The sequence below is a fragment of the Hemiscyllium ocellatum genome, chromosome 45, assembly GCF_020745735.1.
Source record: "Hemiscyllium ocellatum isolate sHemOce1 chromosome 45, sHemOce1.pat.X.cur, whole genome shotgun sequence".
NCBI lineage: Eukaryota > Metazoa > Chordata > Chondrichthyes > Orectolobiformes > Hemiscylliidae > Hemiscyllium > Hemiscyllium ocellatum.
This window is the reverse complement of record NC_083445.1, coordinates 29,452,993-29,525,081: the sequence shown is the minus strand read 5'-3', so window position 1 is coordinate 29,525,081 and position 72,089 is coordinate 29,452,993. Positions and strand designations below refer to the sequence as shown.

The following is a 72,089-nucleotide window of genomic DNA, read 5'->3' as shown; positions in this document are numbered from 1 at the left end:
TTTATCCAATTTTCCACATCTGTGAGTTTTACGACCCATCAGTGAACCGTTCTGTTAACTAAAACAAAGCTCACCTCACGTTGTAATCTGTTAAAATAAGAGTAGCAGACAACTCCCAAATTCCACTATTTAAAGAAAATAGCCCGAGCTGAATACAAGCGGTCAGCTAGTGAGAAGCAACAGGAACAAAGTTCAGCAGACTGCCAGCCATTGCACAAACAAGTACTGAACACAGCTAAGTGAGGATTGACTCTTCCTCACCTTATGACTCGATTATAGACAAATCCCATGCTGACAGTGAAGACAAAAATGCCAGTGTAGAACGCCTGTGTCATAAGCCCTCTGCAGTACTGCAGTGAGATGTGGACTACACATACCAGACAGGAGAGAAAACTGAACATCTTTCACTTGAGGAGTATCCACTGTATCCTGGGCATATCCTGGCAAGACAGAGTGTCCAACGAGGTGGTTCTATCTCACGCTGGCCTTCACAGCATGTACACCCTGCTCAGGCAGCGCAGCCTGGCTGCATCCCAAAGGATACCATTCATGGAGACCTCACATCTGGGCAGAAGCCCACAGGGCATCCCCACCTGGGCTACAAGGACATCTCCATGAGGGACATGAAGGCGCTCTATATCAATACAGAGGCCTGGGAAAGGCTTGCAGCAGACCATACAAGGTGGAGAAGCAACCTGAACAAACACCTCAAAACAGGAAGGAGTACAGAAGCACTAGCAGATCAATGACCATATACAGATGTGACCTCTGCAACATGAACATCACTCCAGTACTGTTCTCTTCAGTCAGAAGCAACGTTGCCTCAGGGAAGCAGAAAGCTAGAACAACAGGATGCAACCATGGCCATCCATGACCGAGACAGGTCTCACACAAAGAAAATAGCATCAATTTATTTTTATCCTCAAAAAGTGAACATCAGACAACAACTATTTACAACTTTGTTGTAGTGGTTCTGTTCGCCGAACTGGAAGTTTTTGTTGCAAACGTTTCGTCCCCTGGCTAGGAGACATCATCAGTGCTGTGGAGCCTCCTGCGAAGCGCTTCTTTGATGTTTCTTCCGGCATTTACAGTGGTCTGTCCTTGCCGCTTCCAGGGGACGAAACGTTTGCAACAAAAACTTCCAGTTCGGCGAACAGAACCACTACAACAAGCACCCGAGCTACAAATCTTTGCGCAAACTATTTACAACTTTAAGTTTCCATTTCTCTAAACTGCTTATTATCGGCCTCTAACTCTGTACACATATGCTGTTCCAATAAAACACTCTTTAAAATCACATCAACTTAATTTCAAAACCATCCAGTGGCTAGCATCTTTCGTGTCGTTCTTTCTCCAGCTAAAGATCTCCCTGGGTGGTCTTCTTTATCCTGCTGCGAATATGCTACATATAAAAAGTTACATTGGATACAGAGTGTTTCAATATCTGTGGTCTTTTTAGATGGCAGTTACTCTGTCTGACTTTCAAACAGCCTGCCCTTTTTATACACCCAACATTGGATCATGTCATTGGTTCGATGTTGGAAAAATAATATACACAAACTCGACTAGGTTTTAGGATCCTGAGGCACAATTTAAACTGATTGGTTAAATTCGAATTGTTGTCATAACAGCAACTAACTCAGGTATCTATTTCCCAGCCAAATGTTGCATATTTTCAATTTTCCAGTACACACTGAGACTGTTAGCCAGTCATAAGACAAGTGCTGGTAAGCTCTCAGTGCAGAACAGCATTCACTCTCCCTTAAAGGTACAGTGCACGCCTTCAATTTCATAACAAAAGTGCTGTCAGTCTCCACTCCCCCTCCCCCACACCCGGGGACTGAGCCAAGCTTGTGCTGACCGTTTCAGTTTGTTCGTTGTGATGTTAATAGTCCAATAACCGAGTTGAGGTTTATTACTAAGATACTTGTCAATGGAACTGAGTTTGTTTCATCCATTCAATCGGAATCTAAATATTTTCAGGACAAGACGACTCTAATTGATATCCCATTAATGACTATTCCACTATTAAATCTTCCGTAATTTCTCATCATAGATTATTTTATTTCTTTTAACTTTTCTCTGGATGAGTAAACTAATCTTCTGTATCATAACAGAGCTGCATCCATTTTATTATGTCTGTAGTGATTGGATATCTCCCCACTGTCTCTATCATTACAGAGCTGTTCATAAAGTCAGCAAAAGACCATCTGTTTTTTGAGCTCTGTTATCTACTATCTGAAACCAAAATATTCAAAATTTACAGCCAGCAAGGAAACACACAAGACCAAATGCCCAGCTTGATGTTCACCAAACTTTGTCATTCAACATCTAACTGCATTTGCAAGTCTCATTCAAATAGTAGCTCGCTAGAACAGGTCACTCTTCATTACATGAAGCAAATGTCAGGTAATTGATCAGATTTTGAGTGAGCAGAATGATCTTGGCCTTTTTAAAAAGTAAACAGTGTTTCGACAACAATGACAGGCCTATGTACCGTTGAGTACTGCATGACAGAAAGGATGTGATAGGACTACAACAGGCACAGTGCAGACTATGAGAAGGTTGGAGTCGAAAAGTGTCGCACTGGCAAAGCACAGCAGCTCAGACTTCCAAGGAGCAGGAGAGTCGACATTTCGGGCATAAGCCCTTCATCAGGATTGGGGAGGGTGAAGGGAGCTGAGAGATAAAAGGTCATAGGGAGGGGCTGGAGGAAAGTAGCTGGGAAGGTGATAGGTGGATGCAGGTGGTGGTAATTGCTATAGGCCTGTGGGGTGGGTGGAGCAGATAGTTAGGCAGAAAGATTGACGGGTAGGATAGGTCAAAAGATGGTATCGAGTTGGAGGATTGGATCTGAGATGAGGTGGCGTGAGTGGAGTTAGGAAACTAATGAAGTGGATATTGATTCCGTGTGCTTGCAAGTTTCCAAGATGGAAGATGAGGCGGTCTTTCTACAGTTGTTGAGTGGCTTTAAATTGCTGGTGGAGGAATCCCAGGTCTTGAATGTCCTTGGGGGAGTGCAGAGGAGCCAGATTTAAAGTGGTCGATCACAGGGTTGTGCAGTTATTTGGTGTGTGTGTCCCAGAGATGTTCCCTGAAATACACCGCGAGTTGGCGTCTCTTCTCCCTAATGTAACAAATCTTTTGGAATTCTATGAAGACATAATGAGCAAAGTGGACAGCAGGGACCAAGTGGATGTGGTGTACCGAGATTTCAAAAAGGCCTTTGACAAGGTGCTGCACAAGAGGCTGCTGCATGTGATAAAGATACATGGCGTTACAGATAAAGTATTGACATGGACAGAGGATTGGTGGACGAACAGGCAGGAAATAGTGAGGATGAATGAGCACTATTCTGATTTGCAATCAGTGACTCGTGGTGTGCCTCAGTGGTCAATGTTGGGACCACAATTATTCACCATTTATATAGATTATTTGTGGTTGGAGACCACGTGTAGTGCGTCAACGTTTGTATGCGACACGAAGATGAGTTGCAAAGCAAAGTGTGCAGAGGGCTGTGAAATTTTCCAGTACGTAAATTGAGTGGACAAACATCTGGCAGACGGAACACAACGTGAATAAATGCGAAGTCAACCACTTTGATAGGACTGACTTGGAGGAGCTGGTGTTGAACTGGGTGGAAAAAGTTAAGAAGCACAAAACACCAGGTTAGCGTCCAACAGGTTTATTTTGTGGCACGTTGTCCGACTTCACAACCACGTGACGAAGAAGCAAAGTTTCAAAAGCTAGAAACTCCAAATAAACCTGTTGAACTCTAAACTGGTGTTGTGTGATCCTTAATTTTGGTAACTTTGGATGATGGACTGTTTTATGTATCATACGAAGAGGCAGGCATAGCTGGGGCCCTTGCCTCTGCTGTAACTTCAGAGACAACCCTTTTGACCTGTCCTACCAGTCCATCTTTCTTCCCACTTATACGCTCCAACCTCCCCATCCCATGTTCAACGTGTGGTTACATATTCATGAAATTGCTTCCCTCTCCCCGCACCACACACGCTGCCCTGGATTGAACAGATCCCTATTCTGTCTTGAAAGGTCTAGTTCAAAAATCAAACAACACATGTATTTATTACAACAGGTTTATTGAATTTGCAAGTTTTCAGAGATTGGGTTCGTTAGGCAGTTATAATCTGATGTGTACAATATTTGAAGTATTCCATCCACACCGTTTATCACCAATCCACTGCTGGGATCTGCAAGCTCCTCCTGCTGGACAGGTACAGTGCCTTAGTTTGTAAATCAATGCACTGATGTGGTCTGTACAGTGTTGTGTTGTGGGCCGCACCAATGTTCTAAGCCAAATGGGTATGTCACCTGGTTTCTGGTGACTGGGGTCGTTCTGTGAATTTAATTGAGAGTGTGTGATAACTAAGTAATTCAACTGATCTGTCCATGCCTTTATTTTATGTTCTCACTCTTACAGGTTGACCCACCAAATTCTGACTCCTCCAGTCATTCCCATGCATTATTGTTATGCAACTTGTTGTCCATTAAGTGGTTGTCCAGTTTTAGCATGAATAACCGTCTTGCATCTTTCCCTGGACTTTGGTGTTGCTCCCCCTAGTGCATCGTGATCCACTGTTAAGAAGCTGAGAACCGTGAAGAAAAGAAGCATAGCTCATGCTTTCTTTCACTTGCTGGTGTTCCATATGGTACTTCATGTGGGACGCCTCTTTATAATGTGTTCTGTATCTGCCACTGAACGCATGTTTGAGTAACTTTGATGACCATATTTTTAGTAATATGAGGAATCATCTCAACTGTTTGGATTCAGCCCAGGTTCTAATTTAAGTGGATTGGCATTTGACTTAATTCTGATGTTGGAAAGTTAGTAGAAATGCTGGGGATGCCTTCTAGGATGTTTAGATTTAAGCTGATGTGGACATTCAGGAAGATCAGTTCCTTTGGTCACCCACTGTGGTTGAATCATGGTGACTGGAGTGATGATCTGGGTCTGCACCATGACCAACAGTTAGAGCCGGTGCTGCAGAGAGGGCAATCTCAGTTAATTTGAATGAGGAGTCACAATCGTACTAGCCATGATCTTACTGAATAATGGATCAGCATTGATTGGCCTGTTCATGCAATGCATCCATATATTTCTGTTGGCAACAAGCCAATTCTCCTTCTCTTCCAGTGTACCATACTGGTGGGAATTGAGGTGCCTCCTCATATTCCTGGCTAACAGGATCCTTGGGGCTCTGTTGCCGACAGATTTTCCTGTGTACCAACTTTGAACAGTTGAGTGACTACCTCCTGTTCCTGTGTACCAGGTGTGTGAAAATAATCTCTTCCTCCTGCTCTCGAGTAACAAGCTTCAATACCTGTGTGGTCTCCTGCTGCACCTGTGGAATGGAATTGAGGGACTGAATGCAATCTTCATATTTCCAACAGCTTCTATTGACTGAAAGCCTCTCTGATGTTTTTTCATTGAAAATCCTCAAAATATTAATCGTGCATTAGCAATGTTTTTTACTTCTCTCGCCGTAATTGAGCAAGCAAACTGGCTAATTTGTTGGATTTGAAAAGCTGAATGGCTTCTCCCTGTTCCTCTGTGACAGGCTACTGAGGCTGAATGACTTACTCTTGGTTCTAAGTCACATACACGAGAGGTTGGGTAGCCTCCTCCTGTCCCTCTGTAACAGGCTCAATGGAATGAATGGCCTCCTCCTGTCCCTCTGTAAGAGGGTAAATAGATTGAATGGCCTCCTCCTGTCCCTCTGTAACCGGGAGAAATAGATTGAACAGCCTCCTTCTGTCCCTCTGAAACTAGTCCAATTGATTGAATGGCCTCCTTCTTTCCCTCTGTAACAGCCTCGATAGATTGAACGGTCTCCTCCTGTTCCTTTTCGTCGAGACATTAAAAAAAGCAGCAACCGCTGGATGACGAGCAGCTGTTAAGCTGGAACAGATGGAGAACATCCCCCTTCTCAGTTACACAAACCCAAACAGCACAATGTTCTCCAGGTCTCCTCTCAGTAATTGTTTTTACAGCTGCAGGAACACTTCTCTACATATTGAATAATTCCCTTTGCAAACGGTGCCAACATTCCAGCTTCCCACCTATTCAAGAGGCAACAGGCAAGCATTGGCTGAATGGTCTCCTCCTCTTCCTCTGTAACGGGCACACTGGAACAGAATTGCTTCCCTTTGTTCCTGAGCAACAGTCCCAATGCTCTGTCTCAAGGGTGTGAAAGGATTTGATCACAGGGCATTCAAAAATAGAAGTAGCATCATGCAAAATCAGTGAGCAGCAAATATTGTTATCCTGGCTTCTGGATTCTAGAACTTTCCCCACCAGACATTTTGTGCAGCAGTTCTGTTATTTCATCCCTGTCTCCCTTTGTAAACAGGGTGGAACATGTATAACCCTGCAGTGTGTAGGCTCTCCTCTCAGAGACAAGGAAGAAAGATGAAAAAGATTGGAAAATTGAAGAGAGCTACCTCAGCAACTCTCATGCATTACATCCAGATTGAGGAAATATTTCCTTTTATTGCGATGTGAGAAGTGATGTAAAGAAGGTGTTAACTGAATCTGTTTGTTCAGTGACTGTTATTAATACCAGTCTCCACAGATTCTGATCATCCCAGTGGAAGGTTTCCATCTTCTTTTTATGATAAATGGGCACCGTTCTATGTGTCACCCCATGGTATGAGTGGGACCATCACTGCCAGCATTAACAGGGAGCAGCAACTCCAGAGAGAGGTGCATGAGAAATCGGAATCCGAGAACGTTAGCCACGAATGCTCCAACAATGGATCAGAATCTGAGAAAAATAAACTGGAATTTTACAACAATAGATCACAATCTGAGAACAATAAACTGGAATGTTTCAACAATGGACAGAACTTTATCGTGGGAAGTTTGGAATCTTTCTACATATTATCATCTCATGTCATTATTAGTGCGGATTGGATGTGCAGTTTTGATTATTCAATATTTCTATTATCCTATCCTGGCTATCATTGGTGTCCCTGGTAAGTCTCACTGTTCAGTTATCATTTTTCTAAGCGATGTTTAATTGTATTACTTTTTCTTTCATTTACACTACGATCCTTGTCATTGTTATTTTTCCTGCTGAGACTCTGAATCCAGTTATTTACTCGACAAATCACTACTAACTGCATCAGTAAACCTGTTCATTCACTCTCTCCTCTTTTCTTTCAGCAGATTCCCTCGTATAACACTATGTTGAACTAATCATTTTGAGCTCTGTACCACGATTCATTGCATCATAACACAGCCTTCTGTTCTGATTGCAAACTCCATTTCCTTTCTATGACTCTATCCCATTCCTGGCCAATATTTGGGACTAAAACAGATGAATAATAGCTTTGGTGATCCCTTTAGCCATGAGTTGATTCCTGACACCATACCCTGACCAGTCCTACTTTAAACTACTGACACATTTAGAATATACTTTACTGGCTCATCCCATCTGCTATTTGAACCATGATCTATAAAATGCAGCCTCATTGACGTCAAAAATCTGCTGTTGACGTTCCCAGCTTCAAACCTGCAGAAACCAGCCTGAGACAATACTCCACGGCTCAGATCCAAACTGTCACAAGATTCCATCCAGCCATCCTTCCTGTGTACACTGAACTATATTGTTACTGGATCTGGCTTTGCATGGATTTTAACATTCTCAAATGCGTCTTCATATTTGTCCATGAAGTGTCCCTCTGACTCTTTCTCTCTCTCAATCGATTATCCAAACTACTGGCAGTTGTTCGCATTTAGACTGTTTTCATCCAAACACCGATTTCACATCGACCACCAGACCTCACCACTCTCCCTCTCTCTCTCTCACACACTCACACACACACACACACACACCTAACCCAGGAGCAGAGTGCGATGGGATCCTGATGGAATAAGGAGCTAGTCACAGAGCCGTGTCATTTCCTTCAACACGATCTGCAGCTTCACATTAGGGGGAGTACAATGCTTCCAGTGGGTGTTAGGATCACACTTTCATTCAGCTTCTGTGATCCAGAACTTTCCAGGCAAGAGTGGTGACCTATCCATCCAGCGTATGTCAACGTCCAATGTCACCATTCGGTTATCATTTTTCTAAGCGATGTTTAATTGTATTACTTTTTCTTTCATTTGCTCTACCATCGTTGTCATTGTTATTTTTCCTGCTGAGAATCTGAATCCAGTTATTCCCTCGACAAATCACTAATAACTGCATCAGTAAACTAGTCATTTTGAGCTCTGAACCACAATTCGTTGCATCATCTCACAGCCTTCTGTTCTGATTGAAAACTCCATTTCCTTCCTCTGACTCTACCCCAGTGTCCTTCTGAATCTTTCTCCCTCTCTATCGAATATCCAAACTACTGGCAGTTGTTCGCATTTAGACTGTTTTCATCCAAACACCGATTTTCACATCGAAAACACAGACCTCACCACCACTCTCTCTCTCTCTCTCTCTCTCTCTCACACACACACACACACACACACACACACACACACACACACACACACACACACACACACACACACACACACACACACACACACACACACACACACACACACACACACACACACACACACCTCCTTTCTCCTTTGCCTTGTACTGGTTCGGTGGTGACCAAGAAACATAAGTTTGTCTTAGTCCCATTTACTGTTACTCACAGCATGGACTGCCAATTTCCCCATGCCAGGCAGTTATTTACTGCAGGTATAGTAGCAATATGCTCAGTAGATAGTCCAGGTTACTGGCAATACATTAGCATTTTCTGTAGAGCTCTCCATGCTGGCTGTCATCTTTCCCCAGTTTATCATGCCTGTGCTGTATATACCAGAAAGATCTAGAATTTGATGTCATGTACCATTTCAACAGACCTGACAAGGCTTTTCTTCAATTTTCTCATTCTTAAGATTTGAACTCTCCAAAGTCTCATTTTGCTCACGAGCGCCACTTCCTTGCCTTTACCATCCATGTTTCCAAACATAAACTCAATTAATTCATTGTCTGTTTGCATCTCTAACATGAATCTCTATATGAATCATTTTCTGGGATTGAACTTTGGCTCCTTAGTATATTGGGTAGTGGCATTGTGAAGCTCAGAAACAATGAAATCCGGTGTGTTGGACTGTTGTTAACTTCTCGGTGTACCCCATGAGGTGCTTTATGTTGGACAGAGTGTTTCAGAAGCTCCGAGACACATCTTTGAAACTTGTTCTGCATCTGCCACTGAACAGCTGTGTTTGTACTCTGAAGCTGATCATGTGGTCAGACTCTATGACCCGCGAGTATTCCTCAGAAATACCAGGCATCTAACTTGGAGCTGAGGGGCTTCTGACAGAATCCTGTTATTGAAAAGTTAGTGGAGTTGCTGGGCATGGTTTTAGAGGTTGTACTGTGAACTCCCTCAGACATTCAGGGAGACCTGAGTATAGGTGACCAAAGCCCGAATAGAGCTTCTGGATCCGCAATATGAACAACCAATGGAGCAGAGGCTGCAGAGGAGGGGAGGCCTGAAACCATGGTATCAGTATGTGTCTGGGGAAAGTGATCTGCAGTATCCACCACACGTTTTCCAAGAACAACTTCCCAAGCTACACCTACAATGCTGCCAGTGGCTGTTAGGATCACACTTTCATTCAGATTCTGTCATCCAAAACATTCCAGGCAGGAGTGGTGACCTATGCATCCAGCATATGTCAACGTCCAATGTCATCATTCAGTAATGGAGCATATATATGTTAGATAAGATTAGAACAATGGTTTCTCCCTCAGCAGAGAACTGCCAGGTGTATCCTCGTTTGCCCTGTATAGCGGAATTCCAGATGGTGTACGTGGCTATGCGGGTTCCCATGTCAATGTGGAGAGGTAGAGGAACTGAAGATGCTCACATTCCATTACTGCTGCTGCATGACCAAATAGAATCCATCCTGTTGGTGAATACTCACTGTCCTGGCAACAGCCACAGCCTCTTTATTCAGAAGTAGTCAGCCATTCCCATCGTCTTCGAGTCTCAACGTAGAAAGAAAGGTGACATCTCAGATAGAGGCTGCCCTTTGATACACAAGCCCTCACCACTCCCCAAAACCGACCAAAAAAATTACACAACACCAGGTTGTAGTCCAACAGGTTGTGTGAGTTTTAACTTTGTCCATCCCAGTCCAACACTGGCTCCTCCAAATCATGGCCATCACCAACCAACAGCATCAACATAAGCTGAGCGTACTAAGAGCAATGGACGCACTGGAACATCATGGAGGAGACCATTAGGAAGATGAAGAAACACTTCTGATATCTGAATGGGTCAGATTGAACCCTCCAGTGCACGTTGTACCAGTAGGTCCTCTCCATTTACATAACATATCACATTATATTCTCTCTACTGAAATATTATCCGTTGATTGAGTCTCTCTACCTCCATTTACACTTTCTCCATTTTCTCTTGGTAATGTAATTTCCCGCTTATGTTAATGTCATCAGCAAATTTAATTACAGTTCATTTGTTCCACTTCTCCAATCACTGACAAAACCTGTGAATAGTTTAGGATCTAGCACTGGTCACTGTGTGACTCCCTTGGTTACGTTCAGTTAAACTCATCAAGACCGATTTATCCCGAGTGTTAATTCCCTGTTTGATAAACTGTCTCCCCTAATTCCTTTGTAGAACATTCAGTGGGCTTTGTTTACATAAAGACATCAGATTCATACGTATCAGTAGGCAGTTCAGCCCTCGACCCTGCTCCACCATTTAATATGATCATTGTTGATATCATCTCGACATTAATTCCACTTTACTGCTTCACTCTCGACGATCCTCAATGTCCACTGCACTCTGCGGAAGTGAATTACACAGATTGAAATCCTTTGAAAGAAGAAACTGTATATTAGTCTCCAGGCGTTGAAAGTCTTCTCCTGTTCACATCTGTTTTAAATCTGCTCTGCCTTATCCAAAATCTTGTTCACAATTCCTCCAAAGGACAGAATATCGACTCTCAAGTATATTGCCAATCACCTTTCGCATCGAGCAGACCTCTATAAGATTTCCTCTAATCCTTCTAAACTCTGGAGAGTGTAGGCCTGAACGGCTCAATCTCTTTTCATAAGACAAACTCTTCATCTCCGAAATCGGTCTAGTGAATCACTTGTGAACTGCCGACAATGTTGCTACGTCCCTCCTCTAGTCAGGGTACAAAAACTGTACATGGTACTGCCATTGCGGTTTCACTGATGGCTTGTATTTTTGCAGCAACACTTCCTTAATTTTGCACTCTCCTCGTTTCAAAAACACCGTTGAAATAGCACTTGCCTTTCTCACTAACTGTTGTAGCTGTGTCCCAGTTTTCTGCGATACGCATGTGGAACCCCATACCAATTTGCAATTAAGCAGTCGGAAGTTTCTCTCCATTCAAATAAACAGTTGTCCTTCTATTTCTCTGACCAAAATTGATAATTTCATTATTATCCATAGGCGATTTGATCTGCCAAATGTTAGCCCATTGAACAAACCTATCCATATCGATTTGTAAATTTCATGCATTCTCACTGCAACCTACTTTTCCACCTATATTAGTGTCATGCGAAAATTTTGCTTTGACATTTTCTATCTCCTAATGCAAGTCGTGATGCAGAATGCAAATAGTTGGGACCTGAAATCTGAACTCTATGGCACCCCACAAGGCCTCAACCGGAAAACGACACATACATTCTGTCTCACCAAATTTTGTTGGTTCAGCTATCCTCTATCCAAGCTAAATGAATTACTCCAAACCCCATATGCACTTATTTTATGAATGAACCTTTTGTGTGGCACCTTACTTTATTCCTTCTGGAAGAGCAGGTATGCTACATCTTCAGTTTCTCCATTATCCACCGAGCTTGTCACATCTTTAAAGAAATCAAGCAAATAACTCAAACGTGATTCATCGTTCAAGGAACCATATTGACTCCAATATATTGTGATTTGACATTGCAAATCTACTGTTATTAGTTCAATAATGATGGATTCTTACAATTTTCCTGAAACCCTAATAGTCTTGTTCACTGCTTTTTAATTTCCTAGTGAAGATAATTAATCTAACTTCTTTTTTTATGTAGCTTCTGCATTTATTTTTTAAGTCCTGTGTGAAGGAGACAAAGCTTTAATAGATCTGCTCTGATTGCTGTGCGTGAGAGGCATGAATAGCAAATGGACTCATTAATAATTTCTTTGAGCTGCATGTCCTCGTGGTGTTTCTGTATTATGGTCTCAATAGCCTGAATATCTTGATCCTGCTCATGAGTAAGAGGCTCAAGATCTGTTTTTCTACCCTCTGTTGATTGCATTAGAGGCCTGAAGACTTATGAAATCTTTCTGTTGCCATGTAACAGTTTGATGTTCTGAAGGACCTCCTCGTATTCCTCAATAGCAGGCTCAAGATACTGACCGGTCTCCTTCTGTATTCCTGAAGTGGGATTCAGGGAGTGCTTTGTCTTTTCCTGTTCACATATACAGACAGGTGTCTGAATTACCTCTTCCATTCCCATAACATGTCTGAAACAGTTTCATAACCTTTCCTAATTTCTGGCTCAATGGATTGGATGACCTCTTCTTATTCCAGCCTCACAATGTTCAGTCACTTTCTGGCCTCTTCCTGGTCTTAGGATATGGACTTGAGGAGGCTCAATGGCCTGATCCTGTTGGTGTCAAGAGTGGGTTGCTGGGAAAGCACAGTTGTTCAGGCAGCATCCGAGGAGCAGGAGAATCGATGTTTTGGGCATAAACCATTCACAAGGAAAGGTCAATGGACTGATCCTGTTGGTATGTAACAGGATAATGGTGCAGCATGGCATACTCTGTGTCCAGTATTATAGGTTTGAGCGGCTGATTGCCCTCCACCTGGAACTGTATATTAGTCTCCAGGGGTTGAATGGCATCATACTGTTCTGGTGCAAGATGTTCGTGGGCCTGAAGATACTTCTGCTATTTCTATGCGTCAGACTGGAGAAGCAGAATGAAATCCTCCATTTGCAATGTAATTGGCTTCTGTTGGTGATTTCTCCCGGTATTCTGTATAGAAATAAGTTCATCTCTTTCCAACAATTTGTAGTTCGGATTGTGGATGAGGTCATTGATTTGTTCGCCAAGCTGGTGTGTGTTTCTACAGACGTTTCCCTGCCTCTCTAGATGACATCATCAGTGCATCTTCAAAACAGTGTTGGTGGTCTGTCCCAACTGGTATTTATGTGCCTCTGGTTTTTGGTACTTGCTGTTCTGTATCTTGTGGTTTGTGTATGGGGTCCAGTTCAATGTATTTATTGACTGAGGTCTGGTTGGAGTGCCATGCTTTCTGGAATTCTCTCGCCTATCTCTATATTGCCTGTATGAAAATGCTTACATTTTCCAGGCTGAATTTATGCCCTTCATTGTCTGTGTTTTTGGAAATGAGAGGGTACTGGTCGTGTCTGGCAGTGGCGAGCAGGTGCTTGTGCACTCGTATGGTCAGTTTTCTTCCTGTTTGTCCTATATAGTGTTTTTCAGGGTATCGTGTGGATACCTTTTGTTCTGTAGCATGTGGGTGTCGTATCTTTAACCTTTGTGAGGAGCTGGTGGAAAGGTGTTTCCCATTTTCTGCGCCACTGATGTTCGTCAGGGGTCCAAGTAATCTGTAGTCATTTCTGACATTTCTTTGATGTAGGGTATGCTCACTATCGTATCTGGTCGTGCTGTGTTTTCCTCTTTAGATTTGCCATGTATTTATTAGAGGATAGTGCTCTTGGGAGTTTCGGCTGAATCCCTTGAATATGTGTTCCTGTTCACCCTTGTGGAGTTCTGCGTTGCTGCAGTTTGTCCTTGCCAGTTTAAAGTGTGTTCTAATGCAGCATTGTTTGCGGATGCTGGAATGGTTGCTGTTATTGTTCAGTATCTGGTCTGTATAGGTTTTCTTCCTGTACACACTGGTCAGGAGATCCCCGGTAGGTATGCGTTCCACTAATATGTCCAGGAAGGGAAGTCTGCTGTCGTTTTCTTCTTCTTCATTGAATCTGATTCCAATGAGCTTCTTCTTCCAGTTATGTACATTTAATGATAACAAAGGTATCATCTACATGCCACATCCAGAGTTTGGGTTAGATGCTGAGGAGAGCTGTCCATTCTAAGTGTTGCTTCTGCTCTCAGGCCTGATATCAGTGACTCCCTTGCTGCATCGCTGATTTGTCTTTACACTTGTCCATTGAATGGAACGTTAGTAGTGAAGCACAGGTCCAGTATTTGTAACATGCTGTTCTTGTTGATGCTGCTGGTGTCATCGGGTGTCCGAGTACCAGCTTCATTCAAAAATGTGGCTGTGATACTGTTGGCTAAGTCAATCTCTATAGATGTAAAGAGTGCTGTTGCATCAAATGAAGTCATTATTTCATCATAGTGGTTTCATTTGATGTAACAGTACTCCTTGCATCTATAGGGGAAACATAGTTTGAGTCAATCTTCACAGAGGAAGATCCAGAAAATCGCCCGGAATTACCAAGTAACCATGGGACTTGTGTAACTAAAGATTAAAATTATTCATAACATCAACTAGGTAGTATTTAAACCTATAGCTGGATTGAGCATTGATAAAATTGACAAGAGAGATGTACATCATGCCAGGTTTCTGGAGTAAACAGCAATAAAAATATTAGTTGCACTGGTGATCTCTGTATTATTTTCCTGAACATTCCGCAAAAGCTAGAAGGCACTACGCAAAACGGAAAGGTTATGAATACCATCCAACGATGAAGAAGAGATGAAGAGGAAGTGTGGCAAACTATAAACCAGTTAACCGCAGGGAATTTGTTAGAATCTATAAACAATGATGTGCTATTGAACATTGAAAACTTAGCGGCAAAATTGAAGAGACTGATAACAAATTTATGAAAGCAAAATTGTAATTGACAAACGTTTTTTTTCGAATTGTTTGAAGATGTTTCTTGTAGACATAGAAATGTAGGAACAGTGAATGTGGTGCAGTTGGATATCCAAGTGGATGTTTTAAAGAACTCATATCGGAAATTAGTAAATAGAACTAAACTGCAGGATACTGGGGGGAATCAGATGAAAATGGAATGGCAAAAGTTCGGTTGACTTTCATTTAAAGGAAATCGGAATAAAGAAGTAAATTTGTCCTGCACCAGTTGCAGAGAAGGTTGGTCACACTGCACCTGGAGTATTGTGTACAGTTTTGGTATTTTTTTTAAAATGCACTCACGGCAGAGGAAGTGTAAAGGACAATCTCCAGATTAATCCCTCATATGCCAAGACTGTCTGATGACAAAAGGCGGCCTGTGTTCTCTGGCATGTTAAAGAATAAGAGGTGATCACATTGAAACTTAGAAATGCACCCAGAGGAGACTGACTAATGCATTTTTATAGGGAAGTGCAAGCAATCTAGGGAATTCTGTTTGGTGTGGTCAGTAATCTGATGGAACTCTCAGGTCAACCGGATCACCCACCAAATCCCTGCTCCTGACACAGAGCTTAAGCTGGTAAATGTGATGTGATAGAACAGGAGGTAGCGTTACTACTGAATATTTACAGAAAATAACGCAAAGGTGAATGTATCACAAGGAAACGACGAAAAAAAGTTAAATTTTAAGCAGTGGGATTGGCACTGTTAAGTACAGAGTCTACATTAAAATCCAGTCTGAACTGTGCATTTGGTCCATCACAAGATATTTATTGCTGCACCCATCCAACAATAATATGATCTCAAGCACCTGAGTAAAGAGACCTTGGGAGGAGCTGCAACGTTTCCAACGCCCCTCCCCCCTTCCTGCGAACTAGTTGGATTTTAGCATCTCAATGAAATTGAGCTCACCACTGGAACAACCGGATTTGAAAGTGCAGGTAGCTGTTTCCGCTCGCCATAGCTGGTGCTCTTTTAAGAACGTCGGATGCTGTAGGCTGTCAGTATGGACTATGTCCACTGAGGAGCGAGGTCACGTTTTAACAAGTTGGGTGACTACCTTGATTTTTTTTTATACTGGTTGTTTTTGTGAGCGGATCTACGTCCCAGAAAGTAATTGAGGTCGGGGTGTTGATCAGGTGTATGTCAGTGCTCTCTAGTGTCTTTGGTTGTCGAGTTTGTGGTCTCTGACCGGTGGATGCAGGTTGGAGATGGCTCTGAGAATCGTTCTTGGTGCAGTAGTCCTTCTCCTGGCGGTAGTTGGAGGGTCATTGCCCATTCTGTTTCAATTCCTTCTGAATTGTGTTTTTTTTTTCCCTGGGTTCGGGGCCTCCAGTTGGACCAAATTGCAGGCCTTCTTATCTCCCCACCAAATCTGGTTTCGTATTATAGTCTCTTTGTTATTTCTTCTGAGGTAAATTGGTCTTCCTGGTTATCAGAGTAGTTGCACATGCCTTTTACATTTGAATGAATGGGCTTCGTAACAATGTGAAATGTCCTGTGTTTATGTGATTAAATATCCTTTGAAATTGGAGGTCTTGGAATTTGTGCAGACTCCATGTTGTCTGAATCCAGTTTGTCATAAAGATCAGTTCATTGCTTTTGAAGGGCTGAGGTGTGAATAGGTTTCCCAAGTTTGCAGAAAAACTGTGCCTGGGAGTGTATATCCAGCATGGCTCAGCTGCTAGAGTTTTCTTTGTTAAGTGTAATTTTTATAAACTATAACATTCTTGTAGAAGTCCTTTAAGTTTAGATGGTAGGGAATCTTCTCAAAACAATTGAGACTTTTCCTAACCCGACAGCAGGCAAGATTAGGAAGAATCCCAAGATGTTTTACAAGTTCGTCATGCGGTGCATAATAACCAGGCAACAATTAGGTCCCATTCGATTTCAAGGGGGCAATCTGTGTGAAGCTTGAGAACACGAATCGATTGTTACATGAGTGCTGTGCATCTGTTTTATTTGCGAGTAGAAAGTACAACAACAATGTTGTTTATGGAGGGGAAAGCTCGTGTGGTGTTGCTGGGATCTGTGCTTGTTCCCAGCTATTCACAACATATTTCAACATTTTGATTAAGGGAATCAAATGCGAAGTTTCCAAGTCTATTGATGGCACTGAACTATGTAGAATTGTGAATGTTGAACACGGCATAAAAAGACTCCAAGGTGACTGAGACAAGTGGAGTGAATGGATAAAATACATGAGAAACAAATAACAATGTGGTTAGACATGATATTGTGCACATTTGTGGGAATATAGAATGGCAGCCTATCATGGTTAAAAGCAATTGATTGAAAAAATATTGATCTATGACGGGTGTAATGCGCTTTTTTCCGGTTTATTTCTGTGCAGACCGCCAAGGTCCACGCAGGGCAGAGATTTCTGATGGCAGAACTCAATACAGGGAATGGTATTGGAAAGCTCATCAGTGAAAACAGAAATAGGAGCAACCATTGAGAGGCCATAAATTTCCGGAGACAAGCAGAGTTCAGTCACATGGTCATTTATTCAAGCATGATCCAGTCCAACGCAGGGAGAGGGCAAAGACCACCGTGAATCTTGCCTCAGTGTGAGGGCTCTATTATCCCCTTAAACTTCTACTCAGATCAGAACGATAGTCAATGACATTGTAACTTTAAATATGAGCCAAATTTGTTTTATACATTTTCTTATTATCTTAACATCGTGGGCACACGTTCCCTGCCCTGTATACAATTATTTCATTAGTGCTGGGTTTTCCAACTCAGACTGACTTTTTGTGCACCACTTTGGATTAGTAATTGCTTGCTGCTATGAACTGATTGAGCCATAGTTAATGTGACATGGTGATTAATGACCATTATCCCTCAGCTCTGACATGTGTGTTTGCTTATCCTTCTTGCTGCTCTCCTTGCTAAGAGATTAAGGAGGCCTCTTTATAGTTAGTTTGAAACTTTCATTCTAGTTTTGTTAGTTATATTTATTAACTTGGGAATCTGTATCTATGGTTATCTTGAATGATCTGAGGTCAATATTATAGCTGATTGATTAGAGAATATTTAAGAGTAACAGCCAGTTGGTGTGAAATATTCTTATCTTTAGGTTAGCAGAAATGTTGCTCTTCCACTCTTATAAAGGAACAGATAGCCAATGTTTGTTGTGCAGAGACCACTATAACCAAGCGTTTTCCACACTCTATATTTTCTGTTAAACATTTTCTGCAAAGCTTGCTGGGGCTTTCATCGGCCATTTTATGCTGCTCTGTCGTGGGTAGCCCAAACAATAGACCACATCAAGTGGGTATCTGTAACATTGAAAAGGATTTAGATCTCCTTGAACACCAGTCATTTAAAGCAATATTGCTGCAGCAGGAAGCAGTTAGAAAGGTAAATTTAAGTATTAACCTTTATTTCAAGGGGTTTAGAGTACAGGAGGAAGGTTTTCATACTACAGATATGCAGGGTCTTGATGAGAGCTCATCTCGAGCATTGTGCAGTATTGTGAGCAGTTTTGGTCTCCTTACCTACTAAAGAACAAACCTGTCATTGAGGAAGACCAGTGAAGGATGACTCAACTCGAGCATGACATGCTTTTAGTGGGAGTCAGGAATGTGGTGCTGGAAAAGCACAGCAGGTCAGGCAGCATCCGAGGAGTAGGAAAATCGACGTTTCGGGCAAAAGCGCTTCATCCGGCGTTTTGTGTGAGTAGAGTTTGGGTCAACTGGGCCTGTATTTCATGAGATTTAGGAAAATCAGTGCCGGTCTCAGTGAAATTTATAAAACTCTGGCAGGGCGATATCGCTTGGAAATAGAGATAATATTTCCCCTGAGACGTTTAGAACAAAGGAGCACGGTATGAAACACAGGCAGCCCACTCTGCATTGAGATGGCAATAAACGTCTACACTTGTGAACCTGGGGAACTCGATCCCACGCCGTGAAAGCCAGGGCACTTAATACAAATAAGGATATTTAGACAACAACTGAATTGGGAGAGATCAGGAATATGTTGTGAAGATAGATTATCAGCTATCATTATATTGAATTGGGAAACAATAGGCCTATTCTATATTTGCTTCCTATAGTTAATTGTGTTAATGGATCTGTACATAGAGTGGGAAAATACTTTGTAATGGGTTTCAGCCATGAATTGGAATAAGCAAGACTTAATGAGTTGAATTGTCTACTCCTTTCTCGATCATTATGCACAGCCTAGAGGGAAGCTCTGTCAATGTTCTCACAGGTTCTCAGATGTCAGCATCAACAGGATTGTGCTTCCCATTCCCTTTTCCGATACCTAAGCTAGATCCAGGGGTTCTGTATTAAAAAACCTCGGATCAGTTTGATACAATTCAGTGTTCCGCTTGGCCATTTCAGAGACCACTGAAGAGTTTATCACATGTCTGTGTGTCCGGAATCACATATCGGCCAGACCAGAAAAGCATGGTAGATTTGCTTCCTGAAAGTACTTTGGTGAAGCAAAATTGAGTTTACAATCTACATTGACTTCAACCTCACAATTATTGACACCAGATTTCAGATCTCAATATCTCCTCATCTTACTGAAAATATGTTCTGTGCCTATCCATTTCCAGAGAAATGGGACACTAGGACTGATGAGTCATAGAGTCAGCGAGTTCAATATCATGGAGACAGGACCTTTAGCCCAAACTAGTCTATTGCGAAGAAAACGTCCATCACTGCTAACTCCAATTCCCTGCACTTAGCCTTTATCTTTATAAATATTTCCTTTCCATGTATTTGCCCAAATGCATTTGAAATGTTATTAATGTACAGGTCTGGCAGCATCTACAGAGACAGAGAAACAGGGTCAATTTTTCAAGTCTGGTATGACACTTCATCAGAACTAAAAAGGATTGGAAAATGGGCTTTTTAATCCCTTGACAGAGGTGGAGCAGAGGTGATTGGAAATAGAAGGTGTGGAGGTGCAGTGCAGAAGACAGACAAGCTTTTAGTTGCTGTGAAAGAGAAACAGATGCATGATGGATGTAAATTAAGGTGTGAGTGGGGGAAATGGATTCTCGCTATTAATTACAAGATAAAGAAGACATAAACATATAAGGTCATAGGGAGAGCAGAAAGTAAACAAAAATAGAGAACAGTAATAATGGGGTAAGGCTGTGAAGTTATGGAATTGAATATTAAGGCTGACAGGGTGTAAAGTACCAAAGAGTAAAATGTTACCCGAGAATTGGAACATTGCAGCAGCCCAGGAGTCAAATGTTTGCATGAGAGAAAGGTTAGTTATTGTAATGGGAAGCAATTAGAAGGTCACGGTTATTCCAAGAGTGGAAGAGTTCCTCTAAGCATTGTCCATTCGGACTTGACAAAGTCAAGGAGACTGTGCTGTGAGCAGCAATGACATGAGTTTGGGTTCAAAGAATACAACTGAAATGCTGCTTTCCCTGTGTTTTGGTCCGTGCACAGTGAGGAGGGAAGGGGCGAATGGCAAGTGATGCAGCTTCTGCAATTGCATGGGAAGGTGCCATGAGGGAGTAGGGAAGTGTTCAGGGTGTTGGAAGGTGTCACAGAGGAAATGGCCCTTGTGAAATGCTACCAGTGGACGTGGAGAGGAAAATGTGTTTGATGGAAGTGATGGAGGATGACTCTTCAAATGCAGATTCTAGTACAGTGAACAAAAGGGTAAGAGGATCGCTCCTGTTCTTCCAAAAGGAGGGGACAGGGTCGGGGCAGAATTGCGGGATTTGGGTCAATCAAAGCTGAAATGCCCTGTCCATCAGGTTTCTTATTTGGGATGAAAAGGAGGTCATGTTGCAGGCTTACAATCGGAATGTGGTATCATCAAAATACAATGATAAAGGCAAAGAAACTTGGAGAACGGAGTTACTGTCAGCTGATCATGTGTTCAGTCACATGTGGAACTTCCCCAGAATGATTGTGAATAAACAGAAATGTAAATCACAGGGATTCGTCTTCTATCTGGTCTGAAGCTGGATGTGAAATAGAACCAGGGAAAGGTTAGTGGATGTACAGTGACACATGGATACCTCATAATGCTCAGAAATAATTGTTTCTCTTCAGAATGAAGGACTCAATATGAAGATGAATCATCTATGAAGTTTAAAAGCTATCAAGGTCAGTATTCAATCACAGACTAAATGATTCTGGAAAATAAAAGAGGCAGCAAAAGATTTTCTGGGTGTATGATAATTGGTTTAATTTGAATGTGTGATCCTTGGAAGAAAGAAAGTCAGGCAAGTATATGTGGGAATCCTGGAGGGGTTGAATTGGGAATTGGTGACAGGGAACAGGCAGATAATTTAAAATAGCATTTTGCATCTATCTTCACAGGGGAAGACACTATAAGTGTTTTAAACATACAGGCAAGATAGTACCACGAGGAAAGTTCTTGAACTGTCTCTAACAAAAATAACAAGGCTTTTGAAAAGAAGATAAAGCTAAGGGTAACCAAGGCAGCAGCAACTAAGGCATGATTTTTAAGAAGTGGTTACAGAGTGACAAGCAGCATTGCTTGAAATATTCCATAACCCTCTGGAATGCAGGAATATTCCAACGAAACTGGAGAACCTACAATGACTTCGGAAACAGAATGAGACAGAAAGCAGGAAGATTTTGATCCTCAGCCAGGAACCTTTAGGACATTTAGCCTGACAGTTATTGCTGCAAATGTACTTGTGTCCATTATCAAAGAAGGAATTGCAGTACATTTAGAAAAGCTTAAAGCAATCACAGTCAACATGGATTTGTGAACAGGAAATTATATTTGACCATGTAAAATGATGCAAACTTTTGCTGGACATCTCTGGGAATATCTAAACCAGACTTGATAAAGGGGAACTGATAGATGGGGTATTGGGCTAAAAAGAGATTTTTCTTTGAGATACACAAAAGATAGATTTCTACACAAGCGAGGAGCTCACAGTTTGACAGATAATCTATTAACATGGAATAAGGACTGGTTAACATGCAGAAGACAGAGAATGGGGATTACCGAGTATTTATCCAGACAGCATAGAAAGCCTTTAGCACACTGGCCTCATTCCTGTGGGACTGAGACAAGGTTGGGGGAGGGGAAATGAGGAGACTGGAGAACTCAGAGCACCTCATCTTCTGCCTAGGAACCCTCCAACCACAAGGGATGAACTCAGATTTCTCCAGTTTCCTCATTTCCCCTCCCCCTCACCTTGTCTCATTCCCAACCCTCGAACTCAGCACCACCTTCCGAACCTGCAATCTTCTTCCTGACCTCTCCGCCCCTACCCCCACTCCAGCCTATCACCCTAATCTCATCACCCTCATATTAACCTCCTTCCACCTATCGCATTTCCAACGCCTCTCCCCGAAGTCCCTCCTCCCTCCCTTTAATCTTAGCCTGCTTGGCACACTTTCCTCATTCTTGAAGAAGGGCTCATGCCCAAAACTTCAATTCTCCTGCTCCTTGGATGCTGCCTGACCTGCTGCACTTTTCCAATATGTTGAAGGTGTTAGCCCTGGTGTTCTCTGTCTGTCATGATTGTTTAGATTGAATCTAATCTAAAACGTGGGATAACGGAGTTTTACATAAATTCAAGCAGTTTTTGAGCTCAGAGTTCTACAAGAATGCATGCAGTTTTTGAGTGAAGTACAATGTAACCCTGCAAGTACAAATTCTCCCCACAAAATATATGTGTGCATGTTGGTCTTTATGTGTGTGTGTGTGTGTGTGTGTGTGTATGTGTGTGTATATATGTATGTCTGTCTGGGGTGGGGGTTGTGAGTGTAGTGAGTGTGTGTGTGAGGGGGTGCATGTGTGAGTGTGGGAGTGTTTGTGTCTATAAGGGTGTGTGGGTGTCTGTGCGGATCTGTGTGTACCTGTGTCCGTGTGTATGTGAGAGTGAGTGTGTGTAGGAATATCTGTGTGTGTGTGTGTGTGTGTGTGTGTGTTTGTGATTAGTGAGTGCAGAGTGTCTTAAGTCTGTGAGGGGGTGCATGTGTGAGTGTTGGAGTGTGTGTGTCTATAAGGGTGTGTGTGTGGGTGTCTGTGTGCGCATCCGTGTGTACCGTGTCCGTGTGTATGTGAGAGTGTGTGTGTGTGTGTGTGTGTGTGTAGTGCAGTGGTGATCACCTGTAATGTGACATGAACACAAGGTCCCGGTTGAGGCCCTCCTTATAGATATCGAACTTAGCTATCAGCCTCTGCTCGGCCACTTTCCTCTGCTGCCTGTCCCGAAGTCCACCTTGGAGGATGGTCACCCGAAGGTCCGAGCCTGAATGTCTTGGAGCACTGAAGTGTTCCCCAACTGGGAGTGAATTCTCCTGTCTGTTGATTGTTGTGTGGTGCACATTCATCCATTGTCATAGCCTTTGCTCAGTTTCCCCAATGTACCATGCCTCTGGGCATCCTTGCCTGCAACATATAAGATAGGCAACGTTGGCTGAGTCACATGAATATCTGCCATGTACAAGGTGGGAGGTGTTCCCACGCGTAATAGTGGTATCTATGTCCACAATCTGACACATTTTGCAGCGTCTAGCATTACAGGGTTGTATGAAGTTGTCCTGAGACCCGACAGTTTGCTACGAACAATGATCTGTTTGAGGTTTGGTGATTGTTTAAAGGCAAGTAGTGGAAGTGTGGGGAAGGTCTTGGTGAGATGCTCATCCTCATTGATAATGTGTTGCAGGTCACGAGGAACATGGTGTAATTTTTCCAGCTCCTGGGAAGTACTGAACAACGAAGGGTACCCTGTCAGTTGCAGCACATGTCGTCTCCTGAGGAGGTCAATACGGTTCCTTGCTGTGGCACGTCGGAACTGGCGTTCAATAACTTAAGCATCGTACCTCGTTCTTGTAAGGGCATCCTTGAGTACTTCCAGGTGTCCGTCACGTTCCTCTTCATCTGAGCAGATCCGGTGTATGCATAGGGCTTGTCCATAGGGAATGGCTGTCCCATCCTGACTATGATTCCCATGAAGGATTCTCCACCTCAATCTCTCCCATTTGTCAGAGGCGTAGCGATCATTACTTTTACCAGCACCCCATAGAGTCATCTCTCTGCAATGAGCAAAAGCCCCATGGTCCAGCGTGATTATAACATTACTTTTAGTGATTCTGTGTATTTCTTCACCACAGAGGGCTGTTGAGACTGGGTGATTTTAAACATTCAAACTTGAGGTGGGTCGAGGTTTAATCAGTAACTGAGTCTGGGGCATTTATCTCTCTACCTCGTAGTCTCCCTGCCTCATTTCTGATGAAGGGCTTTTGCCCGAAATGTCGATTTTCCTGCTCCTCGGATGCTGCCTGACCTGCTGTGTTTTTCCAGCACACTGTAATCTTGACTCTGATCTCCAGCATCTGCAATCCTCACTTTCACCTGAACATCTGAACAGTTCAACATAACCTCCCCAATCTTATCATCAATACCTTAACTAATAGCAAACCACATGCGTTCTTACTTAGCTTATTAACCAGTCCTGACACTCTCGGTGATTTGTCCTTCTGCTGCCTCCCTACCTCCACACCACTACCTGTCCCTCTAGCTGCCGTTGTGTAAACTGCAAGTTGAACATTAATGCCGTCAGTTCCTTCATCCAGATTGAAAATGTACAACGTGGACAGTTAGTCCCAACACTGATCGCTGTGGATCTCTGCTGGTCAGCAGCTTCCATTCTGAAACAGTCCCCTTTATCCCTCATCTTGGCCTGTCACCAGTCAGGCAATATTCCATGCGTGTCAGTATCTTTTTTTTAATTGCTTCATGGGATGAGGGCGTCGCTGGCCAGGCCAGTATTTATTGCTCATCTCTAAATGTCCAGAGAGCAGTAACGAGTGAAACACATTGCTGTGGCCTGGAGTCATATGTAGGCCAGACCGGGTAAAGGTGGCAGATTCCTTCCCTAAAGGCCACTAGTGAAAAGATGGGTTTCTCCAACAGTCGACAATGGAATCGCTGTTATAGTTAGACTCTTAAATCCACATTTTACAAAGTTCAAATTGCACCATGTACCGTGACAAGGTTCGAACCTGCGTCACAGTGCCTGACTTGCACCTCTGGATTAACAGTCTAATGATAATACCACGAGGCCGTCTTGTGCAGAACACCATGGGCTCTTATCTTATTCAGCAGCCTTCTGTGTGACAGTTTATCCGTTCGGATCCTGATCTCTAATGTTTTCATGTGGAGCTAATTCCAATGGTCTAGTTGTTTCCTTTCCCAGTACGAATGCCTGTGCCTTTATGAAATGTAATCCCTCTCTCTTGCACCACTGCTTTTGTCACATGTACAATTCCCAAATGTTCTTCTTCATTTGCTAATTTATACGTGGATTGAGTAATAATCCATATATTAGAATGTTTAAGTTGCTGCTCCTTAATTTTCTTCCTAATTCCTGCTAGTCACTGCACTGGACCACTTACATTATTTTATTTTTCAAGTAGTCATGGGAATAGATGATGTTATTGGTTAAATACAAACGATGAGTCAAGTGAAATCACCACCTCTCTTAATTATAAGTGCATCTTGAAATATATGAAACGAGTGTACATTTTTGATTGCTATGTGTCAGATATCCTTAAAATAAGACTGAAGTTTCAATCTGGCGAATATGTTGCTTAGAGAATCATGGCTATCAGTCTTCTGCTTGAAGAAAACTGGTGTAAAATGTGCCCGAGTGTTGTCAGCTCAGTGAAAGGAACACAGGAGGGTGAACGACCGAAGTTATCTGCACCAGGGAGCTCAGAACAAAATCAGATCAGCCCCAAAGTTACTAAATAGGGGAGCTGGTTTTAAGAGGCTGAATGACCTCACGATACACCTGAATTGTATGTCCCTGTGTTTTTCAAAACAAACCAAATACAACTTTGCCTACCTACATGCTGCACATCTCTATGACTCTATGTGGCACAGACTGGGAGAATCTGACCATTCCCTGAAACTGGGTATTGTCTGCAACTAGAAAGTTTCATAAGCACAGTCTCTGGACTACTGTATAAGTGTCATCACTGATGAAGAGCTTATGCCCCAAATGTCGATTTTCCTGCTGCTCGGATGCTGCCTGACTGACTGCTTTTCCAGCCCCACACTTTCTGATACTATTTTTGAACAGCCGGACATCAGTTGATTGAACAAAAGATAAGATCCCGAAGGAAGAGATCCTGGTCTGGGGAAAGAAGACTATTTCGTAGCCCCCTCAGGTAGATAAAGGGGTGAATACATTTTCCATTTTTTTTTACATTTCATCACTGCAGACGATCCAACAGAATTTAGACAAAGAGACGCAGAAATTTCCAACCTTCGTCTGTCTTCAATGAACTGGAAAAGAATCCTTCAGGGCGGCAACGATTTCACCCTTTGTATTAGGCACTGTAAAAAAGTGGCCTGTGTCTGATCTCAAGTCATAAACTGCTCGGGAATGTTCTAGAAATCATCTGTTCTTATGGAAATATAATCGTCCGTTTAGGGAAAATTATTTGTTTAGTTTTATGTCATAAGCAAGTCAAAATTTCCCACTTATTAATTCAGCTCCAATTACGTCAATACATATCTGAATACAGTTACACATTCGAAAATCACACTGGTCCTCAATGAAACTGATAAACTGCCTCCAGGCTGATGCATAATGTGTTTGTTTTCCTTCATCACAGTTAACGTAGTGACGATCATCGTCCTGCTTTATAAAGATTGTGGATTGTCTGCATGTGTCAGTCGTTACCTGGGAACCATGGCAGTGGCGGATGTACTCGTCGTTATCCTTGATGTGATATGGAGGCACATTCCCATCGTATATCAGGAACAGTTTTACTTCCTGGAGTCCATCCCCGTGTGTAATATCCACGCCGTCCTGCTTTATGCAGCCACTGACTGTTCTGTCTGGTTTACTGTCACTTTCACCTTTGATCGATTTGTGGCCATTTGTTGCCAGAAGCTGAAAAGTAAATATTGCAGTAAGAAAACGGCAAATACGGTTCTGGGAGCAGTAACTGTGCTGAGCTTTTTGAAGAACATTTTCTGGTATTTTATGCTCTCACGTTGGTATTGGCTGCAGAACAATCCCTGGTTTTGTTATCTAACAAGGAATGATCAGCTATCTCATGTCTGGGTCACTATCGAATTCCTCCACCACATTCTAAACCCGACTCTCCCCTTTCTCCTGATTCTGCTGCTCAACGTTATCACCGTAAGGCATATCTTAGTGACCAGCAGATCCCGCAGGAGACTCTGGGCCCACACCAATGGGGATGGTCAGTGTGACACAGAAATGCAAAATCGCACAAAATCTGTCATCTTACTGATGGTGATTTCGGCCAATTTCATCCTGTTGTGGTCAATGTTCATGGTGTATTCTATATGGTACCGGATGTTTTTGATTGGTTATAAGACTGTGTCACTGCACTGGTTTGTGCGGGAATTGGGCTTCATGCTGCAACTCCTCAGTTGCTGCACAAACACCGCGATTTATGCCGTGACCCAGACTAAGTTCAGACAGCAGCTGAAGAATGTTCTGAAATATCCCTTCATCCAAATTCCTCAATTCATCACACTCACTCATTAATCATTCTATCCAGGATTTTCACGTCATTTCAATGTTTCAGCAATGAAGCAGTCTGTCGCTATGGTAACAGACTGAGGATAGCGCTGGTTTGTACAATGTTATCCCACCGGGGAGGAGGTGGGGCGGGGGCACGGTTACGGGGACACATTACAATGTTTCTCTCAACTCAGGGGCCAGTGGGAAAAGGCACCATCCCACTGACTGTATCTATAACTTCAATTTGTATATCATCAAAATATTAATCAATAAGTGCAAAGCAATAGAGTGAAATATATTGTTGCTTGTCTTTGTGTTGAAGTAACTGACATTGAGTGAGTTAATAATCACACAACTCCAGGTCATAGTCCAACAGGCTTAGTTCAAAGTTCCAGCTTTCAGAGCGCTGCTCCTATGTCAGGTAGCTAGTGAAACAGGATACATAGGATACAGAATTTAGAGTAAAACTTCGAAGTATCATATAACTGATGCAATCTATTAGACAAACCCAAATTGCTGTTCAGTCTTTAATCACCTAAAATAAGGATGCAGGTTTTGATCGATTAATATGGAAATCCCAGAATTTCATTTAAGTCACTACCCCCAAGGTAGCTAAAGGCTTTCTCACTATATTATAAAGGTGACATCTCAGCTCAGGCAATGCATTTGATTTTAGATTCTGTCTGTATCACAACCTGGAGTCAGACTGGTTTTATTTACTAAATTTATCAAATGTCGCATGGTGTAACTGCCTGCAAATTCAAATTTACCCCAGTTGTGTGTGTGTGTGTGTGTGTGTGTGTGTGTGTGTGTGTGTGTGTGTGTGTATTTGTGACTTTCGTGTGACATGAAGCCAAGTTCCTGATTGAGCCCGTCCTCAGGTGTACTGAACATGGCTATCAGCCTCTGCTTGACGACTCTGCGTTGTTGTGTATCTCAAATTCCACCGTGAAGGATGTTCAGTTGAAGATCCAAGGTTGAATATCCTTGTCTGCTGAAGTGTTCTCCAACTGGGAGTGAACAGACCTGTCTGTCAATTATTGTGTGGAGTCCATTCAGATGTGATAGTATTTGCTTGTTCTCGCCAATATACTATGCCTTGGGGCATCCTTGCTTACAGTGTATGGGATACCTGCCACGCACGTGGTGGGTGCTGTCCCCACATGTAATGGTAGCATCCATATCGATGGTTTCACATGTCTTGCAGTGGTTGCTAAGTGGTGTTGTGGTCGATGTTGGCCTGTAGACTGGGCAGTTTTTTGTGAACAATGGTCTCTTTAAGGTTTGGCAGTTATTTTAGGATGAGAAGTGTCGGGGTAGAAACATCTTGGCAAGGTGTTCATGTTCAGCGATAATGTGTTGCAGGCTGTGAAGTACATGACATAGTTTCTCTGCTCCCGGGAAGTGCTAAACAACAAAGTGTACCCCAACGGTCCTATCCCTTGTCTGTCTCCTGAGGAGGTAATTGCAGTTTCTCACTGTGGCATGTCGAAACTGGCTATCGATGAGTTGAGCATCATATCCTGTTCTTTTAAAGAAGTCCACAACATAAAACCGTCATGACCTCCTCAGGAGACAGACAGGGGATATGACCAAAGGATACCCTTCGTTGTCCAGTCCTTCCTGGGAATGGAGAGACTATGCCCTGTACTTTGCAGTCTGAAACACAGCATCGTTGATTATGAGCACCTCGCCAAGGTCTGCACTATGCCTCCACTTCTCCTCTCCTCCTCTTCAAATCTTAAACAGAGGATTGTACGGAGCAAACTTCCCCACCTTCAGCACAACATTGACCACAACACCATGCAACTCTCTCTTTGTAACAACACGCCATAACATAGACAGGGATACTACCATTACACATGGGGATATCACTCGCCATGTGCCCGGAAGATACTCATGCGACTTGATGAATGATGTTTGTCTCCGTCCCTGCAGGCAAGGTTGTCTTGAGGAATGGCACAGTGGCAAAATGAAACAGATGCTACAACAGCCGATAAATGGATACAACGCAACAATCGCCAGACAGGAATGTTCCCTCCGGGGACGGGGTGGAGGGATCACTTCAGCGGTCAAGGACATTCAGCACAGGGTCTTCAGGTCAATGTCCTCCAAGGCAGACTTCGGTTAATGCAATAATGCAGAGTTGGGGTATAGAAACTGATAGCTATGTTCAGAACCCATGAGGATGGTATCAGCCAGGATCTTGGGTTCATATCATAGACTCATACACACACATTCACACACAATTACACTCCCACACTCACTCAGACCCCCTCTCATAGATACACAACCTCTCTCAAACTCAAACTTTCTCACATCCATATACTGCATCATATGCATATAGTCCCTCACACTCACACACACCCTCTCGCAGACCCTCTCTTATACACTTGCACTCGCTTACATGCAAATACTCCCACATGTGTACACACTCATACTCTCTTACATAAAGACACAAGCACACACTTTCACACAGATGCTCTTTCATACAGACACGCACCACACTCTCTCACAGGCACATCATCTCTCAGAATCATGCGCACTCTCTCACAAGCACACACATTGTTGCACACACTCACATGAATGCCCTCACGCATACTTGTTCACACTCATACACACTCCCTCTCAAGCAAACACACACACACTCTCACAAGAGCACACGCAAACACAAACACATCCACACCCCCGGACTGTCTCCCTCCCTCTTCCTCAAACACACATATATTTCTATGGGGTGAAATTGAATTTTCAGATTTCAATTTTCAGATACATTCTATCTTTTTTTCCCCAGAAGCATACAGTTCGTAGATAGTCAGTCAAGATGACATTTTATAAATTCCTACTTCTGAAGTAAAACCACTCTTGCTCCAGGCTGAGGTACAAACAGGCTTGAAACATGGCCTCACACCTAAAATGCATTGTCTGACCGAAGTCTCACCTATATTTTGATAAAATCGGAAGGTATATTGAGGCAGAGATTGACAAATTAATTAATCGGAACCTGTACTTCCATTCTAACATACTAAAGACTTAAAAGACATCGAGGTTTGTTTGATACATTCACACATGTTGTATGACTGGTTTGGTCTTTTCTACAAATTCTGTGCCCGATTTCCTCTCTCTCAATTGCTGCCTGAGGAAGGAGCAATGCTTCAAAAAGCTAGTGCATCCAAATAAACCCGAGGGAGTATAAACCAGTGTCGTGTGATTTTTGACTTTGTCCACCCCAGTCTAAAACTGGCATCACTCACATCATTCCAATTGCAAAGACACATTATCCCCAATTACAACAAGTCTTACTCTTGTTTGTTTTACTAAAATGTTACATCTTGCATTTGTCGAAATTAAACTCAAGTTGACACTCCTCAACCCACTGACCCAAGTGATCAAGACCATTTTGTAATGTTGAATCGTATTAGTGGGTGGCGTGGTGGCACAGTGGTTAGCACTGTTGCCTCACAGCGCCAGAGACGTGCGTTCAATTCTCACCTCAGCCGACTGACTGTGTGGAGTTTGCACATTCTTCCCGTGTCTGCACTGGTTTCCTCCCACACTCCAAAAACGTGCAGGTTAGGTGAATTGGCCACGCTAAGCCCCATCCAACACCGCTCCCGCCCCCCACATCCTGTCCAACAGCGTCTCCCACACTTCCAAACCCGTCCAACAACGCCCCTGACAATATCCCAGCTCCGTACAACACCGAACCGGCCCCCAAACCCTGTCCAACACCGTCTCCCGTCCACCCAATCCCACCAACACCGCCCCCAAACCCCTCCCAAAATACCCTCTGCCCCAACTCACTCCCCCTTAATCAGCCCAACACAATCCCCCACTCCCTGCCTGCCTCCAATACCCAGCCCCATCCAACTCTGCACACCACTGCCCCCTATCCAACACCGCCCCCACCCCAACCCCATCCAGCACCGCTCTGACCTCCAACTTCGCCCCCATCCCCAAACCCGTCCAATACCGCCCCAACAATATCCAACACTGTCACTGAAACCAACCCCATTCAACGCAACTCTGCTCCCAACCCCGTCCCACTCTGCTCTCCTGCCCCTAAAGTCGACCAACACACCCCGCCCCCAAACCCGTCAAACAACTCTCTTCTGCCCCCAACCCCTGTCGCACACTGCTTCCCTGCTCCAAACACCGTCCAAAACTGCCCTCTGCTCTCCAACACTGCCACATTCCCACAACCCATTGTGAGAAACTAAGTTCACACACTTCAATAATTTCAGTCTGAAACAAGATCTGAATCAGTAGTGTCCTTTATTTTACTCTTGCAAGAGGGTATGATGTCCACTGTCTGTCTACAAGGCAAGGGACTTACACACTGAATATTACGAATACTCGATATTTATATAATTTGGTTTCTATATTTTTTTATATTTCATTGCTCCTCCCCTGTTTACATCCTTCACTTCCCTAAGACCGGTACCCATTACTCCTGTTTACCTCTTGCCTTATCGGGCCTTGTCTGTGACAAAATGCTTATTTCTGGCCTCACAATGCTGTTTGACCTCATCCTGCTGTTGTTATTGTTAGGCATATCCTTGCCTTACCATTATGTACTCCCTCCATCTGTGCCGCCCCTCACAGCATCTTATCGTTAAGACCCTTTTAATTGGGGTTTGTGCCTGTGTTTCTATAAAAGTGGGAAACAGATGTTTATACCTACTCTTTGTACAGGCGTATCTAACTTAACTGCCTCTCCTCACAGCATCTTACCCAATCGCCTGCATTTCTACCATTGTTTTGCAGTCCCATTTTTTTCTTGCGTACAGTTTTAGCTAATACAGACAAAATATGCATTTCCTCCACATAGTTTCCATTCTTGTTGACTCAGCTCTTGGCTGAAACAATTACACACTGGTGTGAGTTCATTTACTTTGTATAAGGAATTATAATAGCAGAAGTAACACTAGTTTACCTATATCACACAATTACCCCTTTTTCTTTAATTACCATTTGTTATCTTCTGCATTTTTCTGTTAAGCATCGCCCCCGAAATTCGCAAGCATCATTCCGGAGATTTCATCCATCTTGGTCTCACTCATCCCTGCATTATTCAGTTGATAAAGTTCCTCTGCCTGATTCCCTTTTTGGGGCATCTGTTTCATTAAGGCTGTCTCAATCAGTCTTTGGGTGAGCCCTCGTATTCAGGGTATGATACAACAGCCAACGGCCACCAACACCCCGACTACTACTATCAGGGAAGTAAGGATGGAACCCACCACCCCCTTCCATCTTTCAAACCAGGATTCAAGCCATCCCGTGAGGGACGTGTCTACTCCTGAATTCTCAGTCAGCTCCTCTGCTAAAGTAGTCAATCCCCTTAAGGCCCGAGTAATAGAACCATCAGAAGCAGTGTTATTAGGACTAAAGGTACAACAGCTTCCTCCGAACATCACACGCACACACACATCCTTTTTCTGCTAAAATCATATCAAAAGGGCCATTCTGTTCTCCAAGGCCATCCTACTTGTCACATCAAGCTGTTCTGATATTTCTTTAACTGCATCTCTTGTATAATTTATAAATCGCTGTTGATTATAGAAAATGTAATTTTTCCAATCTACATTTTTATGAATTGTCACCCACCAAAAGTGAGCTGGCTCAAAGCCTGCTGCAATCCGGTTACGAGCCTTGAACTCATCAGGTACACCCCACCCCCCCTCCCCCAGCAGGGACTTCTATAGAACGAGATAAATCCTGTCATCGAAAGAAGTGTCTAACAGTGATCTTTTACCACTTCTCTTTTTCCCTACTATCTTTTCCTTCTCAAATGCCAGGGTAAATGGAATTGCCAATTGTACAATTGCACATATCCCTCTCCAATCCGGAGGGAGGGTGGGTCTCAACATTTTGCCTCCACAGTACCACGACAGATCCGCTCGGGGAACCTTTAGTGCTGAGTAGTTCCCTCCCTTCTCCGTTTCGGTAACATTTTAAATCTCTGTACACTATTTCAGCACCCCCAAATCTCTAGACAAACTTGTAACTCGTCTGCGCACACACGACGTGTGATTTCCATATGTGGCGGAAAATGTTGGGCGGTCTTTTGCATCTTTCCTCTCCAAGGGAAGGAACATCAGAGATAGGGAGGTACAATTCCTATCATGCAGTCTCATCCTGATACAGGGCTATCATACATTTCATACCCTGTCTGTCTCGCTTCCACCCGAGCGGAAAGGGAACCACCTGGGCCACTGGCTTACCGGAGGCACATGCATAGCAATTGCTTTTGTTCAGACTTTTTACAGTATACTTTACCCATTCAACCCAGGCATTTGCGTCCCCGTACCCAGTTTCTATTTTGATCATCTGTTTCAAATCCTTTACCTCTATAATTTTTACTACTTTAGGATCAGCGGGAGGGTGAAGGTTGTGTCTTATTATCCAATAGTTCCACCTGTTTTCCCTATTCTACACCAATTCGAAAACAACAGCCAGAGAAATCCTTTCCATTTGCTTTCATTTCTATCACAAATGTTTCATTTAATTGTATCCCATAGGTTCACCACACACACCCCCCCCCACACACACACACACACAGAATTGCAACGTGCCCTGAGGTTTTCTTTATTGTCAGGTATATTGGGTTACACTTTTTATCGGGACAATCGCGAGCTGGCTGGAAGGGGGTCCGGTATACTGTGACGAGACCATTATACCAAGTACCATCCCCATAGCGCTTAAGATGTATCTCAGAGCTGCGCTACTGTCTCTGATTATCTACATCCACACAATTTACTAAGCTGCATGCATCAGCGTCTATTACTTGTAGATTATCAGACTCAGGAACCGTTAATAATGCATATGAAAGTGATATATGACAAATCCCAGTACTAAGAGGGCTAGCATCATAACTCTAAGCATTCCCAGTACTCTATACATCATGCTGAAGCACAAAAAGACTTAATATGCAATCCTACAGAAATAATCCCGCGCTCCCGTCGTCACTGTATAATCAGTTACTCAAAGTCTCTTTAGTCTGAGTTTCAGCGGGTCTTGCGTTGATTCGGCTGTCCAGACATCTTCCTCAACTGGAGATTCCACTGGCCCTTTGATCCGAGTGTAGTGAGTCCAGCCTTTCTCCGCCATCCTTATTGCCGTTTTGGGAGTCAAAAGATCCTGGTATGGCCCTTCCCAGTCCAGCTGCAATTTAGTCTCTGTCCATGATTTTACTAAGACCCAATTTCCCGGCTGGATGGGATGAACGGTGAATTCAAGGGGTGGAATCTGTGCCAATAAACCCTGTTTCCTGAGGAAAGACAAAGAGAAGGACAAGCCCATTATATACTTCTTTAAGAATAAATCTTTAGTTTCGGGAATTGGCAATTCTCCATTCGTTCCCAGTTAAGGTAATCCAAATAAGATTTCATAGGGGGATAGTCCCAAATCTTTCCTTGGTGCTGTTCGTACTCGCAAGAGAGCTGTAGGTAAACATTTGGTCCAAGGGAGTCTGGTTTCTATTATTAATTTAGAGAGCTGTCATTTGAGTGTTTGGTTCATTCTCTCAACCATTCCTGATGATGGCGGGTGCCATGGAGCTTGGAATTCCCAGGAGATTCCCAACCCTTTCATTACCCCCTGTAACACCTTAGAGGTAAAATGAGTTCCTTGGTCGGAATCTATACGGTTTACTACCTGATATCGAGGAATTATGCGCTCCAATATTGTTTTAGACACCCCACTCGCAGTGGCAGTCACAGCCTGCACACACTTAGGCCATTCCCGGGATACTGGATCCAATAGCTTCGAAATATATGCTACTGGCTGTTTTATTCCTCTCCACCTCTGGGTTAATACTCCCAAAGCCGCCCCCTTATCCACAGTAGCAAAGAGGTGGAAAGGTGTATCTAGGGAAGGTAAGGCTAACACGGGGGCATGGATCATATCTCTTTTGAGTTCCTCAACTAGTTCTTTTTCCTCATCATCCCAACTTAGACATTTTGGTTCCTCCTCCAATAGTTTGAGATTTAATTCTTTTGAGCATAGGAATCAATCCACAATCTGCAATATCCTGTCAGACCCAAAACATTACTTAACTCCCATTTAGTCCTGGGCAGCAGCATCCTCACTATTCCCTCTATCCGTTCCGGGCTTATCTTTCGCTTTCCCTCACTAACTAAATGTCCCCAGTATTTCACTTCTCACTCCACATATTGTAATTTGTTTTTAGATACTTGCTGGCGCTGCTGGCCCAGGAAATTCAATAATTTGTTCTTGGCTTCTACTACGCTTTCTCTTCTTTTTCCTGTTACTAAGTGGTCGCCTACATACTGCAACAGGGTCGTCCCCTTGGGGTTGCTAAATTTCTCCAATATTTGTTCTAACTTCTGTCCAAATAGATTCAGGGATTCCGTAAACCCCTGGGGGAAGTATGGTCTACTGGTATTGCTGTTTCCGTACTGTTCTGGGGTCTTCCCATTCAAAGGCGAACAAATTCCTACTTTCCTCCGCCAAGGGACAAGCCCAAAAGGCATCCTTTAAATCTATCACACTAAACCATCTGTGGTCAAGAGGGATCTTACTTCATCTGTAATCAGTCCCTCAATTACTGGCTGAAGTTCTCATTTACCTTCTATGGAAATGGGATATTGTCGCTCACAGACAATGTCCCCTTTCTTTGTAAATTCATTTCAAGGCTTCCTGGTGGGTCCCTGAAGGCAGGAACCTCTGACACCCCTATTCTTCATCAAAATGCATAAGCAGAATTGCCCTTTCTTCCCTTTGTCGATCAGGACACTCCCGCCTAAAATGCCCCATCTTTCCACAATAATAGCATCCTGCCTATGGAGACCTCCATCTCTGCCCCTGTCTCTCGAACCCTGTATCAAATGCTCCCCCTTGTCCTCTCCCTCTCCCTCTCTTCCTACACGCTTCCACCCGCCGCTCCGGTTGCTCAATATTGGTTCCATTCTTTTCTTAACTACCTCATCAACCGTGGTTACCATCATTTTCACCTTCTGTTCTTGTCACTCATCCTCTCTCTTTACAAACACTTTCTGTGCCTCTCTTAACAATTCATCTAATGGTTTTTCGCTCCACCCTTCTATCTTCTGTATCTTTCTCTGTATGTCTGGCCATGCCTTTGTCACAAAATGTACTTTCAAAAGACCCTGTGCCACTGGGTCCCCAGGGTTCATTCCAGAATATTTCCGCATTGAGTCTCTTAATCTTTGCAAGAAAGTTGAAGGAGCCTCATCTTTCTCCTGTCTAACTTCAAAGGCTTTAGTCAAACTCTGCGACTTTGGAACTGCCTCTCTTATTACTTTTAGAATCAAGTCTTTCAATTCCCTCATTTCTTCTCTATGCTCCGGGCTTTGATTTTCCCACTGGGGGTCTCTGAGGGGAAACTTCATCTCACCCTGTCCAACATCCCCACCTCCAATAGGGTGTTCCCTGTCCCATATTTTAATGGCTACTCTTCATATAAGTCCCCTTTCTTCCCAAGTAAATATTATATTCAAAATAGACATTAATTCAGCCCACGTATACAGACTGAGCCCCCAAAATTGATCAATTTGTTCAGACAACCCTACTGGATCCTCAACCAGGACCTTCATTTTCTTTTTAAAAGTTCTGACCTCCCCACTGGTGAGGGGGGCCCTTACAAACCCAATCTCTTTGTCCCCTATTGTTATCCTCCCGAAAGGGATAAGTTGTTATGTTCTTCCCCTTTTTTATTTTTTTTAAAGAAAAATTGCAATATTTCTAGCTCCCCATAACTTCAAACACCAATTCATCAATTCATGCTTGACTAACTTTAAAGCCTGTTCCTAACTTGTAAATATATTTATAGATTTACGTTCAATTATTCAGTATTTAATATTTAAAATGTAAAGTGCATACAGTTCCCAATTTTGAAATCCACTGTAATTATCCAGTTTTAGTCCTTTAATTTAAATCCAAAATTAGTTTTCTTAAGTAGTCCTGACCAATCATTGCTCAATTACAATACTATAGGTCGTGGAATAATCAGAGCTGCCTTAAAAGAATTTGTCTATTCATGTTAAAAAAACGTCTAATGCATGAACAATTGTCGAATCCAAGATCACAGATATTAACCATAGAATTTTGTTTATACTACAATCTAATGTTGAACTGAAACTTCAACTGTCTTCCATAAATCGCTTTTATGTAAAGATAAAAGAGATTAGTTAGAAACTGATAGTAAGGCAGTCATGACCTGTAAAAAGAACAGGAGTTAGCTTTTTTTCTCATTATCTCTATAGAATCCTTCACCTTAAAAAAAATCATGTTAAGATTCCATAATAAAAACCAGATTCAAAACAGTCCTGGAACTCAAGCTCCAGGGAATAAAACACAAACATTCAATCACCAACAAACAAATGTGCATTCAAACCAAATTACAAAGGGTTAAATTTTCTACCAGCTGTACAGCTCTTTTCATTCTCTCTCTCTCACTCATTGACATATAAATTCAGATATTTACAAACCCAGTCTTCGTCCGACCTGTACTTTGGCCAGAAGACGGCTGGACGAAGAATGGCTTCCTTAGTCCATACAAAGCAACAATATTTATTCATCTTTTACCCTTGTACAAGTATTATTTTTCTAATTCCACAATATCCTGCCCAATGGACTTTGTGGAGGTATCCGCCTCCATTCCCATTGCTTTGTTCTTCGTCAGTTTCCCTGCAGGCTTTTTCCTTACCCACGGCACAACCCATATTGAGTTCCTTCGTTAGTCCCTTATTAACTCTTAAAACTCAATCCCGGTCACCAAGGCAATACTTAAAAGTCAATTTTCTTACCTTGGTCTGTGCACAGAGTTGCCTGGCCCCTTTTTGCCGTATTTTCTATAGACCTCCTGTCACTTTCTGATTCAGATGTCTCCCTTGTGGGATTCATACCAGTTGCCCAAGCGAGTGGACCAAACCAGGACACAAATTGGGAACGGGACGCGTCTTGCCAGTGTCCAGGGCCAGCCACTCCCCCCGGCGATGGAAGAACATCCCAGACAGCCCCCAATTGTGAGAAACAAAGCTTCCTCCCTTCAATAATTTCAGTCCGAGACAAGATCTGTATCAGTAGTTTCATTTATTTCACATTTGCAAGTGGGTGTGATGTCCACAAGGCAGGGACAAACCACACCGAATTCAATGAATACTCGATATTTATATAATTTGGTTCCTATATATTTTTATTTCATTGCTTCTCCCTGTTTACATCCTCCACTTCCCTAAGACCGGTACCCATTACTCCTGATTATCTCTTGCCTTATTCTACCTTGTCTGTGACAAAATGCTTATTTCTGGCCTCACAATGCCATTTGACCTCATCCTGCTGTTGGTTATTGTTAGGCATATCCTTGCCTTACCATTATTTACTCCCTCCATCTGTGCCGCCCCTCACAGCATCTTATCATTAAGACCCTTTTATTTGGGGTTTGTTCCTGTGTTTCTGTAAAAGTGGGAAACAGATGTTTATACCTACTGTTTGTACAGGCATATCTCGCCTCACTGCCTCCCCTCACAGTATCTTATCTAGTTGCCTGTATTTCTACCATTGTTTTGCAGTCCCGTTTCTTTCTTGCATACACTTTTAGCTAACACAAAAAAAACACAATTATGTAATTTTCCTCCACATAATTTCCATTCTTTTTAACTCAGCTCTTGACTGAAACAATTACCCACTGGTGTGAGTTCATTTGCTTTGTATCAGCAATGATACATTGCAGAAGTATCATTACTTTACCTATATTCCACAGGGGGATAGAAACAAGGAGATGGAGTGAGCAGTGGGAGCGGTGAGAGTGCAGACCACGGGGATGATGGGAAGGCAAATTTCCCTGTGAAAGGATTGACCTCAAGAGTGAGCGGCTTCTATTGTCAGCAGTGGGAGCGGTGAGAGCGAGGACCGAGGGCTGCTGGGAAGGTAAATTTTCCCCTGAAAGGGTTTACCTCATGAATAGGCAGAGGGAACGCTCAACAGGAGAGGGCCAAGACACAGGGATTGCTGGGCACATGAACTGATATATTCGGCTGTGAAAATCAATGTTTCAGGCAAAAGCCCTTCATCAGACATTCCTGATGATGGACTTTTGCCCGAAATGCCGATTTTCCTGCTCCTCGAATGCTGCCTGACCTGCTGTGCTTTTCCAGCACCACTCTAATCTGAACTCTGACTTCCAGTATCTGCATGTGATCACTTTTGCCTGTTTGGGCTGTGCTTAAACCCGAGGCACGCACTTCTAGTTTCTCCCAGCAGTCCTCTCCCTCTAACCAAAAAATAAAGACCCTGTGTGGAGGGTAGGTAAGGTAAGGTTTTTTTGTTTCATCTATTCAGACTCTCTCAGTAACTCAGAGCAGAGGGGATGGAGGCTAGGGCAGTTGTTCCTCCTGCAGGATGTGGGTGGTAAGGGTCACCAATGGTGTCGCTGCTGACTACCCCTGCGAGAGGTGTACCCAACTCCAGCTTCTCCCAGACTGCATTGGGGAATTAGCGCTGGAGCTGGATGAACTTTAGATCATTCAGGAGGCTGAGGGGGTGGTAGAGAGGCATTATGGGGTGGTGGTCACACCTCAGGTACAGGTTAAAGGGAGCTGAGTGACCATCAGGAGAGGGAAAGAGAATAGCCAGACAGTGCAGGGACCCCTTGTGGCCTCCCCCTTCAATAATAAGTATACCATCTCGATACTGTTGGGCAGAGCGACCTACCAGGGGGAAGCCACAGCAGCCAGGTCTCTGGCTCTGAGCCTGGCTCTGCAGCTTAGAATGGAAGGGTGGAGAAGAGGAGAGTGATAGTGACAGAAGATTCAATGGTAAGAGGGTTAGACAGGAGATTCTGTGTTCGCGAGCGAGACTCCCAGATGGTATGTTGCCTCCCAGATGGCCAGAGTGAGAGTAAGGCTGATCGTGGAGGGAACTGGCGCCTGGAGTCGCAGCAGTTAGGGGAGGTCCTTAATGAACACCTTGCTTCGGTTTCACGAGTGAGAGCAACCTTTTCAGTTGTGAGGGCAGCGTGAAACAGGCTGATGCGCTCAAACAGGTTGGTGTTAAGAAGGAGAAGGTACTGAAAAATATGAAAATAATGAGGATAGATAAACCGCTTGGGCCAGACGGGATATACACAAGGTTACTACAGGAAGCACGGAAAGAGGTTACTGCACCTTTGTTGATGATCTTTGTGACCTCTCTGTCCACTGGAGATGATTGGAGGTTGGAAAATCTTGTTCTCTTGTTAAGGAAAAGGAATAAGGATAATCCTGGGAATTACAGACCAGTCAGTCCTACATCTGTTGTGGGCAAATTATTGGAGTGGACTCTGAGAGACAGGATTTATGATTACTCAGAAGAGCATAGTTTGATTAGAAATTATCAATATTTGAGGGTGCGACAAAACACATTGATGATGGTAGAGCAGTGGATGTGTTGTATATGGATTTTATTCAGGCGTTTGATGAGGTTCTCCATGGTAGATTCATTCAGAAAGTAAGGAGACATGGGATACAGAGAAATTTGGCCATCTAGATACACAATTGGCTGGCCTATAGAAGACAGAGTCTGTTAGAAGATGGACAGTATTCAGCCTGGAGCTCGGTGACCAGTGGTGGTGTTCCGCAGGGATCTGTTCTGGGACCTCTGCTCTTGGTAATTTTTGTAAATGACTTGGATGAGGAAATGGAAGGGTGGGTTGGTAAGTTTGCTGTTGACACAAAGGTTGGTGGAGTTGTGGATAGTGTGGAGGGCTGCTGTAGGTTGCAATGGGACATTGACAGGATGCAGAGCTGGTCTGGCATGTGTCAAATGGAGATCAGCATGGAAAAATGCGAAATCATTCACTTTGGAAAGTCAAATTTGAATTCAGAATACAGAGTAAAAACAGGATTCTTGGCAGTGTGGAGGAACACAGAGATCTTGGTGTTCTTTACCTTGATCCCTCACAGTTACTACCCAAGCAGATCGTGTTATTAAGAAGGTTTGTGGTGTGTTAGCATCTATTAGCCGGGGCATTGGGTTTAAGAGCCGTGAGGATGTGCTGCAGCTTCTATAGAGCCCTGCTTAGGCCACACTTGGTGGATTATGTTCAGTTCTGGTCAGAGATAGGTTCTTCATACAGAGAGTGATGTGTGTGTGAAATGCACTGTCAGCGGTGGTAGTAGAGTCAGATACATCAGGGAAATTTAAGCATCGAGGGCTGAAAGGCCTGTGCTGTACTGTACTGTTCTATGTTCTATGTTCTTTCGAAATGTGAAAGGATGCAGTTTGATCAGAGGAATGTTGAAAAAAAAATATGAATTACTGTGTACAATTCTAACGAGATTCCAGAACCTAGTTGTATCCGTGCAGGGAGAGACCTCAGTAAGGAAAGCATACAGTTTCCTGGGGTTATTAACCAGTCATTGAGCATAAAACTGAACAGGTGATGTTGAACTTGGAGAAGATGCTTATTTGACTTCGGTTAGAATATTGCATACAGTTATGGATGCCACATCAACTCAGTGGTTAGCACTGCTGCCTCACAGCACCAATGTTCGATTGTAGCCTCGGGCGACTGTCTGTGTCGAGTTTGTACATTCTCTCCATGTCTGTGTAGGTTTTCTCTGGGTGTCCCAGTTTCCTCCCACTGTCCAAACTTGTGCGGGTTAGGCGAATTGGCCATGCTAAATTGCCCATCGTGTCCAGGGATGTGTAGGTTAGGTGCATTACTCGGGGAAATGTAGAGAAACAGAGTGGGGGAATGGGTCTGGGTCTGTTCCTTTCCTGACGGTCGGTGAATTTGTTGGGCCCAATGGCCTGTTTCCGCATTGTAGGAATTATATGATTACAACAGTTTATCTCACCATTGGAAGAATACAGAACGCGTTTACAAGTGCCAGGTATGAGGATCTTCAGTTACAAGAATCGATTGAAGAAGTTTGCGCTGTTCCCTTGGAAAGGAGATGGCTGCGAGGAGATCTGATAGAGGCGATCAATTTCCTGAACTGGATCGAGTTGATCGGGAGACTCTGTTCCCATTCATAAAAAGAACAAACCAACAGGGATACAGACTGAAAGTGATCTGTAAAAGAAATGAAGGTGAAGTGAGGGAAACCTTTCTCATGGGGCAAGTAGCTGAGGGTATGGAATGCATTGCCTGGAAATGTGGTGTAGACAGGTTCAAATGAGGCTTTCAAGAGGGGCATTGGGTGGTGATTTGTGTAAATAACACTAAAAGGTATGAGGAAAATGCAGGTGATGATGGTCCTTTAACAAGTCAGTACAGGCACAGTGGGCTGATTGGCCTCCTTCAGTCTGTAACATTTCTCTGATTCTGTGAATAACTGGTAAAGAGAGGTTTATACAGGAACAAGAACAGGTTTAGCTTGACAGAGAGGAACCAAAGGCTGCTGGGAAAACCAGGAGCTAAGCAATTCCCTGTTTTAAAAGAGGGAACAGTCAAGGCCCATTTCCTTAAAGGTCAAGGGAGGACAAACATTTTCCCTGAATGATGGAGGCTACAGAAATGTAGGTAAAGGAGAGAAAGGGTTATTATAGCACGTGTCAAATAGTAAATATTGCTGAGATATTTCAGAGAGGAGACCACAAACAAATGAGAGAAACTACTTGGGACTGTGAGGAAAAGATTGGCAATTGATATAAAAGGAAATTCCAGGCTTCCACTTGCACATCAATATTAACAAAGGGAATGGGGGCGGACGGGCAGTTCGAGATGGAAAAGGAGGTTTACACCTGAAAGCATTAGAGCCTGTGAGGATGTTAAATTAATATTCTGCCTCAGTCTTTACCTACAAGCCAGAGGCTGTAGTGACAGAGAAGGAGAAGTGGTGACAGAGGGTTAATCAGTGAGCCAGGAAGCTGGCTCCAAGAATCCCGTGTGTCCATGTCTCTCACCAACACCCAAAGAATCAGAGAATCAGAGAGTCCGACAGTACAGAGACAGTCCCTTCGGCCTTAATTGGTCCATGCTGACCAAAATGTACATTCACGTTAACCCCATTTTCCTGCATTTGGCCCATATCCTTATAAACCTTTCCTATCAATGTATTTGTCCAAATGCCTTTTAAATGTTAATCTAACCCTGTCAACCAATTCCGCTGGCAGCTCATTCCATATGCGTACCACCCTCTGAGTAAAAATGTTGCCCCTCAGGTTCCCTTTTATTCTTTCCCCTTGATGCTCTCTCGTCCTTGATTCCCCAAACCTGGAAAAAAAGATGGAGAGCATTCACCCTGTCCTTGCCTTTCATGATTTTAGACACCTCGAGAAGGTCCCTTCTCTTTGTCCTTCATCCTCCATGACTGCCCTGAGTAAACACTGTCTCCCTGGCTCGATGCTGATTGGCTGATACCTCACACTCAATGGAACTTCCACCAATGGGATCTTCATTCCTGGGCAGCTCCTGTCACTGGCCTTGCCCCTTTCCTGATGGGAATGTGTTTGCGGTGAACTTCTGTTGAAGACGAGGATTTGTTTGTTGCAAGGTCTCCAGGCAACAGACAGGACCCTGGACACCTCCACAACATTCCATTAGGAATGTGATCAATTAGATTACTTACAGTGTGGAAACAGGCCCTTCGGTCCAACAAGTCCACACCAACCCGCCGAAGCGCAACCCACCCACACCCCTACATTTACCCCTTACCTAACACTACGGGCAATTTAGCATGGCCAATTCACCTGACCCGCACATCTTTGGATTGTGGGAGGAAACCGGAGTACCCGTAGGAAACCCACGCAGACACGGGAAGAACGTGCAAACTCCACACAGTCTGTCGCCTGAGTCGGGAATTGAACCGGGTCTCAGGCGCTGTGAGGCAGCAGTGCTAACCACTGTGCCACCGTGCCGCCCACCGTGATGAAGCGCTTATGCTCGAAACTTCGACTCTCCTGCTCCTTGGATGTTGCCTGAACGGCTGTGCTTTTCCGGCACCGCACTTTTGACTCTGATCTCCAGCATCTGCAGTCCTCACTTTCTCCCAGCATCTGCAGAGAGACAAACAAAGTGACCATTTGGAGTAGAGTCTGTCTCTCCTTCAGAACTCAGTTCCGAAATGTTTCTGAGGGAGTTTTGAAGAAGAGTCATCCAGACTCAAAACGTTAACACTGTTTCTCTCTGCACACATGTTGCTGAGTTTCTCCAGCATTCTCTGTGTTTGGTTCGGATTTCTAGCATCTGCAGGATTTTGTTTTGAATAAGGACATGTCGATGCATGAGTGAGAGAGAGAGATTAGCCGTGCAAGTAGATGGAACAATTCCTAATATATTCAAGGTTAACCACGTTACAAAATAACTCATTGTGCCTTAAATGTCAAATCCTGTCGATAACATGAGCTCGAGGAGGGATTGTGTGGTGCAGTGTTAGTGTCAGATTCAGTACCCCTGTCTTATTAAAGTCCTTTACTAAATGGGTCAATCTGCATTTCCTGAAGTGGATTCCTCTTCCATCTCACTTTTCCTTCCCTCCGGCATTCACCCAAGTCTTGTTCTCCCCAGACAGCCCAATAGGACCTTAAATCAGAATTGCTCAGTGACATGAAGCTCTGATCAATACAATGTGTTTTATTGAGGAGTTCAGGCCATGATTGAGAATGTGGTTGTACAATTCCAGGATTCTCCTCATCCGAGCAACCGAATGTCACCCACTGTATGAAGGTTTCCTTGGAGAGAGAGAGGAGGTTGCAGGCTGCAATGGGAATCCATCTCTACAGGACTTTCCACTCCATCATTTTACAACAATCCAAAAGGCCAGAGCATTGCAGTGGGAAAAGTATCTCTTCTGGTTCACAAGGGCCAGCACGACATTTTGTACCCGGCTTGTCGCACCGTCCCATGTAGACTGAAAAAAACAAGTTAGGGACAGGTTATTGGACGTCCTGTAGTGATGGGACAGGGAGGGGGTGAGACAAACAATGAGAAAACACGGTCAGTCAGTGTCAGTGTGACAACCTCTCCCCACACGGGAAGCTATGCAACGTTCACAGTCTCACACTCCATCCTGAACTGCAGCCAAAGCCTTTCCATGGAACCAAAAGAAGGGAACATTCGCATTTGTCTGGAAACACAGAAAGTTTCCAGCACAGAAAGAGACCTATTCAACCCAACGTGTCAGTGCTGGCTGAATACATGAGCTCATTTCCCAGCACCTGCTCCAAGCAGCGTCTGCTGCTTCGGGTGTGGATCTGTAATGATCTTTTTGACTGGGTTGAGGGTTTCCACATCAACCACCAGCACGAGGCAGGGGAGTGCAGTCACCCACCAGCCTCTGGGGAAAAGCCTTTCCTCAGGTCCCCTCTAATCTTCAACTGATCACCTCAAACCTGTGTCCCCAGGTAACTGACCCCTGTGAGGGAGAACAGGTCTCCTCGTCCACTCTATCCCAGTCCCTCATTGTGATTGACACCTCGATTCAGTCAGCTCTCATTGGCTTGTGTTAAGTGGAAAGCAATGCCAGCCTATCCTATCCAATCCTCACAGCTGGAATTTTCAAGCCCTGGTAACGTTCTTGTAAATAGTCTCACTGGAACACCGCTGTCATGTGGTGACCAGAATTGGATACATAGCTCCAGGGCTTCGATCTGATCTGTTGGTAGTGACATTGCTTGGCTCTGTGTGTCACTCGTCTTTGTGCTGTTTGTCACACAGGTCCTCCTGTTTCTATCTTCACCAGGCCACTCCCTCCTTTTCATATTCACCTGGTGCTGCCCTGGAATGACTGACTGCACTCTCCACGGTTAAGGGTTGGAAACAACAAATGCTGGAGATGACAGCGGGTCAGACATCATCCGTGGAGAGTGAGCAAGCTATCGTTTCCAATCTCCATCAGAGCTAAACGAAAGGGTGGGGAGGGGCAGCATTATGGTGTAGTGGGGAGTCGGGGGTGGGGTGCTGGGGGAGAAAGGATTTGTAGTTCAGATTAAGCAATCTTAGTTTGAACTATTAACATCCTTTCTCCCCTGGCACTCTACGCATCACTCCCACCCCCAACTATCTCATTAATGTTGCACTCGCCACCATCTTACTTCTGGTCAACTCTGATGGAGAGCCATTCAGACTGGAATCGTCAGCTTGCTCTCTCACCCCGGACACTGTCTGACCCGCTGTGATCTCCAACATTTGCTGTTAACAATACCGGTACCAGAATCTGCAGTACTTTGTTCCTAATCTCCAGGGTTGATCTGCCCACTTGGTGGGAATGGTAGAGTGGGGGATATGCCAGACTGTAAGGTCCCAGATCGCATTGGAATATCATTCTGCTTATATTGATGGCCCACAATGCCCCATGGATGCCCAGTTTTGAGTTGGCACCCCATGTAACATGGTTATAGTGCCATGTGGCATGATGGAGAGTCTGCTCGATAGGAAGACTTCATTTCAACTCCACAAGGACTGGGTGGTGGTCACTGTGGAGTTGGGTGGGTGTTGCCTATTTAAAAGAGCAGGTCAGGTGACCCAGAGGGTGGATCGAGAGGGTCAGTCTAAAACCCGACTGTGGAACTGAGAGGACACACAATAATCTATCCCCGTCCAGGTTTACCCTCCATTCACCTCGCGCTCTATGTCTGGTTCTAGTGAACCACAAACACAATAACTGGCAACGAGGTTTGGTTCGGGCCATTAACTGCATGTGATGCTGTTTTCTTTTTCATGAGGAACGACATCGCTCAACTTCTGTAAACAGTGTGGGAATTTGGAGGTAACATCGAGGAAAGTGGTTTTGAGGGATCTCTGGTCGCGGTCAATGCTAGTGAAGGGAGTGGGCTGAGAGTGGTGATCATGACGGGATACAGGCTACGTGCGACACCTACTGAAGAATGACACACTAACACAGTTGGTGAGAGAGCAGCCGGGACAGGGTACATTCACCGAGGTGACTCTGGCTGCAAACAGCGTCGAGACTCCAGTAGCAGGAAAACAAAATGGTGAGACAGTTTGGAGTGATGGGACTGTTTGATGAAGAGATAGAAAGTTGGATCTGTTCACCAAATGTTTTGATGCGCACTTAAAGGCAAAGGAAGTGGCTGACGACTCAATGAGACCAGTTTTCCTGAGCACCATTGAGAATAAGACGTCACCATTCAAGGAAGTCTAGTGCCAGCAGAGAGATCCGTGGAAATGACATTCCAAACTCTGTGCATAGTGTTGGAGAGTTACTTTGCACCGAGGTTATACACAATCGCAGTACTTCCTCGTTATTCATTCATGGGCTGAGGGCGACACTGGCTCAGCAGCATTGCTGCCCAGCCCTAATTGCCCAGAGGGCAGGTAAGAGTCAACCACATTGCTGTGGGACTGGAATCACACGTAAGTTAGACCAGGTACGGATGGCAGTTTCCTTCCCTAAACTGCATTGGTGAAATAGATGTTTTTTTTTAACACTTGAGGATGAATTCATGGTCATGATATTTACTTATTCAATATTTATTGAATCCATCTTCCATTGTGGGATTCGAACCACAGAACATTCCCTGACTCTCGGGATTAACAGCCCAGCGATATTACCATTAGGCCATTGCCTGTCTTCCGTCCCTATAAACAGGTCCAGCAGGAAGGAGAGTCCAACTACCAGTTTGAGGCAGCCTTGCAGAGGTTAGTGGAACATTATGAATCTGTAATTTCATTTCTGATGCCCTGGGGGACCACTTGGTTTGTGGCGTCTGACACAAAGCTATTCAACAGAATCTCCTAACGAAGAGAGATTTGGGTTTCAACAGCTTTTTAGGTTGCCACCTCAATAGAGTTGACTGCCAATGAAACAACACAATTGGTTAGGCCCAGCTGCATAGAGTGAGGGAAGATCAGCAGGGTTCGGTACCAAGCATAGAATGGCACCAAGATGGCAAGAGTCGGCACATGGAGTCAACATGCTGGACTCGAGAAGCTCAGGGCTGCAGGCAGAAGCAAATGGATTATATTACCCAAAATTCCCAGGGACCACATCAACAAGAGAAGGGGAGTTTAAAGGAGACAATTTCGAGGGAAAGGCATACGGTAGATGAGGCCTGCCAGTGGGTAGACCAGGAATCAGCCGGGTGTGTGGGAGAACCAGAAGGCCCAGAGTCAGCAGAGCTTTGGTTAGACATCCTGATGGTACAGAGTGAAGCTGGGTGTTTCTGGGTTCTTCCCAAAATACGGAATAAGACAGTAAACCTGGAAGTGGATACGGGGCAGTGATGTCTCTAATCCCAGAATCAATGGTTATTGTCACTGCCATTCAAGCTTGCCAAGATTATACTGTGGACATCTACAGAACATGTGGGGCTGCTGAAGGGCTGTGAACTGGTAAATGTACAACTAACAACCCAGTGTGCGACCTGCCTCTGTACGGAGTGAAAGGTGGCAATCCTACATTATTTGGACATTTCAGATTACAGATGTTAAAGTAAAATCAGGGACAGGTTAACAGGCTGGTGGACTCAAACATGGGTTTGCAAGAGATTTTGTGCAGGTACAAAGATGTATTCAAGGGAACCCTGGGGGAAATGAAAGGAGTAGCAATTAATCTTTAGCTGAAGCAGGACCCTGGTCCAAAGAGTCTGAAGATTTGTCTGGTTCCAAATACCATGCGGCCTAAAATGGAGGTGGAACTGGAACAGCTAATGAACCTGCGAGAATTGGAACCAGTGAATGGGTCACTCCAATCATTCCGATGTTAATAACAGACAGCATGATGAGCATTTCTGTTTATTTTAAAGTCACAGTCAACCCGTCCCTGAGAGTGGATCAATGCCCCATTCCACTCATGCGAGACCAATTCAGTGGGCTAGTTGGGGGAAAGAAATTATCATAGATGGGTCTGTTCACAGATGGAGGTGATGAGGAGTCCGACCTGCCACTGACACACACATTCACTGAATCATAAAGCACAGAACAGGCCCTTCAGCCCATCGACGAACATAACTCACACTGAAAGTCCACTCATCCCGATTTCCTGCACTTGCCCCATCTCCTTGAATACTCTGAAGTGTGAAGTGCTCATCCAATTTGTTTTTAAAGTTTGTAAGGTTTCTAGCCTCCACTAGCTTCCCAGGCAGTCCATTCCAGATTACTACTATCACTGAGGAAACATTTTTTGCCCAAATCCCCTCTAAATCCTGCCCCTTGCCCTAAAGCTATGCCCATGTGTGACTGACCCCTCAACCAATTGGAACAGCTGCTGTCTATTCAGCTTGTCCATACCCCTCAGCCTTAAATACCGCAATTACGTCTCCCCTCAACCTTCTCTGCTCGAAAGAATACACTCCAAGCCTATCTAGTCTCTCTGTATCGCTCAATTTCTCCATCCTCGGCAACAATCTCTTCTGTATCCCCTCCAGTGCTACCACATCCTTCCCATAGTGAAGTGACCAGCACTGTACACAGTACTCCAAATATTGTCTAACCAAAGTTCTGTACAACCTCAACATTACCTCCTTACTCTTGTATTCCATGTCACAACAAAGGAAAGCAAGTGCCCGATCTTCCTCCTTAACGATCCAAATCACATTCTCTGCCAACTTCATGGATCGGTGAATAATCAATTCGCTCCTTCAGAATGTTTCCTAATAGTTTCCCCACCACTGACATGAGGCTCATCGTTCTGTAATTTCCAGGTTCATCTCTATCCAGCTGTTTAAAAGGTGAAGCCACATTAGCCACGCTCCAGTCCTGTGGCACTTCCAATATGGCTAGAGGGGAATTAAAAATTTGTGTCAGATCTCCCACAATTTCCTGCCTCATCTCCCACAGCAACCCGGGATGCAATTTATCCGGGCCACGGGAGCTGTCTGTTTTTAAGCCCAGCAGAGCCTCCAACACCTTCCCCATACCCATGTCAAACTGTACAAATAACTCACAGCCCCTTTTGCTGAAATCCATAGCTATGTTCTCCTTTTCCCGAGTGAAGACTGAAGAGTCATTCAACACCCTTCCAATATCTTATGCTTTCACAACTTGCCCCATGGGACCCCAATCCACCCTACACATTCTCTGGTTAACCTCTTCCTTTTAATGTATGTCTAAAATATCTTTAGGTTTCTCCTTAATCCTGTTCCCAAGTTCTTTCTCATTCCCACTTGTTGCTCTTCCTTTTGCTTTATTAAGCTCCCTTCTCCATTTCCAGTATTCCTGTAAGGCTGCAACTGAATTGTTCCCTTTGGACTTGCTCAAAACTCTACTCATCTTCGTTATCCAGAGTTGAATTGTCTGGGACATCCAGCATTCCCTTAACCTATTGCTCCTACGTTTCACTTGAATGGTGCCATGTTGCTCTTGTACTCTTCCCAGCTCCTGTCTGAATGCCCCTCCCCTCATTGCTCTCCTGTAGACTTACCCAAATTGAGTTGTTCCCAATGTCCTGTGGTCAGACCGTGCTATATTCAAATAAAATCAGCCTTCCCCAATCCAAAGCCAATCTTTGCAGGCCACTTTCTCCTTGTCCAGAACAATGTTTACCCAGATTGTACCGTGACGCTGTCACTAAAATGTTCCCCCACTGCCACATCCATCACTAGTCCACCTTCTTTCCCCAGAACCAGGTCCAGCATTCGCCCTTGTTGGGTCTTCGACACATTGATCCAGAAACCCGCCTGGATACATTTCAAAAAATTCACCCCCTTTAAATCCTTAACCCTATGAATATCTCAAATTCGCTAGCGCTTGTTTAATTAACCAATTATTACTCTTACACCCTTCCGTTTGCTGTTTGCTGTTCTATTTCCCACAGACTCTTTGGGGCCGAGAATACACTCTCAGTAAAGTAGCGCTCGCCTTAACATTCCTACATTCTACTTAAAAAGCCACGTTTGAGGATCCTGCCGAGATATCATCTCTCCTTAATGCAGTGGTTGACTCCGGAATTATTAGTACTACATTATTTACAGCCTCTTCTGTCTCACTGAAAGATCCTGTAACCCCGGAAGGTTTAGTTGCCAGTCCATCCCTTCTCTCAATCTTGTTTCTGTGATGGTAACAATATCATGCTTCCATGTGTCAATACATGCCATTAACCCATAAGTCTTACCTGTTACATGGAAGTGTCTCTGTTGCATTGATATTCGGTGGTCCCCTCCTTCAGCCAGACTAGTTTAAACTTCTCCCAACAGCACTAGCAAGTGTCCCTGCCAGGATGTTGGTCCCAATGTTTTTCAGGTGCAGACTGTACTGTTTGTCCTTGTCCCACCTTCCCAGAAACAGTCGCAGTAATCCAGGGATCCAAACCTTCCCTCTTGTACCAACTCCTTAGCAACAGCTACATCTATCCTATTTTCCAGTTTCAAAATTTGCTAACACATGGCACTGGGAATAGTCCAGGGATTACAACCGTTGAGGCCCTGCTTTTTAATCGATCACCTTGCTCCCTTAATTCTTGATGCAAGGCCTCATTCCTAACTGTGGCCATACCATTGTACGTTTTAATAACAACAAACTTTAACTCATCACCCTTCCCTTTCAGGATGCCCCGCTGCCATTCAGTGACATCCCTGACCCTGGCACCAGGGAGGCAACGCACCATCCTGGAGTCACGTCTTCGGCTGCAGAAACACCCGCCTGCTTTCCCGACTAAAGAATCCCCGATCACTGTTGCCCTTCTTTCCTTCTTCCTCCCCATCTTGTGTAGTCAAGCTGCTCGTGGTGCCAGACGCTTAGATCTGACTGCATTCCTCTGAGGAACCAGCATCCTCATCAGCTTCCAACATGGAATCCTGGTGAGTGAGTGGGACACCAGGGGACTTCTGCACTCCCAGAGGGTCGTGGATTAAATTCTGGGTAGATTGTCTGGTGTCCGCTGTTACCTGGGTGATATTCTGTTCACTGGATCCTATAAAGAAGAACATTTGAGGAACCTAGAAGAAATCTTCAGAAGGTTCTGGTACCGCAGCCAACAATTAAAAAGGGAGAAATGTGAGTTTTGTAAAGACTCTATAGAGTACCTGTGCCATATAATCCATGGAACTACACAAGGGACTCAAGAAGGTGGAAGCTATCGGGAAGGCCTCAAGTCCAGGGAATGTGTCCCAACTGAGATCGATCTTGGGCCTTGTAAATGAGTGAAGAAAGTTTGTGTCTGATCTGACTATCGTGCTAAAACAACTGCTGGGGAAGGGCGGCAGTGAAAATGGACGTAGGAATGGGAAGCAGCTGACAGGGATTTGAAGCATGCTTTAAAATGGTCAGAACTGTTGACCCATTATGAGTCAAAGTTGCCAGTTCAGTTAGTATGTTAGTACAGTTCCAGTCCAGTCAGCATGTGTGTACTGTTACAGTACAGTTAGGATGTTAGCACAGTTGCCAGTACAGTCAGCATGTGTGTACTGTTACAGTACAGTTAGGATGTTAGTACAGTTCCAGTACAGTCAGAATGTGTGTACTGTTACAGTACAGTTAGGATGTTAGTACAGTTGCCAGTACAGTTAGTACACCCTACCTTATTGGGCTGGTACTGTAGTGTCACACACCTCACCGAATGGAAAGGAAAGGTCCATCACGTTCACATTGAGGTCACTAACAAAGATGGAGGGGAAGTATGCCCAAGTGGACATGGAGTTTAGCATTGTGAAGTTCTCCCATTTCCTTTCCAGCAGGCAGTTTGTGCTGTGGACAGACCACATGATGTTCACCTCCAGTTTTGACCTGGATATGGGGTACCATCAAAGGAGGCAGTATGCCTGTAGAGATGGGATAAGGTTCTATCAGATACTGACATGCAGAGAGGAGCAGCAATTCAGCTGCCATGTCAAGGTTAGCACTGCTGAGAAATAACGATGTTCCAGACTGGAATCTCAGGATCATGTACTTTTCCCGGGAAGACGGGGTACCAGTCTCAGCGAGTTAGGTGCCGAATGATACTTGGAATGATGCCCCTTGAGCTTCTTGATGAACTTAATCCTGAGAGGAAGGACTGGTCATAGAAACGGTCCAAAGTTAATCCCTTACCTGTCCATGAGCTGGGAATGGTCCATATCAGTCTGGTGTGTCATGGGAGAGTTGGTGTTCCTCCCCCCCAATAAAGAAGGAAGATACTGAACAAGTACATCCCAGCATAATGCGAATGAAATTAGTAGCCAGCAGCTATTTTTGGTGCCCAATTGTGGACTCCCAGCCTGAGATGAAATTGGAATCATGGAAAATCTCTACAATGGTAAGGAAGGCACTGCAAATGTTGTCCCTTCACCTGTGGGAATGGCCTCAATTACCATGACAGCAGATTGATGTTGATTTTACAGGATTTGTAGAGGGACAGATGTTGCTAGTGATCACAGATGTCCGCACCTAATGGCCCAAGGGAGCAGCTTTGAAGTTGGTATCAATGGAAGCAACGGTAGACAGATTGGATGAAATATTTGCCAGTTTAAGGAACCTGAAAAAGTTGAGAATCACAATTGTCCACAGTTTGTGGCAGAGGAATACATGGCAATTCAGTGTCTCAGACATGAGAGATGGTCTCCACATCATCCTGTGACTAACAGTCAGGAGGAAAGGTCTGTATAAACCCTGAAACAGGCTTTACATCCCACACAGGGTGACGTACCATTGTGAGGATGGGTCACTGTGAGGATGGGTCACTGAGGGGGTGGGTCACTGAGAGGGTGGATCACTGGAGATTAAGTGACCGTAATGATGGGACACTGTGAGGAGGGGTCACCGTGAGGAGGGGTCACCATGAGGACGGGACACCGTGAGGACGTGTCACTGAGGGGGTGGGTCACTGAGAGGATGGATCACTGGGGGGAGGTGTCACTGAGGATTAAGTGACCGTAATGATGGGACACCGTGAGGACGGGACACCGTGAGGACAGGACACTGTGAGGACTGGTCACTGTGAGGACGGGACGCTGTGAGAATGGGTCACCGTGAGAACGAGACACCGTGAGGACGGGACACCATGCGTACAGGCCTCCAGTAAGGACGGGTCACTGTGAGGACGGGACACCGTGAGGACGGGTCACCGTGAGGACGGGACACCGTGAGGACCGGACACTGTGAGGACGGGACACCATGCGTACAGGCCTCCGGTAAGGACGGGTCACTTTGAGGACGGGACACCGTGAGGACGGGACACCGTGAGGACGGGACACCGTGAGGATGGGTCACCATGAGGACGGGACACCGTGAGGACGGGACACTGTGAGGACCAGACACCGTGAGGACGGGTCACTGTGCGTACAGGCCTCCGTGAGGACGGGTCAATGTGAGGATGGATCACCGTGAGGAAGGGGCACTGTGAGGACGGGACACTGTGAGGATGGGACACCATGACGATGGGTCATCGTGAGGATGGGACACCGTGAGGACGGTACACCGTGAGGATGGGTCACCGTGAGGATGGGTCACCGTGAGGACGGGTCACCGTGAGGACAGGACACCATGAGGACGGGTCACCGTGAGGACGGGTGACTGTGAGGACGGGTCACTGTGAGGGCGGGATAGCGTGAGGATGGGACACTGTGAGGATGGGTCACCATGAGGATGGGACACCGTGATAACGGGACACCGTGAGGACAGGTCACCGTGAGGATGGGACACTGTGAGGATGGGTCACCATGAGGATGGGACACCGTGATAACGGGACACCGTGAGGACGGGTCACTGTGAGGACGGGACACTGTGAGGACGGGTCACCGTGAGGACGGGACACTGTGAGGACAGGTCACCGTGAGGACAGGTCACCGTGATAATGGGACACCGTGAGGACGGGACACCGTGAGGACGGGTCACCGTGAGGACGGGACACCATGTGGACGGGGCACGGTGCAGACAGGTCACCGTGAGGATGGGACACCGTGTGGACAGGCCTCCGTGAGGACGGGTCACCGTGAGGACGGGTCACCGTGAGGATTGGACACCGTGAGGACGGGTCACCGTGAGGATTGGACACCGTGAGGATGGGACATCGTGAGGACGGGACATCGTGAGGACGGGTCACCGTGAGGATTGGACACCGTGAGGATGGGACACCGTGAGGATTGGACACCGTGAGGACGGGTCACCGTGAGGACGGGACACCGTGAGGACGGGACACCGTGTGGACTGGACACTGTGAGGACGGGACATCGTGAGGACTGGACACCATGAGGACGGGACACCATGACAAACAGACACTGTGAGGACAGGACACCGTGAGGACGGGACACCATGAGGACTGGACACCATGATCACGGGACACCATGAGGACGGGACACCATGAGTACAGGACACCGTGCGGACAGGTCACCGTGCGGACAGGCGTCCGTGAGGATTGGACACCATGAGGACGGGACATCGTGAGGACGGGTCACCGTGAGGACGGGACACCATGAGGACGGGACACCGTGAGGATTGGACACCATGAGGACGGGTCACCGTGAGGACGGGACACCGTGAGGACGAGTCACCGTGAGGACGGGTCATCGTGAGGACGGGACACGGTCAGGACGAGACACCGTGAGGATGGCCCCTCGTCACAGGCCACAACATTCAGCGGAGTCAGGTGCGTTGTTAAACCCCTGCTGAGGGTCGGAAGTTGGGGACAGCTGGCATGAACATATCCCCTCAATCCCATTGGGCTCTGCAGAATTGAGACCCGCTGTAACAGGGCCTGCGTTTTTTTTGACAATCCTGAGTCCACCCAGGATGGGGAATACAGGTTTGGTTCGACCTTGATACTGCCTTTGGTTCTTCAGCACCTTCCCCACCCCTGCCCCACATTGTCCTCTGAGCTGGAATGGGAAGTGGAATCTGCTGCCACTCCCCACCCATCCTGACGGTGATGTGTACAACAGCCAAGAGTTGTTTCCATGGACAGCCACAGAACATAGTGGATGGACAGCAAGACCATCGCACCACCATTTGAGCTATCAAATGTCAGCCATGGGACTAGACCACCCTCTGCTCGAGGAGACCCTCCTGAAGATGGTCACTCAGAATTATCTTCTTTCATCATCAATCCCAGACTTGGAAAGGTTCACTAATTTGGGATCTTATCCAATGTTACTGGAAAGCTCCGTGATTGGAATATTATTGCTTTTGCATCTGTCCGAGCTTGATCTTGATGGATGAGGAGCATTGACCTGCACCATACAATATATTAACATTAACATTACCCTGCTGCATCCATCTGTATGTCGTGATGTTCGCAAACAGCAGTTAATTGCAGAGCCCAAGGACGGAATGTCGCAATGTGTCCCGATCTGGGAAAAAGAATCATTAAAATCCATAGAAGCCTTACTGTGTGGAAACAGGCGATTCAGCCCAACAAGTCCACACTGTCACTATGAAGAGCATCCTTCTACTCTCTCCCTGTAAACCTGCATTTCCCAAGGCTAACATTACACATCCCTGGGCTCTATGGGCAAAATAGCACGGTCAATCTGCCCGAACATGGACATCATTGGACTGTGGGAGGAAACCCATGTAGACACCGGGAGAATGTACAAACGCCACACAGTCACCCGAGACTGGAATTGAAGCCAGGTCCTTAGTGCAGTGAGGCCGCAGTGCAGACTACTGTGCCACCGCACCACTCCTATGATTAGATTTTACATTTCATAGAATCGTTACATTGTGGAAGTAGTCCATTCAGCCCATTGAGATCATGCTGACCCTCCGAAGAGCATTCTACCCAGACCCATTGATGCCTCTGTTTTCATCCATAAATATGGAGCTTGGATCTGCAGTTCTGAGCAGAAGCAGCAGTGTGGAAGATGCTTTACTCATCTCTCACTTATGACTGCAAACAGAATGTGCAATATTGAGCAGTGCATTCAAAGGTAGATACAGTCCCAACTTACAACGGTGCAATACCGAGCAGAGAAAGGCAGCGTTATTAGAGCTGAGACATATGAAAATGTACTGTATTCAGTGACAAAAACAGCTGTAGTCAAGGGTTGAGAATTAGGAAGGACTGAATAACAAACACAATGACAAGAACGTTTACCAGTTTCCCCGGACTTCGTAAACCGACTGTGCTGAATTTTCTCCTCACTGTGGCTACCCACTTTCTGGGCTTCATATGTAATGCCTTGTTTGTGATTCAAAACCATGCAACTCAGGAGAAAAGAATGGATAATCTGGCTTGGTGGAGTGTCCAGTATTTATTAATATATTCAGTCTCAGGATGTGGGTGTTGCTGGCTGGGCAAACACTGAGAACCCATCTCTAATTGTCCTTGAGAAAGGGGTGGTGAATCTCACCTTGGACCACTGGAGCCCATGTGGTGTACGTACCTCCATGATATTGTCAGCGAATCCAGAATCTCAGCCCAGCTACAGTGAAGGGACAGTGAAATATTTCCCAGTCAGGAGAGTGAGTGCCTTGGAGGGGAATGTGTAGGTGTAGGTGTCCTTATATATCTGCTGCCGTTGTCCTTCTAGATAGTAGAGGCTCCGAGTTTGGAAGGTGGTTTCAAAGTAGCCTTGGTGAACTGTTGCAGTGTATTTTGTAGATGGTGCACATCATGATGGGGGTGGTGAATGGTGAAGGATTTTGGTGGGATGGCAATCAAGCCTGTACTGTGTCAAGCTTCTCCAAGCATATAAATTAGGTCCTTCACCTACTCCGCCTTTCAATACGTTACGGCTGATCTGTTTGTGTTCCAAAATTCACATACTCATCTAGCACCCATAACCTTTATGTGAATCTATCTACCTCGACCCCAATGACCCCGTGACCTCCATCAAATTCTGAGGCAGAGAGTTCCAAAATCACACAAAGCTCAGAGAGGAAAGAAATTCCGTTATCTCTGTCCTAACTGGATGATACTATTTTTAAAAGAGCGTCCCATAGTTCTGGGTTAAAAATCACACAACGCCGGGTTATAGTCCAACAGGTTTATTTGGAAGCATTAGCTTGCAGAGCGCTGCTCCGTCATCAGGTAGCTGTGAGACAGGATCATAGGACACAGAATTTGTAGCAAAATATTACAGTGGCATGCAACTGACATGATATATTGAACAAACCTAGATTATTGTTAAGTCTTTCATCTTTTAGAATGGTTTTCAGGTTTCCATTCATTAATATGTGCATCCCAGAACTTCTTTTAAGTCACATTCTCGAGATAACTTAATTTTTTTGCTTTTAAAATGACATCTCAGCTCAGATAATGCATTAAAGGCGTGAGGTTTAGAATATGTCTGTATCCCAATCTTGAGTCCGACTGGTTCAATTTCCAAAGCAGGAATTTATAAAATATTACATGGATTGACTGCCTGGAAGTACTGCCTGCAGATTGTGTGCTTTTTCAGCAAAATAGAATGTATCTGCAAATATAACTCTGCAAATACAAATTTACCCCATCATCTTATATGGGCGTGTGTGTGTGCATGAGAGATAGAGAGTGTGTGAGTATCTGCATGTGAGTATGTGCATATGAGTGTGAGTGCTCCTGAGTAAGTGTGTGTTTGCTTGTGCGCATGCTTCGTAAAGTACGTGTGTCAATGTGATGGAGTATAAGCCTGTGATAGGGTTTGTCTGTGGATGTGATAATGGAAGGTGTATGTGTACGAGAGAGAGCATGTGCATGAGAGAGGGTCTGTGTGAATATGTAAGAGTGTGTGTGCGTGCCTGTGTTTGTGTGCGTGTGCGCGCATGCGTGTCTGTATTTGAGAGAGTGTACAGTGTAGTGGGATCACCTGTAGTGTGACATGAACCCCAAGTCCCAGTTGAGGCCATTCCCATTGGTATCCCATCGTTCCGGACTGACCCACGAGAGGAAACATTCTTTCTATGCCCACATTTTCAAGACCCTTCAGGGTCTTTGTCACATCAAAACATTCACCCCTCACTTTGTCTCAGTTTGTGTTCACTGGAGCTGAGAAATCAAACTTCTGCTTATTCTAAATATCAATCGAATAATCCTGCACCGAACAGCTTCCAGCATCCTTCCTCAAATAGGAGACCTAAACTGTTTTGGTGATGGAGATACACTCCTGCAAGAAAGTGGAAAGTTTTCCGTTGTCTTCCTGACTTGTGCCTTGCAGACAGACTTTGAGGCATCAAAAGGTGAGTTATTCACTACAGAATCTGAAGTTCCCAAACTGCTCTTGGAACCACAGTCTTTAGACAATTGGTTGTGTTCAGTTTCTAGTCAATGGTAACTCCCAGGGTGAGGGATAGTGAGGGATTCAGTGATGGTAATGCCTTTGAATGTCAAGGAGCAGTAATTAGATTCTCTCTTGTTGTAGATTACCAATACATGCCACTTGTGTGGTGCAACTGTGGCTTACTAATTATTAGCCCAAACCAAATTATTGCTTTGGAATTTGGAAATAGAACGTCAGGGCTCACAAATGGTGTGGAACATGATGCACTCATTGATGAAACAACTGAAAATGTTTGTGCCGAGGACAGTACCCTGAGGGGCTCCATTGGTGACTATTTTATATTGATGTCCGAGAGCTGAGAGAATTCACCTCCATCAAACACAGCTATCTTTCTTTGTGATATACTTACATAGACGTATATATAAAACTAAAACCAGTAGAGATTTTCCCCGATTCCTCCAATTTTGCCAGGAGTAATTCCCACATTTGGTCAAATCTTGCTTTGATGTCAGGGCCAGTCCCCACCCTCCCTTTTTCAGCTCTTTTGTCTCATGCTGATAAAGCTGAGTGGTCCTGGCAAAGCCCAAGCTGAGTGTCAGTGAGCAGTTTATTCGTCAGCAGGTACTACTGCAACTTCCATGTCGGTGATAACAATGAGGGGATTGATAGGTAAGGAACAGCCTGGGCTGGATTTGTTTTGGTTTTGTGTACATGGTGTCCCTGTACAATGTTACACATTACCAGTGTTTACAATCTGTATTAATGGCATAGACTTAGGTTCAGTGAGCAGTGCTGCCATTTCAAAGCTATCTTTACATAATACAAGTTTCATAGGATAAAGACCATTCGACTCAATCCTGTCGATTGTGGTCCACTCAATCTGCCTCCCAGGTTTCCTCATCTAAATCCAACATTGTAACCACCAACCTTCTCACTGAGCTGCACGTCTCAGCTTCCTCTGAAATGCATTTATACTTCACCCAATCTCTATCGGGGTACGTTCAACCTTCTCACCAAACTGAATTCCCTCCTGGATTCTTTAATGACTATTTTATATTGATAGCTTTTAGCTATACTTCCCAATAAGTGAAAATGTTCTCTCTGCATCTACACGATCAATTTCCATCGTTTTAAGGCCCTTATTAAATCAGCTCTCAGCCTTCTTTATTCAAGAGGAAACAAACTCGGCTTGTCAGTTCTTTCCTGAGATGTTCACCTTTGCATTTCCGATAGCAACCTTATCACTCTTCCCTGTTCCCTCTCCAGTCCTTCTGTCACACAGTGACAGGAACTGAAACAGCTTTATGTATGCCCTAACCAGGTTTCATCATCAAGTAGAACGAAAATCCTGGCTTTCCAATTCTGTTCCAGTCCTACATTACCGTTATTTTAATAGTTTTGCTGACCCTGTGGTCCAGCCTTTAGTGATCAATGTTTTTGTACTCTGAAATCTTTCTGTCCCCCATCCCCTCCTACATTCACACCTTCTAAGTAATCAGTGACCTTCTGATTCACCCGACCACTTCCCATTTACCTGTCAATCTCCCCTTGGCAATTATTTGCACATTTTACATGTTTATTATTGTCTTTTGAAAAATATTGTTGCAGTCCTCATCAGTATTGACTGTTTCCCAGAGTATAGTGTAGTGCTGGAAAAGCGCAGCAGGTCAGGCAGCATCCGAGGACCAGGACAAGGGCTTTTGCTCTTCTGGCTATTCTCCTGCTCCTTGGCTGCTGCCTGACCTGCTGTGCTTTTCCAGCACCACACTCTCAACTGTAATCTCCAGTATCTGCAGACCTCACGTTCGCCTATTTCCCAGACTCCCCCTCTCCATAAATCTGCAGTCATCTGCCAATTTAGAAAATCTGAATTCCAAATTCCAAGTCCATGCTGTGACCCTCTGTGATCCCAGCACTGATCCATATGGAACACTGCTCCTCACCTCCTCGCGCTTTGATCAACCATCCTTTAATCCCACTCTCTGCTGTTTTGCTTGAAATCAGTTCACAATTCATGACATCACTTCCCCCTGGCTAACCCTCCTGATGCGGCCTGGCTTACTGCCTTCCTCCAGCCTCCTGCTTGTCTACCTTGGATTACAGGAAGTACAGTTTTTTTCTCTCTCTAAACCTATTAATGAGCCCATTATGGAGTATCATGGCTGTGTGGAGTTTGCACATTCTCCCCTTGTCTGCGGGGTTTCCTCAGGGTGCTTCGGTTTCCTCCCATTGTCCAAAGATGTGCAGGTCAGGTGAATTGGCCATGCTGGATTGCCCATAGTGTGAGGTTCTTTAGTCAGAGGGAAATGGGACTGGGTCAGTGTGGACTTGTTGGGCCGAAAGGCCTGTTTTCACACTGTAGGGAATCTAAATCTAAATCTTATCCAAGGCCTTTTGAAAATGCAGATAACTGATGCCAGCCACATACCAGGGCCTACTATCTCTGTTACTTCTTCAAAACATACAGCTCAGCAAGATCGTCACTTTGAAATCCATGCTCACTCCTCAGTGCAATTTTTTGAATTTCATGATATTTCAGACTTATTGAGATCATTTAATTAACTTTTCAAATAACTGACAAACAATTGGAATATTGAAATTACGGGTTTCCATGCAAAATGTAACTCTGCTGTAAACCAGCAGATTCAGCATAACTAGAAAGGGGTGACCATCTGTTGGTTTATAAAATCAGGAGGGACATGGATAGGGTAAATAGACAAGGTCTTTTCCCTGGGATGATGGACTGCAAAATTAGAGGGCAAAGGTTTAATGTGAGAGGGGAAAGATTTAAAAGGGAACTTGGGGCTACTAATTCACACAGAGGGTGGTGTGTGCGTGGAATGAGCTGCCAGAGGAAGTGATGGAGGCTGATACAGTTACAACATCTAAAGGATGGCTATATGATTAGGAAGGGCTTAGATGGATATAAGACAAATGCTGCAAAAGGCCTGAGATTTATTTCGGATATCTGGTCAGCATGGGCGAGGTGGACCGAAGGGTCTGTTTCTGCGTTGGACATTTCTATGACTCAATCATTCTATACTCTAGTGAGACTTTAACAACTTACCACTGACAGCAAATACATTTTAAAAGACACAAGAACAGAAAGTGAAGCAGAAACACAGCAGGTCTGGTACCTTCTGTGAAGGGAGAGCAGATTTTGGGTCCAGTCACTGTTCACCCTCAAGGGGTAACGTCTGTGTGCACCCTCTCACAGGATTAAACCCCTTTACCCTCACACATGCACATCTACTCTCTCTCACAGACACTCACAAACCCCCACCGACACACTCACGCGCACACACATACTCGCGCGTGCGCACACACACAAACCCCACATGCACACACTGTGTGCATCCCAGTCTGACACTGGCATGTCCAAATCACACTTTGCACAGATCAACAAAGGAACTTCCATTTGGAAACAGCTTAATGTGAGATGACTGAGATGTGTTGGTACCACTGCAGTTTCATACAGACAGTGGCTTCACAAGACATGACTCATTCAGCACCAACAAATATATATAAATCAATTCGGAATTAGGGAAAAATCCACTTTTGTGTCGGAAATAGTACACCACCCCCTCCTCCCAGTGTTCTGACATTTTGGACCATTGAAGTCCCATTGTGGTCTGCAGCTTTTATTCCTACTGGGGAGGACAGATTTACCTCCTGTTTGATTGAATTGATTTCTCAATTAGAATGAAGGGATAGCTGAGGACAGTCAGCAGCTCACTTCTGAACTTCCTCTGGGTCACTATATAAATGATTGTATTGGTACAAGAACTCAGAAGCTGAAGCATATTTCCTACTTCTTGGAACTTTTGGAAAGAGTTAAATGAAGATCTACGGTTAAAGATGTTTGTAATTCGATAGAATATAAAATGTATGACTGCTGTCATCCAGAGCAGGATAAAACTGCTGGATATAGTAAAAAGTAAAATGATGGATCTTTGCCGGCTCTTTATCTCAGGGTCCTGAACATTTTCACCGCTGCTATGGTCCCTGAGGCTCTTCCGGACCTGACTAGCCACTAAAATACGTCTGACCGTGAGAGAATTAAACAATAAAATTAAAATGACGGGAAGCAATGGAGTTAACAGCTGTTCAATCCAAGAAAATGTTATCCATGTGGATAACATATAAAAGCTTAATGAGGTTCGGCAGCCTATTAGAATACCATTAATTTTTAAATAAGGAACATATAAAAAAGTCCAGGGAATATTCTTCAAACAGAACAGTACATTCACAATCACTATAGCCCCAACTGCAATTTTTCCCTTACAATATTTTGTTTTCAGCTTTTCACAGCAAATTGCGACAAACCGATCAAATGTAAAAGCGACAGTTAACCAAACACTGCAGTCTATAGCAGTCGGAGCCAGGAAGAGAATGTACTTGCACACAGGAGTGTAGAGCAGGAAAGACTTTAACCAATAAAGACTGGCAATCCGATGCAATATGACATGACAGACCACCACCATCAGATCTGCTGTAGCCATGGCCATCAGGTAACATGTGATGCATTTAGAGAGACCACACTTTCCACGCGACAAGATCAGGATGGCTACCAGGTTCACTGTGACAGAAAGATAAAAGCATTAAAAAGAGGATGAGTTGCCTGAAATGTAGATGGAAAAAAAGGTCCTTGCACACTTTCAAAAGAATTAGATAAGCAACTGTGTTTGTGTTGTGCTTTGCAGTGTTGTGGAATATATGGAGAAGTGAGTTGAGCTAAATCGTCCTTGCAAAGGGATAGATCGGGTTCAGAAGGTCAAATGGCCTCCTCCTCTGCAGTAACCATTCCATAATTATATGACGATGTCAGGGCAAAAATGAAATCCCAAGTACTCTCAAACAGAGATTTGTTATAAAGCGTATAACACATAAAAAAAGGCAATTTCACCCATCACGTCTGTGTCACGTCAAAAACAATCACCAAATTATTCCAATCCATTTCTAGCACTTGCCTTTGCATCATTTAAACTTGTGGTGCTGGAAAAACACAGCAGATTAGGCAGCATCCAAGGAGCAGGGGAGTTGACATTTCAGGTATAAGCACTTCATCAGGAATGTGATGCACTTGACATTGCGTCCGGGTACAATCTCAGAGGCCAACAATTTATTATCTGTCAAAAGGCTTTGTTTTAGGGTGTTGAGATTCTACGAGCAATTGAATGACAGGAATTGGCGAGTGCAGGTGGGGAGCTGGAGACAGTACCTAATTAGCCAGCACTGTAGAAAAGAAACCGGAAGGAACCTCAAGTAACAATAGACAATAGACAATAGGTGCAGGAGTAGGTCATTCTGCCCTTCGAGCCTGCATCACCATTGGGCGGCATGGTGGCACAGTGGTTAGCTCTGCTGCCTCACAGCGCCAGAGACACGGGTTCAATTCCCGCCTCAGGTGACTGACTGTGTGGAGTTTGCACATTCTCGCCGTGTCAGCGTGGGTTTCCTCCGGGTGCTCCGGTTTCCTCCCACCATCCAAAGATGTGCAGGTTAGGTGAATTGGCTGTGCTAAATTGCCCGTAGTGTTAGGTTAGGGGTATGGGTGGGTTTCGGGTCGGTGTGGACTTGTTGGGCCGAAGGGCCTGTTTCCACACTGTAAGTAATCAATATGATCATTGCTGATCATCCTTAATCAGTATCCTGTTCCTGCATTCTCTCCATAACCCTTGATTCCACTATCCTTGAGAGCTCTATCCAACTCTTTCTTAAACGAATCCAGAGACTGGGCTTCCACTGCCCTCTGGGGCAGAGCATTCCACAGAGCCACCACTCTCTGGGTGAAGATGTTTCTCCTCATCTCTGTCTAAATGGTCTACCCTGTATTTTTAAGCTGTGTCCTCTGGTTCGGCACTCACCCATCAGCGGAAACAGGTTTCCTGCCTCCAGAGTTTCCAATCCTTTAATAATCTTATATGTCTCAATCAGATCCCCTCTCAGTCTTCTAAACTCAAGGGTATACAAGCCCAGTCGCTCCAGTCTTTCAGCATAAGGTAGTCCCGCCATTCCAGGAATTGACCTCGTAAACCTATGCTGCACTCCCTCAATAGCCAGAATATCTTTCCTCAAATTTGGAGACCAGAACTGCACACAATATTCCAGGTGTGGTCTCACCAGGGCGCTGTACAGCTGCAGAAGGACCTCTTTGCTTCTATACCCAGTCCCTCTTGTTATGAAGGCCAGTATGCTATTAGCCTTTTTCACTATCTGCTGTACCTGCATGCTTACCTTCATTGAATGGTGTGCAGGAACACCCAGATCTCTTTGTACTGCCCCTTTACCTAAATTGATTCCATTTAGGTAGTAATCTGCCTTCCTGTACTCGCCACCAAAGTGGATAACCATACATTTATCCACATTAAACTGCATCTGCCATGCGTCTGACCACTCACCTAACCTCTCCAGGTCACCCTGTAATCTCCTAACATCCTCCTCACATTTCACACTGCCACCCAGCTTAGTATCATCAGCAAATTTGCTAATGTTATTACTAATACCATCTTCTATATCATTAACATATGTTGTAAAAAGCTGCGGTCCCAGCACTGATCCCTGCGGTACCCCACTGGTCACTGCCTGCCATTCTGAAATGGAGCCGTTCATCACTACTGTTTGTTTCCTATCAGCCAACCAACTTTCAATCCAAGTTAGTACTTTGCCCCTCATTACCATGCGCCCTAACTTTGCTCACTAAACGGGAAAATTGGGAGTCAAAACGACAGATTATCGACACCAGAAGAAAAGCCAATAAAAAGGCAATGTGGGAAAATGAGAGAAGAAAACACCAAGGATTAAAAGTTGGACATAACAGAAGGGTCACAGAGAAAATGCCTTCAATGAGAAAAAGAATAGGATTAAAAGAGTCCAAAGATCTGCAGGGTCAGTAGATTGACCATGACAAATTACCAATAGTGTCCAGAGATCTGCAGGCTGGGTGGGTTAGCCATGGGAAATGTCGAGATACAGTGATGGGGTGAGTCTGGGTGGGATGCTCTTTGGGGTCATTGTGGACCCTTTGAGCTTTCACACTGTATGGAGTCAATAGTTCTGAGAAAGAACACGAAAGATTGAGGAGAAGTGTGATGAGTAACGGTGGAAGGGAAAGGTAATACTGTCACGTGGTTGAAAGTAATCCGAAGGGAAGGTAACACCTCGGCGTTAAATAAAGAGCAGGATCAAAGACAACATCAAGGATAAAGAGCAGAGGTAAAATTACAACAACGTGAAGATGGACAAGTAAAGCAATGAGGACGAAGGATAAGAGTGAGCAGCCGGAATGAAAATCCCAAGGATGAGAGAAGATAGGCAGAGCAGCTGAGTGTAAACAGGGATTGGTTATTAGCAAACAGAAAATGGTGCTCACATTTCTCACAGTCAAAACAAGTGATCATATGGTGTTTTTCAAAAGTGTATGAGGGACATCAATCTGATATTGAGCTGGCTTCTGGAAATAGATAACTTTATCGATCAGACAAGCATTAAAGTCTAAACTGAGTACATAAGAATAACTCCCTTTACCAGGCGTTGTGTAACAATTGTCCCACAGTGTGTTGAACCCACCACTTTTTGAATGGACTTACCAGGCACTCCAAACGCTGCAAGAATGGGATAGTATATGAGCTCTATCGGGTAAAGCAATGACCTGTACATCTTCTGTGTGAAGAAAGAGGCAAACACACTGCCTGAAGCAGTAAGTAAATGGAGAGAGCAGTGATTTATTTATGGCACAGTGATTCCCTAATGGTTCTGTTTAATTGCGTCCCAACTGTCATTACTTACAGGTTAGTGAACAAGTTGGTATGGGCATCACCTGGCTTTTCAATGTGAAACCAATGAGGGAAGGAGCTATATCATTTATATGAAAAAAGAAAATGTACGCCTGACAGTATTCTTTCATTAAATCAAATCTGGTACCCATTGTGCATGACACAAAGTCTACTCTGCAGGAAGCAACTGTACAGGACATTGGTTAGGGCAATTTGGAATATTGTGAGCAATTCTGGTCTCCCTCCTACAGGAGGGATATTATGAAACTTGCAATGGTTCAGAAAAGATTTACAAGGACGTTGCCAGGTTTGGATGGTTTGAGCTACAGGGAGAGGCTGAATAGGCTGTGGCTGTTTTCCCGGGGCATCATAGGTGTGACCTTATAGATGTTTATAAAATCAGGAGGGGCATGGATAGGATAAATGCACAAGGTCTTATCCACAGGGGAGGGGAATCTAGAACTAGAGGGCATAGGTTTAGGGTGAGAGGATATAGATCTTAAAGGACCTAAGCGGCAACATTGTCATGCTGAGGGTAGTGCATGCATAGAATGAGATGCCAGAGTAAGTGGTGGAGTCTGGTACAATTACAACATTAAAATGCATCTGGACAGGTATGTGAATAGGAAGGGTTTAGAGGCCAGGTGCTGCCAAATGGGACTAGATTAGTTTAGGATATCTGGTCAGTATGGACGAGTTGGACCGAAGGGTCTGTTTCCGTGCTGTACATCCCTATGACTCTGTAACTGACCCCACCCAGTATTTGAGATTGTGCAAATATTTGATGAAATGGATTGCATGAGATTTTCATGGAAAATATGACATACAGAAAAAAACTTTCAGCACACTAGGCCATATTAGGTTTTGTTTCCAAGATAAACTTCTCCTCGCTCTGTCTCACAGAAATATATCAGTGTAAAAATCTATACCCTTCTCCTTCATGTGTTATAATGCAAAAGCAAAATATTGCAGATGTGGGAAACCTGAAATAAGAACAATCAACGCTGCGAGATCCCAACCACTCAGGCAGCACCTGAGGAGAGATACAGCGTGATCGGTGCAATCTTGTGGTAACACAAAGAACTGTGATGGGACTTCACAGGAAGGACCCAATTACAAACCAATCAGGCAGTGGAGAGGACACCTACAGAACTTCACCTCCCATCAAGACCCTGGAGCTTATGGTGGGCAGCTCCTGTGCCCAGCAACACCATCCGGGATGGGCTTGTAATCCACTGAATGACAGACTCCAGTGTTCTGGAATTGTACAGTGAGGTGGGGGGATGGGTTAGTAACCCTCGCGAAGGACAGGCTCCAGTGTTCTGGAATTGTACAGTGAGGGAAGGGGGATGGGTTAGTAATCCAACTGAAGGACAGGCTCCAGTGTTCTGGAATTGCACAGTGAGGGAGGGGTGATGGGTTAGTAACCCTCGCGAAGGACAGGCTCCAGTGTTCTGGAATTGGACACTGAGGGAGGGGGGATGGGTTAGTAACCACCTTCATGAAAGGCTCCAGTGTTCTGGAATTGGACAGTTATGGTGGGGGGATCGCTCTAGTAATTGCCTCATGGACAGGCTCCAGTGTTCTGGAATTGTACAGTGAGGGAGGGGGGATGGCTTAGTATCCCCCTGAAGGAAAGGCTCCTGTGTTCTGGAAGGGTACAGTGAGGTAGGGGGGATGGGTTAGTTAACCCCTGAAGGTGAGGCTCCAGCGTTCTGGAATTGTACAGTGAGGGAGGGGAATGGGTTAGTAACCCCCCTGAAGGAAAGGCTCTTCTGTTCTGGAATTGTACAGTGATGTAGGGGAGATGGGTTAGTAAACCCCGAAGGAAAGGCTCCTGTGTTCTGGAATTGTACATTGACGTGGGGAGATGGGTTAGTAACCACCCCCCCCCCCGCCGAAGGAAAGTAGTGGAGCCCGCACTGATCCTTGTGGCACATCACTGGGCACAGGCCTCCTGTCTGAAAAACAACCCTCCACTACCAATCTCTGTCTACTACCTTTGAGCCAGCTATGTATCCAAATGGCTACTTCTCCCTGTATTCCATGAGATATAACCTCGCTAACCAGCGTCTCAAGGGGAACATTGTCGAACACCTTACTGAATTCCATATAAATCACTTGCACTGATTTTCCCTTATCAACCTTCTTTTGTTACATCTTCAAAAAACTAATTCAGTTAGTAAGACACAATTCCCCATGCGCAATGTCATGTTGACTATCCCTAATCAGTCCTTATCTTCCCAAATACATTTATATCCTAACCCTCAGGATTCTCTCCCATAATTTGTCCACCAATGATGTCAGGCTCCCTGGTCTGTAGTTCCCTGGCTTTTCCTTAACACCTTCCTTAAACAGTAGCACTATATTAGCTATCGTCCAGTCTTCCAGCACAGCACCTGTGACTATCTATGATCCAAATATCTCAGCAAGGGGAAGGAATCACTTCCCTTGCTTCCCACAGACTTCTCGGGTACACCTGATCAGGTAGCAGGGGGTTTTGGAACAAACCACGACAAGCAGACCAAACACAGCCAGAAGCCCTAACCACATTACCATACATCAAAGAAGTTTCAGAAATGACAGCCAGACTACTAAGACCCCTCGGAATCCTAGTAGCACACAAACCCATCAACATTCTCAAACAAAAACTAACAAACTTAAAAGATCTAGTCCAACCCATGGACAAAACCAGCTTGCCACAAAAAGACACGACCCTCTCTGCCTCGTAGCAGTACGCACGGATGAAAAAAGCCACCATTTCGACGGGGTCAACACATCTATCCTGGGCCAGGCTAAGCAAAGGCATGTCAGAGAATTCCTAGAGGGCTGGCACTCCAACCACAACGCCATAAACAAACACATAGATCTATATACCACCTAACAACCTCTCAGAAAACGAACAGGAAATGACATCACCACAAACCCCAGGAACCCCATCCAGGAGAAAGATATAAATAGAAAGCAGGAGACAACAGCTTCGCTTCACTTGGAGGTCACCACTGATGATGTTTCCTAGCCAGGTAATGAAACGTCTGGATATCAAACCTACAGCTCAGCGAGCAAACCTACACCCTAAAAGGGGTAATGTGGTATTACAACAATCAACACAATTTTGTTGGTCAGCATCAGGCAAGATTTAATCTCACAATTTTTAAAAATTGGATTTCAGTTTCACTATGTATCATGATGGGATTTGAACCCATGCTTTTGATTGTGAACTCATTGGCGTAATCATTACACCATCACCACATAAGAGGAAGGAGACCAGACCAGATTAATTAACAAAATATTTCATGATGCAGCAGGTAAAGGAGAACACATTCAGTCAGAAGGAAGGAGAGGTTTATGGATGAGGAATGGTTGTGTCCTCACTTGAGGGGGAAATAGAGTATTCAGAGTCCATGCTGTTTGGACATGGAGTGATTGGTGACCGTTGTGGAGAGGAGATGGTTTGAACCAGGAAATGCCATAGTATTGAGATGATACTGGGCATGTGAAGGCACACAGGATGTATGTAGAAGAGACTGCACAAGGACAGAAACAAATAGAGTCAATACAGAAACAAATTACATTGCTTGGGGTAGGAAGAGGCTGAAACAATGCATCGAGATTTGATTAGATTGATTATTGGCACATGTACGGGGATATAGTGAAGTGTATTGTGTTGCATGCTAATCAAACAAATGATACCTTATAAACTTACATCAGAGTCATAGAGCAGAAGGCAGAATATAGTGTTACAGCTACAGAGAGGGTGCAGAGATACATCAGCTCTAATATACAAGAGGCTTGTTCAGAACAGCAGGGATGAAGCTGTTCTTAAATCTGTTGGTACTTTTTTTTTATAAACTAGTACCTTCTGCCAGACGGAAGTGGTTGGTAGAGAGTGTAAGCGGTGTGGGCGGTGTGTTTGATGATGTCCTCAGCTTTCCTGATGCTGCAGGAAGTGGAGATGAAGTTAATGGATGGGAGGCTGGTTTGTGTGATGGACTGGGCTGTGTTCACAACTCTCTGTAATTACTTGTGGTCTTGCGTAGAGCTGTCGCCATATCGTGCAGTGAAGCATCAGGAGAGGATGCTTTTTATGATACATCAATAAAAATTGTTAAGTTTTATTGTTGGCGAGCTAAATTTCCTTAGACTCATGAGGAAGTAGAGGTGTTGATGTGTTTTTATTGCCTGAAGCATCAAGATGGATGGATCAGTTGGATGGGTCATTGGTGATGCTTACTTCTTTGGATCTTGAAGCTCTTGAGGACCTCCACCTCAGCACCACTGATACTGACAGAGACAGATCCTCCAGTCCACTTCCTGGAATTGATGACCGGCTCCTCCATTTTCATCTTGAGAAGTGGATAGAAGGTCGAAGACTCCGAAGTCAGAGGCAGTGAAGGACTGATCTCCAGACGATTTGATATCAATGATGGACCTTCACACAATGGCTTATTGTTCAATGCTGGGGTCATGGTCCAGGAGAGCTAAGAGGAAGTGTGATTGGCCCCTGAAAGGAGACAGTGGCCTCGTGGTTTTGTCATGAGGTTCATAATCCAGAGATCTAGGTGTGGGTTCGAGTCCCTCTACGACAGAGGGTGCAATATGGATTCAATAAAAATCTAGATTTGAGAGTCTCATGATGACCGTGCATCCTTTGCCAATTGTTGCAAAAAGCCATCAAGTTCACTGATGTTCTTTATGGTAGGTGTAGTGATTGTAACAAGGTCAGCAGCCTCAGAGAATAGGAGTTCCCTGATTGGGGCTGTTGACCTGGCCCAATCAGAGAGCCCTGGCTGACAGATATAAACAGGAGGTTCAGAGGTATTCTCAACTTAGGGGACTGACTCTGTGCTGGTTGGTGTACAGTCAGTATGTTACTGTTGGTCTCTGCTTCTGTCTTTTCTGGAGGGGAGGAAAACCTGATTCCTGAACT

At 44.5% G+C, this 72,089-nt stretch overlaps 1 pseudogene; it reads right to left on the bottom strand.

Annotated features, from left to right (window-relative positions):
• Positions 1-12,338: 12,338 nt before the first annotated feature.
• Positions 12,339-34,103, bottom strand: LOC132835893 (uncharacterized; annotated as a pseudogene).
• Positions 34,104-72,089: the final 37,986 nt, after the last annotated feature.